Source organism: Hevea brasiliensis, chromosome 18, assembly GCF_030052815.1.
Source record: "Hevea brasiliensis isolate MT/VB/25A 57/8 chromosome 18, ASM3005281v1, whole genome shotgun sequence".
Taxonomy (NCBI): domain Eukaryota; kingdom Viridiplantae; phylum Streptophyta; class Magnoliopsida; order Malpighiales; family Euphorbiaceae; genus Hevea; species Hevea brasiliensis.
The window spans coordinates 48,152,144-48,224,232 of record NC_079510.1 but is presented as its reverse complement, the minus strand read 5'-3'; the positions used below and the strand labels follow the sequence as shown (position 1 = coordinate 48,224,232).

Sequence of the window (72,089 nt, the reverse complement as noted above, 5' to 3'; positions counted from 1 at the left end):
AATAGTCATTTTAATGTGTAAAACAAACTAATTATTTATATAAGTCTGAACTAAAATGAATTAAATTGTAATTTGACAAACACCTTTTCAAATTTAACATGGTGTTAAGAGCCCGAACTGTGAATTTTTACTGCTTATAAGGTTGTATAATTGAACTCGTAATGGGTTAAAAAAAATATAAACTAATTGTCAAGTGACAACCATATCGTTACACTTGAGGCGGTGGATTGCAACATTAACTTGTCTAGTGATTTTGATGTGTAAAGCAATTTAATCACTTATATAAGTCCGAATTAAAATGAATTAAATTGTAATTTGATCAACACTCTCTTCAAATTTAACAATTTAAATCCTAAATTCCTGATACAATACTTAGACGATTGGAATACTAACTTAATATTCAAATAAAATATCAACAATTGATCAAATTGATTAGGTTTGAGATTTTACAAATGGATTAGATAGCCTGAGTTTCAGGGTGGGCATCAAATTGGTTAATTTTTCACTCATTTTCAATTGCAAAAAAGGGCCAAACCTAGCTAGCTATCCATATCCACTTACTGGGAAATATATAGAACAATTAAACAAGGACAAGAATAAGCCCTAGCAAGTAGCCTCCTTAAAGCACTCAGTGTGTGTGTATATATATATATATATATATATATATATATATATATATATATATATATATATTTCGTTGAGGGTGATCAAGAATGTTTTGATAAGGGCAGAAGTCATAAATCCTATAAATATAATTAAGCTTCTGTAATGCTATATAGCTAGCTGATTTTTTTATTTCAATATCACTTACTCCATAATGCAATTAGACGATTGCACCCATTTTAATTGGTAAATGGTACGTGGTGAATTGGATAACATAAAATATTTTCTTAGGTTTCGAAACTTGAAAGGTTAAAACGTTCATTTAAATTTATTTTTTTAAATATTATTTAAATTAATGTTATTAAAAAATAATTTGAATATTTATTTTACTATTTTAAATTTTTTATTATTAAAATATATTAAATTTAAGATTAAATTAAAAATTTTTCATAAATATTTTAAATATTACTTTTCCGGATAACAATTTAAATAAAGTCTAAATTATTTTATCTCATTATCCATGACAACCTTCTCAATTATGGGTTTAATTCATTATTAATCAACTTTTGCTTAAAGCACTAATAATATGGAAATGGATTAAATTCTTAGTGCTAAAGTTGAAGAATTATCAGTGAACTCATAAATTAATATCATGGGACGATCTTTAATCAGAGTCAACATTAGTTAATGAACATTATGGATCATTTTGGGGTAGCCATGGATATATAATATGCAGGCACCAACTTACGTGTGCTATTGGGTTTGACACTGTGATTGAATTATTGTGTGAGCATTTCGTCGCGATCAACCTAGCTTGATGAATTGGGCATTTGTCTTATCACTACTTTGAGCTCCATTGTCCTGACAAAATTCCTGTCTTTTTCTCTGCTTTGTATTTTGGATCATTTCGTTACTGTGTCTAATGGATAATGGCTATCAGTGGAGCATTAAGCTTGCCCACTAGGCCACATAAAGGCCCATTTCAAAGAAGTCTGGATCCAGTTTGTTTATCTTCCAAACTCTTAAATTTTAATTAACCTTTTCCTAATTGAGCCGTGATTAATCGTATTTCATTACATGATTTTGTGTTGGGATTCAAATTTTGTTCTGATTGATATAAATAAATTTCATAAAATATTGTATAATTTATTTATAAATTCATTTAGATCATGTTTGACATAAGTCAAAATATATTTGTAAAATTAAATTTAAAATTTTATAGATTTTTTTAACAACAGAATTTTATAAACTTTATTATAACTAATTTAAAATTTATTAATCTTGATAACATTTATAAATAAATTTCAGTCTTAAAATGGTATTGGGGTTTTAAGGAATAAAAAAAGCCATTTTCTGTATGTTTTTTGGTATTCTGTGGGGTTGATAGAGTCTATCCAGACAAAATTATTTGCTATTGTTAAGACACCTGAGTTGAGCATCATTTTTTCAGATTGCATAACTAATTAGGGTGTAACTATCATTGAATCAGATTGAATGGCAGCAATATCTTGGGTCTACAATCCTAATTCAGCTCCTTGGAAATTCATCTCAATTATCCATGGCATTTTGGGTTCAGTTCAGAAGTTGTCTAGAGTCTTATTTGTTCATTCTCCGCATGAGTTGAATTCTGTGGTGGATGCACTTGCAAAGCAAGATTTGGATAGATTGGTGGACTTTGTAGTTGTCTTGTGATATGCCTCAATTCAATTAAATCTGTGCAGTATTTGGAGTGTACTTATGTTGTTGGCTGTATTTTTGTTGCGTCTATATTCTTCTATTGTGCAGATTTTGTATTATTCTTGTGTAGATCTCCTCTTTGATTACAAATTCGGGGTTGGGTGGTTTTGTATATGACTTTTCTGTAGATTTTGTTATAGTTCACTGCAGCTTTTGGCATGGTTTTGTGGTTGCCAAGACCTTTGGCTTTTGTTTTTTTGGCATTTGTTTAGTCATGTATCCTAAACTTTGGTTTTGTCTTATTAGTGTATTGTGTACCTTTCTTTTCATATTTTTTTCACTTAGCATGTTGTTACTTAGATTGGGTCCAATCTAACGGGTAAGCCTATCGGCTTAGGTTAGCTAGGGACATCCATGCTAAGTTTTTTTCTGAATTTCATATAATAAAATGTTGCTTATAAAAAAAATGTTAAAAATTTTATTAGATAAAAATATCCCTTTTTATTTCCATAGAAGTAAAAGATTTTTATCATATTAGAAAATGAAAAATTTTAAACCTGAAATTTTACAATCTCCACCTTTTTAAAAGTATGAAAGAAAAAAAAAAAAACTGATCATACTCAATTTGATTTAATTAAATTTTGATATTGATTCGATATATAAGGAAACCAAATCGATCATTATTATTACAAATTTATAAGATAAATAATTAGATAATTTTTTTAAAAGATAAAAATTTTTAGCATATTAATAAATGAGATATTCAAAACTTCATGCTACTACCCATCCTTAAAGGCATGTGTGACAGCACCAATGAGAAGCTTGATGGAGCAAATCTTTGATTAGCGAAAAGATTTGTGGATAATTAAACACATAATATGTGCCAAGTTTACAAAAATATTCTCTGTTTCCTTATAATCTCTTAATTTTAGCCTGTGATTTCATTGATTTAGGATATGGATTAACTAATACATGTATAAATATTACCTGTAATTTTTGTTCTATAATGTATACAAAATTGTCCTTTGACATCAATAATTAATTCATTGTAATAGTAATGGGATCAATAGTATCAGTGTGCCTTTTCGCATGGATAATAGTATGCCATTTCTCTCCATTACAAGCCGATAAATCGTTGACCATCCATTAGCTTAAAGTTTGCAATCTTTAACTAGAAAACAAAAGAAAAATAAAAGCACTAGCTAGCTCTTCCTTCCCCTCCTTCAATCCGAATCTTTATCCAACTTTCTATGTTGTGTAGACCACTAATTCCATATTTAAAGATATCTTAATTATATGATCGGTTAATTAGGATACTGAAATAACACCAAAGTCGCATAAAACAAACGTCAATTTCCGACTGCCAAATTAGGAATCAATGGAGGCTATATTTTATTACTAAACATAGGTGGAAAGAGACCTTATGCGAAATGGAAAGCAGGGAATCCATTTGTCTGTGGCGATTCACTTATTAATTAACAAAGTAATTAACGATTCCAAATGAAAGATTAATGATATTAAAGCCTCATTTTTTGTTTTCTTGCTTAAAAGGTTTCCATTTCTCCTTCCACATCTTGTTCTTAGTTTAATTATGTTCAACAACTGTCCAAAACAATATTGCAAATAAACAATATGTATTGAGTAGGCAGACAAGTTCTAGTTGGTAGTGAAATTAAGATGTATTGATCGATATTACCCATATACCAGATGCTCGAGTGGGGACCTTCGTGGCATTTGAGGTAATGGGATTGCCTGTGAAAAAAAAAAAGGCTGAAACCCCTTTCATGGAATTAATAAAGACAATATACTACACGCAGGATTTTGTCCTCTCATAGTCGCCATGAGCATTACTGTTTAATATTCAAAATTTTCAGACATTTTCCTACACATCGATCTGCGTTATAAATTCATGCCTCGATTACGTTCTAACACACACTACACACTAATCCTAGTACCTTAACCAAATCACGCTCTTAAACTACTCCATAGTTGTAAACTCATGGCTAATGGCAATGCAACTGTGATGCGAGCTTCAATGCTGATCCTGCTCATTTTATCAGTGAATGTGGTTAATTTGGAGGCATTGAGTTTTCGCGGTTCTAGGCCTATACATACGAGAATTGATAGCAGTTCTCTTTTAGAACGATTAGGGTATGATTTGTCAAAAATGAAGCATGTAATGAAGGAAAAAGTGATGGACACATCGACTTCAAGAGTCTCACCTGGAGGGCCAAACCCTGACCACCACTCTCAACCATCTTCTGCACTGCCCTAAGAGAAATGTAGCAATTTTCTATCAAACTTCAATGCGTACGTAGGTTGAAAATGTGATCCAACATTTCATTGCATGCACTATATAAATGGCTAGCTACTTGGTAACCTAAATAATGCCAACTTCTGCAACAGTGCCTGTGCTATTTTCTTGTTATGTAGCTTTTCATTGTATTATGACCTTTGCACTCAGCATACTATATCATAGTTGGGTGTATTAGGGAAGTCAATTAAACTTGGGTTTAATTGGATATCACTATGCTAAGTTTTTCTTATTTTTAATAATAAAAATTATTTGCTTATAAAAAACGAATGGCCTTTTTTTTTTCAATTTCCCCTTTTGTTTGGATAGACATTATATTCTATTCTTCATAATGGGCTAATTGGAAGAAATTATTGGATGCATTAAAAATACCAAATTTTAATACTCTTTACACTCATATAAATATAATTTTTTTTTTATATAAATTGTGAAAAAAATGACTCATATTTGTGGGAGAGATTTTTCTTGCATAGACCGATTTACCATGAACCCAAGACGTAAGATGTATAGTTAATTCATATATTAAATATATGAATTTTACATATTTACATTTTAAGTTTATAGTGAATCAGATTTAGATAAAAATTTTCTATTATGTGAATGAGAATATATATAAAAATACTTTGGGTACTTTAATTATGACATATATATATATATATATATATATATATATATATATATATATATATATATATATATCTTATTTTCATTTATAATCAATTAAGAATTTTTTCAGTTAATATATATGTTATCAAACTTCGCCTAAGTAGTTTGTGTTTAGCCGGTCTCAAACCTGGATAAAAGGGGAGGGTGACAACCAACGTAAAAATTTTCGTCACACCTCATGATATGGATTCTTATGATATATATATATATATATATATATATATATCTTATTTTCATTTATAATCAATTAAGAATTTTTTCAGTTAATATATATGTTATCAAACTTCGCCTAAGTAGTTTGTGTTTAGCCGGTCCCAAACCTGGATAAAAGGGGAGGGTTGCGGTAAGTGACAACCAACGTAAAAATTTTCGTCACACCTCATGATATGGATTCTTACGGTATAAACGTTGGGGCATCCTTTACTTACGACGCTCTATATTGGAGTCCGGGTGTAGTGAGAAATATGCAAGGGTGTAGGCGTTCACCGAAGCGACGGGCCATGCCGGCGCTTGGGTGTGGTGTTAAATGAGCAAGGGTTCCCACATCATAGATGGGTGTGGGTAAAGAAGTTAGTCTATAGAACAGATAGTAGAACACATAGTGGAACAAAACACAAGATAGATATAAAGAATAATAAAAGATATCACAGAAGGAGATCAATTAGGATGGAACATGATAGGAGGAGAATCAAGGTTGATACTTAGAATGTTGGATCACTTGCAGAAAAATTAATGGAGCTTGTGAATACCTTAGAAAGGAGAAGGGTGAATATTGCTTGCATTCAGGAGATTAAATGAGTAGGAGAGAAAAGTAAGAAAGTGGGTAATTCAGGATACAAATTGTGGTTTATCGGAAATGAGAGAAACAAGAATAGAGTGGGCATAATCATAGAGAGGACATTGAAAGATACCATAATAGCTATGAAAAGAGTAGGAGATAGAATTATACTAGTAAAGCTAGTACTAGAAAGAGAAATAATAGATAAAGTTAGTGCTTATGCCCCATAAATAGGACTAGATAGTGAGAGTAAACAAAGGTTTGGGGAAGATATGGATGATCTAATGCAAAGCATACCAAATAAAGAGAATGTTTACATCAGTGGAGATTTGAATGGACATATAGGAAGTGATAGGCAAGGTTATAAGAATATTCATTGAGGTTTTGGTTTTGGTAGCCGCAATAAAGAGGGGAAAAGCATCTTGGATTTTGCCATGGCGTTCGATCTAATACTAGCAAATACCTACTTTATAAAAAGGGAATCACATTTAGTGATTTTTAAAAGTGGACAACATAAGAGCTAAATTGACTTTCTCTTAACTAGGAAGACAAATAGAGCTCTATACAAGGATTGCAATGTTATTCCAGGAGAGGCTTTAACAAGTCAACATCGGTTAGTAGTCTTGGATGTCAAGTTTAGGAACAATTTTAGTAAAACTAGAAGAAATATTATAGCTCAAAAAAAGTGGTAAGAGTTCAAAGGAGTAAAGCAAGTGAAATTAAAAAATGAGCTTCTCGAGTCCGAAGCATGGAAGTTGGATGTGGAGGCCAATGGTATATGGATACAAATGGCATCAAAGATTAGAAAAGTAACTAGAAAAGTACTTAGAGAGTTTAGAGGACATGGACCACCCTAAAAAAAAAGATGGTGGTGGAATGAGAAAGTACAAAAGGCAGTGAAGAGAAAGAGGGAATGGTATAAGAAATTATCTAAGTGTGATAATAATGAGGCTTATTAACAGTATAAGATAGCAAAGAAAGAGGCAAAAAATGCGGTTAGCCAAACAAGAGCACAAGCCTCTGAAAAGGTATATAAGAAACTTAGAACTAAAGAAGGGGAGAAAGATATTTATAGATTAGCAAGGAGGAGAGAAAATAAATGTCAAGATCTCAATCAAGTTAGGTGCATTAAGGATAAAGAAGGAAAAGTGTTGATGAAAGATAATGACATTAAAGAAAGATGAAAAAATTATTTTGATGATCTCTTTAATAGTAGTCAAAGTGGTAATAGCATGAATATAGACTACAAAGCATTAAAAAAGAATGTGAATTACACTAAAAGAATTAGATCTTCAGAAGTAAATGATGCACTTATGAGAATGAAAGTAGGTAAAGCCTGTAGATCTGATGGAATACCAATTGAAGTGTGGAAGTGTTTGGGAGATGTAGGAGTGGCATGGTTAACTAAATTATTTAATAAGATTCTAAACTCAAATAAAATAACTAATGAATGGAGGAGTATTTTAGTACCCATTTTTAAAAATAAGAAAGACATACAGAGTTACTCAAACTATAGGAGAATGAAATTCAAAATTTTCTTCTAGGGTGTCTTGCATCATGCAAGATTCATTGTTTATCTATTTGATTTCAATGTTAAACAACATATTGATTTTAGAATTAACAGATTAATTCATTAGAACCCTAGATTAGATCAAGAACAAGTGCACTAACCTTTTAATGCACTGCAGTTGTGTTTGGCACCTTTGAGATGCACCTAGGACACCAGATGTTGTCCCTCTAGCTTGTCCACACTAAGATCACCAATAGCAGCCCCTTGAACAGCTTCTCAAGCCTTTCCAATTAATTAGAAATTCAGGTTTTACCTTTAGAGAGATTACAGATGTATATTGGACACTAGAAACGATTTCTAGCAATTTTAATTTAAGAGAATAATGGCAATTCTCTTTGAATTGATAAGAGATGAAAAAGAAGAGAGGTAGAACAAGGCAAGGGTGGCGGCATAAAAGAAAGAATGGCAGATTATTATTTTTCTTTTTCATCCTTTCTCTTATATAGCTAGGTCACCATTTAAAACCCTTGCCACATGTCACTTTCTGATTGGCTCTTAGTTTAATTGACCCAATTACATTGTGCCAAGTGTCAAACTTAGATTTAATCTTCACTTTGATCATGTTACATGATTAAAAGATAATTGGCAAGCTTATGTGTAGTGTCATGTGTCACCATCTCATGGTGCCACATGTCACCCTATGAAATTACCAAAATACCCCTGTGTCTTAATTTTGAGTTCTCAACCCAAAATAATTATTTCTCTTCTTCTAATCAATTTATATCAAATATAAATTAATTAATTAATCACTATTAATTAATTTCTCATAATTAATTTCATATCTAAAAACTTTAAATATAAATTTAATTTATACTATACATCCAATAACCTAGATTTGGTTTCAAGCCATGCTAGGGACATTGCAATTTAATTACAAATCAAACCTAATTAATTAATTAATTAAACTCTTTAATTAATTAATTAAATCACATTTAACTTGGTGATTACTTGTGTATGTGTGTGACTCACTAGGCTCATCACTAATTGGCAATGAGATATGATATCAACTCTTAATATCATCAGAACTCTTTCTTACTATAAATGATTTCTCTAAATCATTTTAGGTACCTCATAGACTATGGTTAATACCTAGCATAGCATGCCATAGCCACCCAACTAGTAATAAGATTTACCTTAAATGAACCTATAATCATATGTTGCCATGCACTAGAATCTCTTTATTAAAAAATCCCAATTCGACCTGGAGTCATGGTTTATGTCAAATCCCATTTACTATGAATATTATGTTCTCTTTTAATTCCAGTTCTTGATAAAAAGATTTTCTCATTAGAAACTCTTTTCTGATTAAATCTATCTGTCCTGGCCAAGAACTTGAAACATCAAGAACAAATAAATGAACATAGGATTTTATCCCTATTTACTTAGGGTAACAGATTCCATCTTGATCAATACCTACCTCCATATATAACTAGTAGGAGCCAACACATGCCCATATACCCATACACAGTACAAGTATAAAAGCAGTATCAAACTCAAACCACCCATATACAAGATAACTGTGCTATCTCAGGTCTAAAGATTATATGCACTGATATGATTTATGACAATACATTGACAAGAGTAAACTCCATGTGCTTGTCGTAAATGTCACTGGTTCGGCCTACTTATCATGCATAAGTGCCTATCATGTTTGTTATATGGCATGAGACTCACCATTCCATCTTATTTGCATCTCATGTAAATAACTTGGGAACAAACATGATTATAATCTTTCTGGATAAGCCGTGTCCTTATTGTGTAGTATCCTCGATTGTGAACTAATTTATGATACTTTGTGCTAGAAATACTGTCACACATATTGTTAACAACTTAAGAATAGAATTTCTAACAAAATATCAATGGACCTTTTCTATTACACATAAATATATTATGTAAACGGAAAAGTGGAATTGCCTTTTATTAATAAAATAAGTACAAGATACATACTAAATGATATACTCTAGGGCATACTACTAACAATCTCCAACTAGCACTAGAGCCATTCATTACAATATCTTAGACCCATCTTCTCAAGATATCGGTCTAGCTGAGTTTGTGACATAGGCTTAGTGAATGGATCAGCTGGATTTCCAGCTGATGTTATTTTCTGCATGGCTGCATTGCCTTACCCAACTATCTCTCTGATAATGTGATAGCGCCTTTCTATGTGTTTGGATTTCTGGTGAAACCCGGGTTTCTTAGCTTGTATGACTGCTCTATTGTTGTCATAGTAGAGTGGAACTGCTAACTCAATGGAAGGAACTACTGCAAGTTCTGTCACGAACTTCTTTATCCAAACAGCTTCCTTTGCAGCATCTGATGCAGTAATATACTCAGTCTCTGTAGTGAAATCTGCAGTTGTACTCTGTTTGGAACTCTTTCAACTGACTGCACCTCCATTACAAATGAACACAAACCCAAAGGTAGACTTTCTATCATCGATATCTGATTGAAAATCATAATCAGTATAACCATCCAATTGCAAGTCACCACCTCCATATATCAAGAATAAATCCTTAGTTCTTCTCAAGTACTTAAGGATATTCTTAACAGCTATCCAGTGTTCCAAACCTAGATTAGATTGATACCTGCTAGTCAAACTAACAGCATATGTGATATCCGGCCTAGTACACAATATTGCATACATCAAACTTCCAATAGCCGAAGCATATGGAATCCTAGCCATTTTATCTCTTTCTTCAAGTGTCTTTGGAGACATCTCTTTAGAAAGGTGGATACCATGTCTCACTGGTAAAAATCCTCTCTTGGAATCAAGCATGTTAAACCTCTTTAACACCTTTTTCCAAGTATAGACTTTGGGATAAACCAATTATTCTTTTCGCTCTATCTCTATAGATGCGAATCCCAAGAATATAGGTTGCCTCCCCTAAATCTTTCATGGAGAATGTATTTGACAACCATACCTTTACAGTTGTTAACATACCTGTGTCATTACCTATCAATAGAATATCATCCACATATAAGACAAGAAAAGTGATAGCACTATCACTAACCTTCTTATATACACATGGCTCATCCTCATTTTTTATAAAACCAAATGAATTAATGGCTTCATCAAAACAGATGTTCCAACTCCTCAAAGCTTGTTTCAACCCATAAATGGATCACTTTAGCTTGCATACTTTGGAACCATCTTGGGATTCAAAACCCCTAGGCTGTTCCATGAAAATGTTTTCTTCAATGTATCCATTGAGAAAAGCTGTTTTGACATCCATCTGCCAAATCTCATAATCATAGTATGCAACTATTACCAATAGAATCCTAATTGATTTAAGCATGGCAACAGGTGAGAAAGTCTCCTCATAGTCGATTCCTTACCTTTGGCAAAACCCTTTTGCTACTAACCTTGCTTTATAGGTCTCTACCTTTCTATCAGAATCAATTTTCTTCTCGAAAACCCATTTGTTTTCTATAGGTACAATACCTTCAGGTGGGTTAACAAGATCCCAAACTTAATTCTTATACATGGAATCAATCTCGAATTTCATAGCATCAATCTATTTTGAAGAGTCTATATCTGATATAGTTTCTTCATAGGTAAGTGGATCATCTCCATGATCTACTTCTTCATGAGTAGTTAACTCTTGTTATTCTTTATGAAGGAAACCATATCTCACTGGTGGGTGAGATACCTTGGTTTTTCTACGAGGAACAGCTGTAGATGTTTCATCAATAGATGTAGGTTGACTAGATGGATCTATATCCATCTAATCTGTTGGTTGCTCAGAATTCTCCAATTCTAACTCTATTTGCCTTCCTTTGCCTCCTTTGCCTCCTTCTTGAACAAACTGTTATTCAAGAAATGTGGCATCTCTACTTATTACAACCTTTTGTGATGTAGGCAAATAAAAATAATATCCAAAACTATTTTTTGGATATCCAACAAATCGACCCTTTTCTGATCTGGTTTCCAATTTATCAGTGTTCAGCTTTTTGATATAAGCCGGACAACCCCAAATCTTAACATGCTTAAGACTTGGTTTTCTTCCATGCCATATCTCATAAGGTGTGGAAGATACTGATTTTGATGGAATCCTATTCAGAATATACAAAGCTGATTCTAATGCAAATCCTCAAAAGGAGATTGACATATCAGTATAGCTCATCATACTACGTACCATATCCAATAAGGTACGATTTTTCCTTTCAAATACACCATTCAGCTGTGGTATTCCTGAAAGAGTCAACTGAGAAACAATGCCATGCTCTCGCAAGTATTCATCAAATTTAGTACTCAAGTATTCACCTCCACAATCTGATCGAAGAGCTTTAATACTTTTTCCTGTTTGATTTTCTACTTCAGATTTAAATTCTTTGAACTTTTCAAAGGATTCATGTTTGTATTTCATCAAATACAAATACCTAAATCTTGATTTATCATCAGTAAAGGTAATAAAATAATGAAAACCGCCTCTAGCCATTTCTTTAAATGGACCACATACATCACTATGTATTAGCTCCAAAATATTTTCAGCTCTTAGCCCTTGTCCAACAAAGGGTGATCTAGTCATTTTGCCTTGAAAGCATGATTCACAAGTTGGAGTAGGTTCAGAACCCAATGAGAATAGAATCCCCATTTTCTCCAGTTTTGCAATCTTATCTTCTGTAACATAACCTAACCTTAAATGCCAAATACATTTTGAACTTGAGTTGATTTTCACCATGGCATTACATTCATTTAGATCACTTGCATTCAATTTGTGTTTGTCATTATTATCCAAATAATAAAGACCGTCATTCATATAACCTGAACCAATATATTTATTTCTAAAATAAATATTGCAAATATCATCTGTGAACTGAAATTCATAACCATCTCTACTCAAACTAGATATCGAAATGATGTTATTAAAAGCATCAGGTACATATAAGATATTATTCAAACACAAAACATGTCCAGACATATAAAAAGATTTAGATCCTATGGCTAAAACTTCAACAGTTGAGCCATTGCCAATTCGGAGTCTAACATCTCGAGAACGCAAACTGCTACTATTTTCTAGTTCCTATATATCATAAGAAATATGAGAATTGGCACCAGTATCTAAAACCCAAGGTGTAGATGAACTATGAGTATCATTAGAATCTAAATAACAAGATACGGACATATCTTCCGAAGGCATATCCTTCTTGTCCTTCAGAGAAGTAAGAAACTCTGGGCAGTTCCTTTTCCAGTGCTCATCCTGCTGGCAGTGGAAATACTTTCCTTTGCCTCCACCAGCTTTAGTGTTCCCTTTCTGTTTAGCTATTTTCTTAGAAGGACCAGGAATATGAGGTTTCTTTTTCTTATTTCCCTTCTTCTTGTTGGACTTTCCAGCAGAAGAATATGCAATCAAAGTTACCTCTTTTCCTTTATTGCCTGACATATTCTTTTGGGCAATAACCAGCATGTTGAGTAAACCAGCCAAGGTGCATTCCTGTTTAGTCATATGAAAATTTGTCATAAAATTCCCAAAAGACTCAAGAAGGGACTGAAGGATCAAATCCTTTTGCAGTTGGAAATTCATATTAAAGTCAAGATGTTCCAGCTGCTCAATCAGTTGAATCATCTTATGGATATGATCCCCAATATTCTGTCCCTCAGACATCCTCATGCAGAGTAACTGTCTAGATATCTCATACCTAACATTCCTGCTGTGTTCACGATATAACTCTTGTAGGTGAAGGAGGATCTCACTCGCACTCTGCATGTTCTCATGCTGCTTCTGTAACTCATTACTCATAGAAGCAAGCATGTAACACTTGGCTCTCATATCATGCTCCTTCCACTTGTCCAAAGTTTCATGTTCCTCTTGAGTGCCCTTTGGAGGTAATGGACCAAGAACATTTGATTCTAGAACATATCCTATATGTTCAAGATTCAGGACAAGTTTTAAATTTCTTAGCCAATTAGATAGATTAGGGCCTATCAACCTATTGCGATCAAGTATGCTTGCAAGGATATTGGATGGTGGTGTTTGTGGTGTGCTCATTATTATCAGAAAATTAACTGCAGAAAATAACCAGATTAACTAGTAAATGTATCATGTAATTAACCAAAATGATTATGGTCTTTTAATCAAATTGGTCCTCCCACTAACTTAGCGAATCCTACACTTCTAAAGTAGAAAACGTAAATCCTAGTTGGATGGATTTCTATTAGGTGATTGGATTCTTATAATCCCATTGATCATCCTCAGGTATATCCATTATTGGAATTACAATAAACTATAAGTGAGCAACTCCTTGCTCATCACATCTCATGTGAGGTTCAATCCTTTACCTAGCCCTTAATGCTCAAAATCTCAAGTACATCCATTATTGACTTATCTTGCATTAGTTAAGTTGATCCCATTAAGCCAGTAAACATGCAAATAATTTTAATATCCTCAGGTACATCCAATATTGGCCACCAAACCATTTACATATTTATAACATCTTATGCTTAACAATTATTCTTAAGAAAATCCCTTAAATTTAATTGCATATATGCAAGTATTTAAAATTTCTTAAAATAATTGCCTCAATGGAGGGCCCATGTTATAATTACTTTAATTATACCATTTCCAACTTAATCATTTGTTTGGAAGATTTTGTGGTCGTACTAATTACTATTAAGATCTAACTTTGCACATTATCCAATTAGCATGCATATATCATATACTTGCATACATTCCCATACATCTCATGCATTCATGGATAATAATAAATATGGTATAATCATGGACTTTCTAAGGGATTCAATTTTGAGCCACCAAGAATTGAACCAGGGCATTCCTAGGTGCATTTCATTCAATCATATTACAAGAGTTGCTGAAGGAGTACATAATCAACACTTAATCTTAAATTCCTCCCACTGGTCCAACCAATGCTCTTGACTTCCTTGATCTTCTTGCAATCCAATTACATAGTAATCCTTGGCATACCAAGGCGAATTTACAAGAAATAAATAAATAAAATTACAATCCAAAAAATATTACAACCTTTATAATACATGCCCAAAACAAATTAAAATAAATAAATTAATTTACAACCTAAAGAAGCATAAAAGAAATAAATCCAATCACATTGGTTTTTTATTGTCAATGATCATCCATCATGCATATTACTATTTAACAATTAAATAAAATATACATACTTAAATTAAATTGAATATCTCATATTCAACTTAAAAATCCAGATTTGAATATGATTTAAACAAATTTAAAAATTCAGATTTGAATCACATTCAAACAAATTTAAAAATTCAGATTTGAATCACATTCAAACAAATTTAAAAATTCAGATTTGAATCACATTCAAACAAATTTAAAAATTCAGATTTGAATCACATTCAAACAAATTTAAAAATTCAGATTTGAAATAAAATTTAATTGTGTGATTAAAACTCCTAATTAAACACTTTAATTAGTCATGGGCCTAATTATGGGCCTTGAAACCAAGGCCACAAACAAGCCCAAACAGCCATGCGCATGGTTGAATGCATCAAACCATGTGCACCATGGTGTTCTTCATTAAGCCGCCACCTTTACTTTGCAACCAGCAATGAATCAATCATCTCATGATCAAATCACACAATTAAATCATATAATCAACAATCTAAATGGCAAATATAGTGGCTCTGATACCAATTGAAGGAGCGAAAGTATGAAAAATATAATTTTAGATCATTGAATTCAAATTTTTTCTTCTAAGGTGTCATGCATCATGCAAGATTCATTATTTATCTATTTGATTTCAATGTTAAATAACATATTAAAACTCTTTTAATATGTTTTTTGGATTTATATTTGCCATTTAAGATTTTAGAATTAACAGATTAATTCATTAGAATCCTAGATTAAAACAAGAACAAGTGCACTAACTTTTTGATGCACTGCAGTTGTGTTTGGCACCTTTGGGATGCACCTAGGACACCAAATATTGTCCCTCTAGCTTGTCCACATCAAGATCACCAATGGCAGCCCCTTGAACAGCTTCTCAAGCCTTTCCAATTAATTAGAAATTCAGGTTTTGCCTTTAGAGAGATTACAGATGTATATTGGACACTAGAAACGATTTTTAGCAATTTTAATTCAAAAGAATGTTGGCAATTATCTTTGAATTGATGAGAGATGAAAAAGAAGAGAGAAAGAACAAGGCAAGGGTAGCGGCACAAAAGAAAGAATGACAGATTATTATTTTTCTTTTTCATCCTTTCCCTTATATACCCAATCACATTGTGCCAAGTGTCAAACTTAGATTTAATCTTGACTTTGATTATCTTACATGATTAAAAGACAATTGACAAGCTTATGTGTAGTGCCATGTGTCACCATCTCATGGTTCCACATGTCACCCTGTGAAATGACCAAAATACCCCTGTGTCTTAATTTTGAGTTCTCAACCCAAAATAATTATTTCTCTTCTTCTAATCAATTTATATCAAATATAAATTAATTAATTAATCTCTATTAATTAATTTTTCATCATTAAATTCATATTTAAACACTTTAAATATAAATTTAATTTATACTATACATCCAATAACCTAGATTTGGTTTCAAGCCATGCTAGGGACTTTGCAATCTAATTGCAAACCAAACCTATTTAATTAATAAATTAAAATCTTTAATTAATTAATTAATTAAATCATATTTAACTTGGTGATTACTTATGTATGTGTGTGACTCACTAGGCTCATCACTAATTGGCAATGAGATATGATATCAACTCTTAATATCATCAGAAATCTTTCTTACCATAAATGATTTCTCTAAATCATTTTAGACACCTCATAGACTATGGTTAACGCCTAGCATAGCATGCCATAGCCACCCAATTAGTAATAAGATTTACCTTAAATGAACCTATAATCATATGTTGCCATGCACTAGAATCTCTTTGTTACAAAATCCCAATCTGAGTTGGAGTCATGGTTTACGTCAAACCCCATTTGCTATGAATATTATGTTCTTTTTTAATTCCAGTTCTTGATAAAAAGATTTTCTCATCAGAAACTCTTTTCTGATTAAATCTATCTGTCATAGCTAGGAACTTGAAACATCAAGAACAATTAAATGAACATAGGATTTTATCCCTATTTACTTAGGGTAACAGATTTCATCTTGATCAACATCTACCTTCATATATAACTAGTAAGAGCCAACACATGCCCATATACCTATACACATTATAAGTATGAAAGCAGTATCAAACTCAAACCACCTGTATACAAGATAACTGTGCTATCTCAGGTTTAAAGATTATATGCACTGATATGATTTATGACAATACATTGACAAGAGTAAACTCCATGTGCTTATCGTAAATGTCACTGGTTTGGCCTACTTATCATGCATAAGTTCCTATCATGTTTGTTATATGGCATAAGACTCACCATTCTATCTTATTTACATCTCATGTAAATAACTTGGGAACAAACATGATTACAATCTTTCTGGATAAGTCATGTCCTTATTATGAAGTATCCTCGATTGTGAACCAATTTATGATACTTTGTGCTAGAAATACTGTTACTCATATTCTTAACAACTTAAGAATAGAATTTCTAACAAAAAATCAATGTCCTTTTTTATTACACATAAATATAGTATGTAAACGGAAAAGTGGAATTGCCTTTTATTAATAAAATAAGTACAAAATACTTACTAAATGATGTGCTCTAGGGCATACTACTAACACAACTACTATTGTGCGTATAGTGGGAGGGGACACAATAGATTTTCCTATCTTAGTTGGATTACACTAAGGTTCAGCAATAAGCCCTTATCTTTTTACATTAATTCTAGATAAATTGACGAAACATATACAAGAGAGTATCTCTTGGTGCATGATATTTGCGGATGATATAGTTCTGATAGATGAGACGCGAGAAGGAGTCAATAGAAAGCTAGAGTTTTAGAAAAGTACTCTAGAGTCAATGGATTTTAAGTTAAGTAGAATGAAGATAGAATACATATATTGCAAGTTCAGTGAACGCCGAACTGGTGATAAGAAAGGAGTTAGTTTGGATAGAGTGGTGTTGCCCCAAAGTAATTACTTTAAATATCTCGGCTCAATCCTTCAAGTAGAAGGGGGATGTGAGAAAGATGTTAGTCATAGGATTAAAGCCGGATGGTTGAAGTGAAGACGTGTCACGAGAGTTTTATGTAATCGCAAGATTTCCAATAAGTTGAAAGAAAAATTTTATTATACAGCCATACGACCGGCCATGTTATATGGTAATGAGTGTTGGGCAATGAAGGAGCTGTATGTGTCTAAGATGAGAGTTGTAGATAGGGGTGAGCAGATTTCGGTTTAAACCAAAAAACCAAACCGAACCAAATCAATTTGGTTCAATCAGTTTGGTTTAAAAATTCAATCGGTTTGGTTTTATATCATAAAAATTTTGATTATTTCGGTTCAATTTGATTTTGAAGAGAAAAAAATCAGTTAAACCGAACCAAACCGAATAATAATTTTATATATTCAAATCGAACCGAATTGATTTTTGAATTGATTTATTTTTATGGAGAATTTATGAATTATATTTAATTGTATATATATATATATATATATATATATATATATATTGTTTAATTTCGTTGATTAATAGTTTTTAGGTTCAAACCAAAGTCAAAATTAGACCAAATAACTTGAAAATCAAGTCTAAATTAAAAATAATTAAAATCAAAACCGATCGGTTTGAACCGAATCAAATCAAAACAGAGCAGTTCAGTTCAATTCGGTTTTTCATTCATTTCGGTTCGGTTCGATTTCTAAAATATGTAATTCGATTTTCATAATTTAATTCGGTTTGGTTTAGTTAGGTTTAAACTGAATGCTCACCTCTAGTTGCAGAAATGAGAATATTAAGATGGATGAGTGGCCATACTAAACTAGATAAAGTCCGTAATGAGAGTATTAGAGAAAAGGTAGGAGTTGTGCCAATTGAGGATAAGTTGAGAGAAGGGAGATTGAGGTGATTTGGTCATGCGAAATATAGACATACGAAAGTTCTAGTTAGACAAGTAAAGCATATTGGGTTAGAGGATAAAAAGAAGAGAAGGGGCAGACCTAAACTGATTTTGAAGAGAGTGACTTAGAAGCATTACACATTTCCGAGGATTCAACCCAAAATCATTTAGAGTGGAAAAAGAGAATTCATATAGCTAACCCCAATAAATTTTTGGAATAAAGATTTAGTTGAGTTGAGTTAAGTTTAATATACATATGTTGTTGGGAGTTTTTGGAATATAAAAGGTAAATTGTAATAACAGGTTAAAATTCATATTTACATTGCTATCTTTTTTTAAAGTAAATTAATAATCCTTAGTTTTTAGTTTCAAATGAAACAATAGTTTAAGCTCTATAAAGTTTTAAGGGTGATGTAGTAAATTTTTTTTTTCAATCTTTAGACATGGCGTTTAGATATTTTATTTAAAATGTGAAGATTAAAATTTAGTATAATGAAGTCTAAATAATTGTTTAAAAAAATCTAAATAATAATATTTTTATTTAATTTTGATTGCAATTTAAACTTAAAATATTATAGTTTATAAAAAAACTTTAAAATATTATAATTTTAAAAATAATTTTAGTATCACTATATTAGATGTTATTAATTACTAAAAAGCAAAAATTAATTCAAAATTACCGTGTCAATCATTTTATTTTGCACCTCTTAAGCAAGGGTCAAGAGTATCTTACGAATTTTGTTTTTTCTAAACCTAATTACTTGTGAATTTAATATACAATGTGTATAATGAATTTATATATAAAATAAATAAAATTTTTATATTTATATTTTGAATTCATAAATAAATATTTTTTTTTCTACTAGCTAGAAGCTCCCATTATTGAGATAGGCTTGGACGAAAATTCCAATTCAGCTGGAAGATATATTTTATTATATAAAAATATATATTTTTAGATTTTTAACTATTTATATTAACCAATTAAAAAAAAAACTATTTATATTAATTAAAATTAACCTTTGGACGGACGGGAGCAAATTTGGAATGTCAGTTAAATTCACCAAAGCCTTCCTCTCAATTACTTCGAATGGATTTATTTTTTATTTTTTATTTTTTATTTTTTTTATTTTTAATTTTAAGAAGCCTTGAATCAGTTCGCTAAAAGTAAACAGATAGAGAGTATCCTGAAAGGATGTGAATCCTGAAGGCCCTGATCCACGACATCTCTCAAGCAACAATTAACTAGTTCCTCAGTTCTTGAAAAATATGGTTTAAATTCACTCTTAAATCTTGACATGCATGGTTAAACATAAAGTTTCATCCACCTAAATCCATTAATACCATCCCCCTCAATTATCAACATTCCAAGCTGAGAGAGTAGTTATGACTTAATTAAGTAGAGAAAAATGTGGTTTTTCACTAAAAGAGATTTTGCTTTCAAAAATGCAAGATATCACACTCTCGGCTATTTGTACATAGTACCACTGTAGTTATATAATTGCTCAATTAGCCATGAAATTCATTGACCTTAATTCTGAAATATCCTGAGTGGATCTTCTTTAGGGTGAATACCAGCTATAAGTGGGAGATCAACTGGCAACGTCTCTGCATGTACACCAGTATACATGTAGATAATTGTCAAGAAATATATAAGAAAACGTTAACAAATTGATTACCTTAGATAAACATTTTTCCAGTCAGGTTTCTGCTGCATTTTGGTCCATGTATCTGCCGCAGGGCACCCATATTCTTCTGCAACAGCAATACATGCCTTGGCCTAACCACCCGCAGCTTCATTTGACCTCTAGACAGACCTAGCAGACTATCAACATAAAGGTACCAGCAAACATTCAGTTGATTTTCATCAGAATTTCATATCAACTGAATGATTGTACTTGGCCAGCGAATCTGATAATCAAAAAGACTAAAAGATGTCAGGGCCAGCGAATCTGATAATCAAAAAGACTAAAAGATGTCAGGTTCCACCTCAAAGAATTTGCAATTCGATGTAGAGCTTGTTAGAGATATAGCTACAAACTACTTAACAGTAAAATTATCCCCTCTATTAATTGAGGCACCATAACTAATTACATTTTTACTAATCCTTTCACATTGTATTCCAGTAGTTGCAATGCAAGAATTGCAAATTATATGTCCTAAATTCAAATTTCATGATATGGGGAAAAAAAAAGAACCACCATTAATCTTCTTATGTAGCCTAAAGTTAATTAAGGAGTCTTTCGATAAATAAAAAAGAAAAAAGATCAAAGGTTAAATGGCCTCATCACATGAAGTCTCGAATTTGAATTTCAAGTGAAGTCCATTACACCAAAAAAATTGATGAGATTAATGCAACTTGGCCTAAAAGCTTCAAGTTGCGTGGCAATTTCATTGCATTAACTAATTGTAGAGAATTTGAAGGAAATTAAAGGAAGACGAGGGTTTGAACTCAAGGCTGTAGAATCATATGCACCCAACAATCAAAGCAAGTTTATGGAAATAACGACTTCCATATGTCAAACTATTGCTATTGCTATAGCAGAGGACTAATCAATTTGAGGTAATTGAAACTAGGAAGTATCTGCAATCTGCATCATCTTTCAACATGTTAGTTTTCTATCTCCTGTTTGGAATTTCGAATTTTATAAAAAATTAATTTAATTAATTTCTTTTTATCAAATTTCATGCTCGAAATGAAAGAATTTAATTCTTTTTAACTTAAATAAATTTAAAAAAAAATCAAGCATGATTGTATAAGAATTTATTTAAATTCTTTTTTATAAATAATTTATTTCAAATGAAACTTTTATGTGTGCATATGGAATTAAGAATCTTGGGTTGTGATGTCCCAAAATATGTCCAAGAGGGGAGTGAATTGGACTTTAAAATAATTTTTCGGTTCTTGCTCAAAACCTTTGAAAAATTGCAACTTGGTTCAACCTAATTTTCTACTGTGAAATATGTGCAATACTACTCAATTGATGAGTTGATGCAAAGTTGGCTCATAGGCATTCAGTATACTGATTTAATAGGATATATTGGCATTCAATAAGAATTTCAGTAATCTAAATAAAATCACAATACAACAAACAGAGCAGTAAACATAATATATTAGTTGACAGCAGATATAGCAGTAAGCAAATTATATCAGATATCGGCAGATTCAACAGTAAACAAATTATCTCAGTTTTTAGCAGAGTTAACAGTAAACAGTATCAATTTTCATCTCAGCAAAAACACTTCAACCAGAAAATTAAAATGCATAAATGTAAAGAGTAAGAGTGTAGAAAATTGAACACTGAATTTTTATAGTGGTTCGGCTCAGCTACTCTATATCCACTCTCTCAAAGATCCCACTTTGAGTCTTCACTCCACTATTCTTCTATTTTAAAGGCAAGAGACAAAAGCCCTTTACAAATCTTCTCACCAAAGCTTTTACAAGTAGCTTCACAATTCTACCAAGTGTTATCCCAAACATTTTTCACAATCAAGCTTCAATAGGTGCTTGAATGACCTCTCATAAAAGATAAGAAAGTATTTAAAACTCATTCTCACTCAATACAACAAAATCTATAAAGAAGAGATGAGTAGGTAAATCAATGATGAGCAATAAAACCAATTTAAAGCAATTTTAATGAAAGGTGTAATGATCTTAAAAGGTTAGGAACAGTAGAGAGACTTTCATTAAGTGCAAAATGGCCAAGAGTGAGTGTATTTATAGCTTTGGATCATTTCTGACCGTTTGAGAACTCATTTGAACGTTACAATTTCAAATTTCAAGAAAATAGCCATTATTTTGTCTTTTTCTGTAATGTTGTGCAGAGTTGAGTCAGTTAGCAAACCAGTTAGCATATCAGACTAGGTAGCAAACAGTTAGCATATCAGGAAAGCTTTTTCGCATAACTTTGAAAACTTTAAGACTTTACATCAAATCATAATCAAATACTTTCAGGCCATTGATGATATTTTGAAAACTTAGAAAAAAAATTGAGGGATTAAAAATAAGTATCATTGGCTTCTACTCCTCAATTCTTTTCACAAGCAATCCTAAAAGTTAAAACTAACTTCTATACTACATGTACCTTTAAATTTGATCTTCAATGCAGCTTTGGAAGGTAACATTTTCTTCCTTTATCTCCTTTGATTCATTCTGTGTTATCTTAAAATGTCATCCTTTCTTTAAAAGCACAAATCCATCATGAATTCCTTGAGTCTTTTTCTTTGTTCTTTGAGAAGCACAACACTTAAAACAAGGTTAGTTTGATTCTAGTTAAGTTTTATTATCATCAAAATCTATGCTTCTTTGAGCTCATGGGGTCAACAATCTCCCCCTTTTTGATGATGAAAAAACTCAATTAAATCACCATGTAAGAATTGACAAGTGTGAGTATGTGTATGAATGTATATGTGGGAATAACTCCCCCTATGTATGTACCTATATCAACACATATTAACAAATAACTTCCCCTTAATAATTTCAATGAACTATTCATAAGCATTTTCTATCACAAGGAGTTTTAGGCAAGTGTGACTAAAATACTAACTAAATATGCGCAAGATATTTTCATAAGCTATATCAACAATATATTAATCACAAGCTATAGCAACAAGATCACTCATTCATTTCTCCCCTTTTTTGTCAGCATCAAAAGAACATGGGAGAAAATATGCATATGTGTATAAACTAAAATTCAGTTTAAGTGCAGTGAACAAAATAATAGACAATGTAGCACACTAATTAATGTCCAAAAAACTAAAACTAAAAATAGCAAACAAAGTAGCAAACTAAGAAACAGACTGTCAGACAAAATAAAATCAGTAAGCATCTAGTAAGGTGATCTATACCTTCAGCCTAGAGATTCTTCTGATTTGTCTCGGAGCAACCATCTTCACCCTTTTAGGCTTGACAGGTTTATCACTTAGGGTTTGTAGAACTTCAGCAGCCATTGTAGTTCTAGGTATTAAAGGTATAATAGAGCCAGCAAATAACTCAGATGCAGCAACAGTACTGGATTCTGCAGTAGGCTTTTTGTCAGTTTTAGCCTTTTTGCTAGATGGTTTACTAGTTTCTTCTTTCTGCTTACCTTTTTGTTCCTCTTTAGCTGTTTTTGCCTTTCCTTTAGTAGGTGCAGCAGGAGCAGGAGTTTGTGGTTCCGGCTCAGAAGCAGAGTCACTCATGTCATCTCCATTTCCTTCTTTGCTACCTCCTCTTCCATTATCATCATCGGATTCTTCTTTCTTTTTTTTTTTTTTTCAGTTTCTTCTTCTTCCTCTTCTTCCTCTTCTTTTTCTTCCTCTTCTTCTTGTTTTGTTTCCTTCTCTTCTTCCTCTTTTTCTTCTCTTTCTTCTTTTTCCTCTTCTACTTCTTCTTCTTCTTTTTCTTCTTCTTCTTCTATTTGGGGCACAGAACTAGTAGCAGCAGCCTTACTGGTTTCTCCAGCTTTAGTGCTTGCAAGACCCAAATGAACTTTGATTTAGGATGGCTCAACCACAATTTTATACATCATCATCAAAGTTCCATCAATCTTAAAATCAAGTGCATTCATAAGAACATCTTGAAAAGATCTAATTTTCTGTATTTCTCCAAATTCAATCTCAACAAATTGTCTTAAATTATTCACTTCTTCCAGAATTTCTTCAACATCAAAAGCACCACTTGCACTACCTTTAGAACTAACACCTTGTTCAAACCTTAATTTTCTGCCATCATCATCTTTTCTGCAGACTTGTAATTGGGATCATATTTGTTCTAAGTTTCTCAGTTTCCAGGGATATCCCAAAGTCTCTAAATAGGCCATTAAGAAGATGGGCATAGGGTAGTTTGTAAGGTGGTTTCCATTTCATAATTTGTTTCAGCATAAAATGGGCAAGATTAAACTCAATTTCATTCACAATATGCCAAATAATGCAGAGATCAAGTGTGCTTAAATAGTTTGGACTACCAGTTCTAGGATTCAGCACATAAATGATGAAGCTATGAAGGATTTTGATGTGTTGGTGAGCATGGGTGATGCTAGTCTTATCTTTTACTTCTCCTTTACATACCTCTGCCTCAAAATTTCTTTTATTGAACCCCCCAACAGCAAATACTTCTTTGTGAGAACATATTCTATTCCCACTGTTTGGGATGCCTAGGGCTCTGGCTAACCTTTCTACTGTCACCTCATAAACTTTTCCTTTCATTTTAACCTTAAAAGATTCATCACTTTTAGCATCATCAACTCTCAAATTTTTGTAGAATTCTTGAACTAAATCCACATATATTCCCTCAGTATTAGAGCATAATTTATCCCATTTTTGATATTCAAAGAGAGGCTGTAAAGGAATAAAGATTTCATTAAAAAGCAGGCTAGTGAAGGTACCTTGGTTCATAAATGGCCCTTTCCATAAGCACAATTGGAGCTTTTGAAGTCTTTTTCTTCTTAGAACCTTTTTCCTGGACAGGCTTACTAGTCCTCTTCTTGGACTTTTCTTTTCATTTTCCAATGACTAGAGGAGCTTCTCTCTGTGGAGGAGGTGATGCAAGGACACTGGCATTGGTAGAATCTGAAGATGATGAGGGTGTGGTAACCTTTTCCTTTCCTTTTCCTTTTGATCGTGCCATAACCAAATCAGAAAAAGTTGGCAATAGGGATAGATGATACTAGGTTCACAAAATAAACAATGTAAGCAACCAACGTATAACTATTAGAAGTATATCAATACATTTTTGACACAATGTCATGTATTTAAAAAAAATTTAGGATTAATAGTAAGAGATATTAGGGTTCTTGAGAATATCAACAACAAATTTACAATTTTAACAAACAATGCATTTTATTGTCATGGAAATGCTCAAAATAAGAAAACCCATTAACTAATTTCAAAAAAAATTGAAGATGCATATAAAAAGATAAATACCACAACAATGTCACAAAAAAAACTACTTGATACTTGTAGAGCAAATGATAATCAGTGAAGGCGAGAGAAGGAGAGAATGTATCGAAAAACTTAACTAAAAAAGAACTAATCTTGAGTGATTTCCTTCGACAGAAAGAGAAAAATGTCAAGGAATGAGCAAGAAAAATTTTAGGGATTTTTTGTTTTGAAGAATGCGAGAAGACAGCTTTGTGACAGAGCAAATGGGTTTCGGCAATTTTTAAAGAAAATGAATGGAGATGGTGGTTAAGAGGGTTGTGAGTGAAACGGGTTAATTAATGGAGAAGGGATGCGTTCAATCAGATTTTGGGATGCGTCGGAAAAGGAAAAATTTTGAAATTTAAATTTGAAAAGACATAAATGGAAATTTTACAGAGTGATTGATACCGTGTATCAGTAGAGAAGCAAAGAAGACTGATGGTTTTGCAAATTTTTGAGTCCCGCGCCAGAAATTAATATATGAAAAGTCTATTTTGCCCTCTAAACACATAATGAGACGTTACTTTAAATAAAAGGGTATATAAGTGATATGACTTTTGAAAATACAGAATAGGTGCTCAGAAAAGAAAATTAATCTTAGAATTTCAGTTCAATCAAACTTGACTACCAGTTTGCCAATGAAGAATTAGGAGCAGTGATAAACCACTTAGCAAACAAGAAAATTAGTAAACAGATTAGTATGCCATTGCAATCAAATTCTGCAGAATACTGTTCACGTCAGATCAGACCCAGAAATTTCAAATTGCACCAGAAATATCAGAACACATTTTTAATACCACAAACCAACATATATCACTTCATTTTCATATAGGAACATGAGTATGCATCAAAAGTTAAGCAAGAGCATCAGTCATACCAAGTTCTCTTCTTATTTTGTAAAAAGTTTCCTCATTAAGTGGCTTTGTAAAAATGTTAGCAAGCTGTTTTTCAGAAGGGACAAATTCAATTTGAATATCACCATTTTGAACATGATCCCTAATAAAATGATGTCTAATTTCAATATGCTTGCTTCTAGAGTGTTGGAAAGGATTTTTTGACAAGTTTATAGCACTAGTGTTGTCACATCTTATGAAAATGTGATCAAATTTAATTTCAAAATCTTCAAGCTGTTGTTTCATCCACAAAATTTATGCAACACAACTTCCAGCTGCAATATATTTAACTTCTGCTGTAGAAAGTGCAACAAAAGTTTGCTTTTTACTGTGCCATGAAACTAATGCATGACTTAGAAATTGATAAGTTCCAGAAGTGCTTTTTCTGTCCAATCTACTATCAGCAAAATCTGAATCACTATAACCAATAAGATCAAATGATTCACATTTTGGATACCACAAGCCAATGTTGTGTGTGCCAATGAGGTACTTAAAAATTCATTTAACTACTACAAGATGAGATTCTTTTGGACATGATTGAAATCTTGCATATAAATATACACTAAAATGAATGTCTACTCTAGATGCTATCAAGTTGAGTAAAGAACCAATCATACCTCTATAGAGTTTATTATCTATCTCCTTACCTTTTTCATCTTTCTCTAATTTGACTGTTGATGTGGCCCAACCGCAAGTGCATGGGTCGTACAAGTAATATAGAAAAGATATCATTCCCACGAGGAGTTGTGTTAATGATTGAATTTTTGATATAAAAAGTTGACTAAATTAAACTATCTTTGAAATTAAAGCAATAAATTGATGGATATTGAAGTATGAATTCTATGTGTAAAAATTAATGATCTATTCAACAATGTAATGATTTAACTAAATTTGCATCAAATTAAAATAAGCAAATTGAAATATGGCAAGATTTAAAATGGCAAGTAATTAAATTCAATTGGAAATTAACAATGGTAAAAAAGACGATTCCGGAATTCAGGAATTCATATTCAAGCTATTTTTGGATTTTAAATTGGTTATCCAATCTTGTGAAACTTACGAGTTTTAAGGAGATTAATTCTTAAATCCTTTGAATACCCTTTCGAGTAGGACAAAGAGTACTTTAATCAATCTAATCCTACTTTCGTGGAGTTAAAGTTAATCAAGACCCATTAAGTTCCTTAATTAATCTGTAAATCCTCTTAATTCTTAGTCTATTTTTAGATCTAAGTTAATTAAGTTCAATTTCTTAATTATCTATCACAAGGTTTTCTCCTTTCGGTGCCTCAACCATGGATTAAGAACAACACTTAATGGGATCCTACATTAAGCATGTCATTGAGCACACAAGAAATGAATAAAACTCATTAAAATCACAAAATATGGATTACCCAATCAAAATCCACAAAATATCTTAAATATTACATCCCAACTCCAGAATCTAATGAAAACTACTCACTATCCATAATATTTACAAGATATTCTAAGTTAATATGGAAATAAAACTTTAATCTAAGCTAAGAACTAAGAAACCCAATACAAGAAAGGTAAGAAATATGCAAGAAAGGAAAAAAAAACTCCAAATCTAGTTGGAAATGGTGTGGGTGACATTTTTTACTCTTCAGTTGCTGCTCTCTTTCTTTCCCTTTTCTCTTTCTTTTCTCCTTTTTTTTTTTAAATGGGATAAGGGTCTATTTATAACTTTTTCTGACAAGGAGCCCTAAAATGGTGTGTTTGAGGTGTGATTTTCTGAGGGAATCTTCTGCCAGCTCATTATGAAGTCTTTATGGGACTGCATAAGTGGACTGCATAAGTTATGCAGTCCCTTATGCAGTTTTAATTGGTTCGGCTCTCTGTGCGGCTCGCATGAGCAAGGTGCAAGACTGCATAAGTTATGCAAGATTCTGTGAGGTTGCATAAGGGAGGCACAAATCTGCATAAGTTATGCGGCAACTTATGCAGATTTCGGCAGGTGCTTGGGACATTGTTTCTTCTCCTTATGCAGAACTGCATAACTTATGCGGCAAGTTATGCGCAATTTGGCCAATGCATACTTCAACTTTGAAACTTGTTTTTGACATCTTTGGCTGTAGAAATCACTTCTCAAAAGTAAAAATTTTTTTTAGTCCCTCAAAAGCACCATTTTTCCTACAAAACAAAGTAAAAATTACAAATTAATCCAAAATTGGCAATTATGAAAAACTATCTAAATAACTAATGAAATTAGCTAAAAGTGACTAATAATCAAATAAAATGGCTATGAAATTAAACCTAAATGACTATGCAAAATGTATGCAACAAATACCCCCAAACTCAAGCTTTTGCTTGTCCTCAAGCAAACTTTAAAATTTAATGCAATTTTTAGGGGTGCCTTATCCAAAGAGCTATGAAAATCACCTATTAAAGTAATTTAACACACCTTTAGCCATACCAACAATCCATATACCCATCCTTCAAAAATGCAAAGAATTTAATGCTTATCCAAGTTTTCACCACTTAGCCATCAAGTCAATTATTATCCAAAATTCCCAAACCAACCAATCAAAAGAGAGAGTCATGCTCAAAAGGAATTCTAGGACAATCAATGGTCAAAGTGTCTCTATATAGAATGATGGGATTAAATGAATGAATGGATAATTTTCCAATCCCATAGGCAAATTCCTTGCTCCTATCTTCACTAATATAGCAAGTACTATCAAGAGATCAAAGGTCTTTTTAGGGATGTAATGGGGCCATGGTGTTCAAAATGAGGCTAAGAAGAAAAAGGGATAAAAAGGATTCAAAGCATGAGAATATTTTCAATCTTGAAAACATTAGGTACACTTCTTATTTTATTATTTTTTTCTCTTTATATATATATATATATATATATATATATATATATATATATATATATATATATATATATATATATATATAGAGAGAGAGAGAGAGAGAGAGAGAGAGAGAGAGAGAGAGAGAGAGAAATACACAATGAGAATTGTCAAGTACTAGCATATTTTACAAAACACATAAAAATGGAGGGACACTTTGATACTTTAAACTTGTATCTTGCATTTTCTTTTGATGATTGTCCCTAAAAATGCCACCCCCAAACTCATTTCCTTTAATTACTTTGGGTGGATTTCTTTCAATTTGAATGACACTAGTGGAAAGCACATATACTAGCACTTTTACAAGATGACAAGCATTTCTTTTCCCTTTTATTGTATTTTTTTCTTTTTTTTTATATGTACCTAATATTATAAATAATTATTCTCATGAAAAGGGTTGGAGTGTTAGTTCATTAGCTAGGTAGTAATAAAGGTTTCAAGAAAAATTAGGAATAAAAAGGCTCAAAGGGGTTTGCAAGGGTCAATTTTAATTAGGAAAAGGACCAAAGGTTTAAAATGAGAAGGTTTAAATCGAAGAATGCCTAATCATCTCTCTTTTCAAGTACAAGCTGGTATTTCGCCTTGAAAAGTTTAGAAAATTTGTTCTAGGATTGGTGAGACATCATTTGACTACCTTATATCCAATAACTCCCTCTAAACACTCCAATCTCTAAAGGACTAGTTGGGTGGCTTTTTGGCTAAGAAGATATGGGCAAGGGATAAACACTTCAAAACCTTGCACCTCATAGGAAACTTTCAATCCACAAACCCAACTAAAAGTAAGTCAAATCACTCTCATAGGCAACTTTTCAATACTTAAGGGATTTGGCAAAAGATTTTAATGCATGATGCATGATTCCTAAAAATGAGCAATGCATCAACTAAATGGAGGAAATCTATTTGTATGCAATGTGTACAATTTCTAAGTGATGTATAATGTGTGTGTAAATGTGTTATGTATATGCATGTATGGATGTATATGTAAAATATTTACAATATATATGTAAATGGAATGGGATGAGATATTCCTATACTCAAAATGTGAAAAATGTAGCAAAAACCAAAATGCACACCCCCAAACTCAAAATTGGACATTGTCCTCAATGTCTAAAGCAGCGCATTATGAAAACTCAAAGCAAAGAGGAATAACCAGGAATAGTTAAATTTAAGAGCAAAAAGAAAGAGTTACCTGGTATAGAGCAGATGAGAATTCAAGAGATAATGGTAATGCATAAGAAGCTGCACAGGTTATGCAGAATAAAATGCTGTACAGAACAGGTGCATAAGGAGGGTGCATAAGCTGTGCAGTATATTCAAAAGCTGCTGCATAATGATATAGCAAGGAAAAATGTGCAAACACCAGTAGAGGCATGTAAATATATACAGTATATGGACAAGTATGCACAAAAGGGCAGTAAAGGTAATGAGAAGCAATGAAAAACTAATGGAATAGCCATCCAATAGAACTTCAAGAAAACAGAATTCAAGGCAAACTAAAATTGTTTCAACACATCCAAAAAGAAAAACTCCTAGAAGTTTGAACAAAAGCAAAATAAAAACTAATCTAATTCTATTGTTTTGCCCTTGTCCAAAGATGCTGCTAAAGGAATGGATGGAGCTGGCTGCTGCCGAAGGGGTGGTTTTGGAGGAGGTGATGGAGGTGGAGGTGGCATTCCCAGAAAAGCCATGAGCTGCTTCATCATCTCTTTTAACTCTTTCTGCTTATCTCTAGTTTCCATAACAAAATCAAAGAGTTGATCATGACGAACCTTGAGGGTATCAAGACCAGTTTCAAGCTTCCTATCCACAAAGTATACATCATCACTAAGCCTCTCAAGATAGGCGAATAAGGCTTTAGTGTTGAAGGCAGGAGGTGCTGTGGATGAAGAGGGTCCAGATGCAGAAGGTGTTGGCTGTGCAGAATTTGTTGGGGTATCCTGTGCAGACTGAGTGGGTGGTGTAGGATCAGTAGAATGCTATTGGACTGGTGGTACAGATTGTGCCTCTGGTTGTGCAGTAGGTCCTGTATTTCTTCTTTGGTTGTGCAGATGTCGGAAAGGTGGCAAATCGAATCGATTTGTATAGGTGATTAGCATCAAAATATAGTGTGTCTGAAAGTGCTGGTAGAGGATGCTCTTTCGGATTAAAACCAAAATGCTTAGCTATAACAGTTATGAGCCCACCCATGACTATATCACCTATAGATTTGGTAGCAATATGTAACACATGCTCACAAAAGAAGTAACCAGGAGATACTTTGACTTTGTGAAAAGCACACCATAGCATGAACAATTCAGATTTTCCAACAGCACCAGAACTAGTCCCTCTGCCTAAGATAGTGCTAGCAATAAGCCTATGGATAAATCTAAGTGCAGGGTCTAGTATTTGAGAGGTCTTAGATCTGCCAGCATAAAAACTTTGAGGTTGGTTTGTGATACTCCTCCAAAACTGAACAGCATTCCAAACACCTTTATTTGCTACCTCTATGCCTGTATATGGCACCCTAAATAGTCCATCAATTGCAAACCTAAAAATACTATGAAATTGGTCTAATGATAGCTCTCTATTTTGCCCCAAACACCTAAATTTCATAGTTGGCTTGTAATCTATCTTATGCAATTTAAGAGTAGCAGAAAATGAGGAAATAAATTCCAAAACTAGAGCTGGATAAACTAGTTTTTGTTTATGCACAAATTCCATCCAGCCTAGACCATCAAGGTAGGCAACAACATTATCAAATAAACCAACTGATTGGAGGGCATCTGCAGAAATGTACCTAGTGGGTTGCACTTTCCTGTCCTTTAGTCTCTTAAAGGTTGCCTTGTGAGTTATATCAAGAAGGGGCTAAGGTAGTTTAGATCCCTGTGTTACTGCTGAAGTTTGCTTTTTTGCTAGAAGATGGTGATTTGGCTTGTGGGGTAGAGGTAGAAATGCCAACCCCCTGTCGTGTGGAAGCTGAAGTTTTAGGGTTTTTGGAGTGGAGGCTCTGAAAGTGGAGTGGTAGGTGGGTCTTTGCATTTTGTGAGAGGTGGTGTAGAAGCCATGGATCGGGTGGATTTCAACCGGATTTTCCTCTTATAGGTGGATGTGGGAGGTGGTGGAGGGGTTTGTTGTGGAGGAGAATCGGGATTGGGGGACCGCATTGCCAAGGGCGTGACTTGGAGAGGAGAGCCTTGAGGGGAATGGGGAAGTGATTCCATGGTGTTGTTGATGATGAGAATGGAGGAGGGAAGAAGAAAGTGAAAGAGGTAAAGGGAAGTTAAGGTATCGGGCGGTGAAAAGAGTGTGGGAAGGAAGAGTGATGCCAAGAAAAATGGACGTGGGGGAAGTGTGAACAAGAACGACAGGAAGTGGAGGTGGGAAATTGGGTGTCGAAAATTTTTTTTTTGATTTGTACAGGACATATGTAAAACTGCATAAGGGGAGAATGAGTGTGCATAAGTTATGCACTCTCTTATGCAGGTTTCGGCAGAAGATAAAGAGTATGAAAAATTGGTTATGCAAAAGTGCATAACTTATGCGCTACCTTATGCAAGTTTCAGCAGATAATGGAAGTGAGAAAATGTGGTCATGAAAAAGTGCATAAGCCGTGCACTCCCTTATGCAAGTCTCGACAGAAAATGGATTTCCAGAAAATGTGGTTATGTGGAAGTGCATGACTTATGCACTCCCTTATGCAGGTTTCGGTAGATTTGAAAATGCAAGATTTAAAGTCATGCAAGAGTGCATAAGTTATGCACACGATTATGTAAGTTTCGGCAGAAATGAAATTTGGCAAAAATGTGGCTGTACAGAATTGCATAAGCTATGCACATCCTTATGCAGATTGCAGCAGAGATGAAAAATGGCAAAAATTGTGGTTATGCAGGATTGCATAAGTTATGCAATGGCTTATGCAGGTTTTAGCAAAGATGAAAAATGGCAAAATTTGTGGTCTAAAAGCTACGTAAGCTATGCAATTACTTATGCACAATTCAACAAGATTGAGATTACAATTGAAAATGATTTGCAAGTTTGAAAAATACACTAGAATGAAGAAATATAATTCTGTGAAGCATAAATCATGAGAAATTATCACAAAAAACACATCAATATATACAAAATCCATCACAATTGCATCATACAAACCTGTAGAGTGAGTTCTTCATTAGAGGCATTTGTGAATTATGCCATTTCAACTCAAATTCTGCAAATTAACATTTAGCAAATTAAAGCTCAATAAAATCTGCATAAAGTTGCATTTATCCACAAAAGAAAATGGACTCTCCAAGTTATGCCAAAAAAATGCAGCATGTCCACATTGAATCACACAACCCAACTAAGCTCAAAACTACTAAAATGACCCACTCACCATCATATTAACATGATAAGCACAAATACTTAAAAGTTACACACCCAACCTCAACAAAGAAACAAATGCCATGTGCTGCAGACCCCTCTTTGCTGAAAATTTCATTTCTCTGGATAAACCAAGAAGCAGACCTGCAAAGGTTATGCAATGAAAATAAATCAATCTTGGGAGATTTGAATGACAAAATATCAGATTAAGAGTCACTCCCCAACAGTTCAACAACCTTCATCCATTGAAATACATCTATAAGGGACAAGATTCAACAATGTCAAAAATTGAATTTGGGGAGATTTAAGATAAAAGCAAAAGTAAAGCAAATAAAAGTAAATCAACAAAAGCAAAATAAAAGAACTTGGGATACCTCCCAAGAGTGCTAATTTATAGTCCTTAGCTGGACTCTTCATGCATTTCACTAAAAAGAGGTGAGGGATCAGAGAGCTTGTAACAGCTTGCTCCCTTTATTGGGTCTCCAGTTATGTAATGTTTCAATCTATGCCCATTGACCTTAAAATTCCCAGATTTTTCACTCCAAATTTCAATTGCTCCATAAGAGAAAACCTTATAAACTCTATATGGACTAGTCCACCTTGATTTAAGTTTTCCAGGAAACAATTTCAATCTTGAGTTGAACAACAAAACTGAATCACCCTCTTTAAATTCTTTTTTTCTAAGATGCTTATCATGCCAAACTTTAGTTCTTTCTTTATAAATACAAGCACTTTCATAGGCATCCATCCTCAATTCTTCAAGCTCATTAAGTTGCAATAGCCTCTTCTCACCAGCTTGCTTGAGATCAAAGTTCAAGGTCTGAATGGCCCAATATGCTCTATGTTCTAGCTCCACAGGTAAATGACAAGACTTACCATACACCAACCTAAAGGGAGTAGTTCCTATAGGGGTTTTGTAAGCAGTCCTATATGCCCATAAAGCATCATCTAGTTTGACAGACCAGTCTTTTCGAGAATTGTTCACTATTTTCTCCAAGATATGTTTGAGTTCTCTGTTAGAAATTTCAACTTGTCCTGAAGTTTGAGGATGGTATGGGGTAGCTATCTTGTGCACTACACCATACTTCCTCATTAAGCTCTCGAATTGCTTATTACAAAAATGTGAACTCCCATCACTAATTACAGCCCTTGGAGCTCCAAATCTACTTAAAACAAATTTCTTTAAGAATTTCACTACCACCTTAGCATCATTAGTTGGAGTTGCAATAGCTTCCACCCAATTTGACACATAGTCAACTCCAACTAGAATGTATTTATTACCATATGAAGGAGGAAATGGCCCTATAAAATTTATTCCCCAGACATCGAATAATTCCACTTCAAGAATATCATGTAGGGGCATTTGATCTCTTTTTGACAAATTTCCACTCCTTTGACATTTATCACATTCTAACACAAATTTCCTCACATCCTTAAAAAGATTTGGCCAAAAGAAACCAGCCTGCAGAATTTTACTAGCTGTCTTAGAGATTCCAAAATGTCCTCCATAATCAGAAGCATGACAATGATGCATAACACTCTGTGTCTCCTCATCAGGAATACATCTTCTTATTAAACTATCACAACATCTCCTAAAGAGTAAAGGATCATCCCATCTATAAAATTTTGCCTCATGCAAAAACTTTTTCTTTTGTTGCCATGTCATCCCTAGAGGTAAAACTCCACAAGATAGATAATTCACCAAGTCTGCATACCAAGGTAGTTTAGCAACAAGAGAGAAAAGTTGTTCATTCAAGAAAAACTCATCAATAGGGACTTCATCCATTTCTTCATCATCCAATTTCAACCTACTAAGATTATCCGCAACTACATTTTCAGCTCCCTTCTTATCTCTAATTTCCAAATCAAACTCTTGTAGCATCAGAATCCACCTAATGAGCCTAGGTTTAGCCTCCTTTTTACGGAGTAAATACCTGATGGCAGCATAATCTGAAAATATAACCACCTTTGAGTCAATAATGTAAGGTCTGAACTTTTCTAATGCAAAGACAATTGCTAATAATTCCTTTTCAGTTGTTGCATAATTTGTTTGAGCCTCATCCAGTGTTCTACTAGCATAATAAATAGCATAAGCCCTTTTGTCTTTTCTTTGATCAAGAACAGCTCCAATTGCATAGTTGCTAGCATCACACATAATTTCAAAAGGTAGGCTCCAATCGGGCGATTGCATTATTGGTGTAGTGATAAGAGCTTGCTTCAACCTACAAAAGGCATCCAAACACTCTTGGTCAAATATAAATGGTATGTCATGACTTAAAAAATTAGACAAAGGTTTGGCTATTTTAGAAAAATCCTTGATAAAGCATCTGTAGAACCCGGCATGCCCTAGAAAACTTCGAATTCCTTTGACATTGGTAGGAGGAGCCATCTTCTCTATCACTTCAACCTTGGCTTTATCAACCTCTATTCCTCTGTTAGACACCAAATGTCCAAGTACTATCCCTTCCTGAACCATGAAATGACACTTTTCCCAGTTTAACACAAGGTCAATATCTGCACATTGCTGCAAAACTTTAGAAAGGTTAGCCAAGCATATGTCAAATGAAGATCCATAAACAGAAAAGTCATCCATAAAAACCTCCATTATATCTTCAATGAAATCTGAGAAGATTGCCATCATGCACCTTTGAAAAGTGGTTGGTGCATTACACAACCCAAATGGCATCCTCCTATAAGCAAAGGTTCCATATGGACAAGTAAAAGTGGTTTTCTCTTGATCATTTGGATGGGTAGGGATTTGAAAAAATCCTGAATACCCATCTAAATAGCAAAAATAAGAATGCCTAGCCAGTCTTTCTAACATTTGATCAATGAAGGGAAGTGGAAAATGATCTTTTCTAGTGGTTATATTTAATTTTCTGTAATCTATGCACATTCGCCAACTAGTCACTGTTCTGGTGGGAATTAATTCATTATTTTTATTTTTGACCACTTTCATTCCACCCTTTTTTGGAACAACATGTACTGGGCTCACCCAAGTACTGTCTGAGATGGGATATATGATCCCTGCATCAAGCAACTTCAAAATTTCCTTTTTAACAACTTCTTTCATATTTGGGTTCAACTTCCTCTGATGTTCAATAGATGGCTTACAATTTTCTTCCAAAATAATTCTGTGCATGCAAAAGTGTGGGCTTATTCCCTTAATGTCATCTATGGTATACCCTAAAACTTTCCTAAATTGCCTTAACACTCTTAACAACTTATCAACCTCTAAAGTACTCAAGTTTGCATTTACAATTACTGGATAAGTATTATTAGTGCCAAGATATTCATACCTGAGCTGAGAAGGAAGTTGCTTAAGTTCTACCTTAGGTGCATCTTCTTCCTTGAATGATAGTTGCTTAGATTCGACTTTTTCCTTTTGTGTGAGTTGAAAAACTGGAGCAGAAATGATTGGTGGACTACCCTCTAAATGTTGAGCATATGCAGCTGCATGAGGGTTCTCATAGTCTATGCTTCCTCCATGAACCAAGCAGTTTTCAAGTGGACTTCCGAATATCTCTTTCTAAAGTGTTCTTCAACTAGCTCATCAATGATATCAATTCTCAAACAAGTATCAGCTTCAGAATGATGCTTTTTCATAGTGTTATTAATATTGAAAACCAATTGATCTTCACCAACTCTAAGAGTCAATTTTTCTCCCTTAACATCAATCAATGTTCCTGCTATAGCTAGAAAGGGTCTTCCCAAGATAATTGGGATATTAGAATCCTCTTCCATGTCCAAGATGACAAAGTCAACAGGTATATAGAACTTCCCAACCTTCAGAGGCACATTCTCCAAAATCCCTTCAGGATACTTAATTGATCTATCAGCTAACTGAAGAGAAATGTGGGTTGGCTTAAGATCTCCCATATTGAGCTTCTCATAAATGGAGAGGGGCATAAGGCTAACACTAGCCCCTAAATCACATAAAGTTTTTGTAGAACATGATTCCCCAATGTGGCATGGAATTGAAAAACTCCTTGGATCCTTGAGCTTTGGAGGAAGTTTCCTTTGGAGGATAGCACTGCATTCTTCTGTCAAAGCTACAGTTTCATGGTCTTCAAGTTTCCTCTTGTTTGAGAGAATTTCTTTTAAGAATTTTGCATAAGAGGGCATTTGTGAAAGAGCATCAATAAAAGGCACATTTATGTATAGCTTCTTCAAAACCTCTAAGAACTTTTCAAATTACTTATCAAGCTTGGCTTTTTGAAATCTTTGTGGAAAGGGAAGTTGTGGCTTGTAAGGTTCTGGAGGTATATACTTCTCTTCCTTCTCTTCAATTTTCTCTTTACATTTTTCTGCACTTTCTTTTTCACTTTCTTGTTTTTCACTCTCATCAATTTCTTTCTCATTTTCTCTCTTATCATTATTTTCACTTTTCTCATTTTTTTTCACTCTTCTCATTATTTTCAACTTTCCCACTTCTTAAAGTAATAGCTTGACACTGCTCTCTTGGGTTTTCTGGTTGACTTGGAAGTTTTCCAAAAGACTTGGTACCTGAGGAAGATGCATGTTGTGCAATCTGATTTTCCAACATTCTGTTATGTGTTTGCATTTGTTCTAGCCTTGCTTTCATCTCTCTCATCTCCTCATCATGCTTAGTTTGGTTAGCAAGAATCTATTGTAATAAAGCTTCTGTGGTGGAACTTTGTTCTTGCTATTTTGGTGGAGGTGCAGGATTCATGTTTCTCTGCTGAAAATTAGGCAATGGTTGCCTATTTTGCTGATATGGAATTCCTTGTTGCTGTTGTGGCTGAAGATTCTGATTTGGGACTTGACTTTGCTGATTTCCCTATGAAAAGTTGGGATGATTCCTCCAATTTAGATTATAATTTTGAGAGTAAGGATTCCCCATTTGTTTGTTTCCATAATTACCAACATATGCAGCTTGCTCTCCATAGTCTACTCTACAGCTGGTAGTTCCTTCTGCATAAACAACTTGTTGTGAACTTCTAGATGATGATGATGAACTAACCAACATACTTAAATCTTCCATCTTCTTAGCCAAAACATTTGTAAGTGCATCAAACTTTGCATTAATCATGTTGAATGGATCAAGGTCATACATTCCAGCAGCTTGCCTCTTTTGAGTTGGAGCTGGTCCTCTTGGACTACTCCAAAGATGAGTATTCTTTGCAATTTTCTCCAATAGCTCATAAGCTTCATCTTCATGTTTCATAATAAATTCTCCTCCTCTTTGATCATCAATTATCCCTCTAATTACAGGAGTAACATTAGTGTAAAAATTCTGATTTATCATCCATTTTGGAATGGCATGATGTGGGCATTGTCTCTCTAATTTCTTCCATCTCATCCATGATTCATAGAGAGTTTCATCTTCTCTTGGTCTAAAAGCTGTCATTTGATTCCTTAATTCTTGAGTTTTTCCAGGTGAAAAATATTGTGCAAGAAATGCATCAGTGAGTTGCTCCCAATTTGTAATGGAGTTGTGAGATAAAGAATCAAGCCAATCCAATGCTCTATCTTTCAAAGAGAATGGGAATAGCTTCAATCTTGCTGCATCATCAGATACTCCAGGTTGTTTTTGCATATCACGAATCATAGCAAACTTCTTTAGATGTGTGTGTGAATTTTCAGAAAGGTGTCTCCCAAATTGGGAATTTTGAATCATTTGAAGAACCCCAAAATCCATCATGTAACTATTTGCATCAATTCTCGGTCTTGCTATACTCTCTTTTAAGTCATTAAAACGAGGAAAAGCATGATCCATCATACTTCCCTTAAGCACATTAGCATTTACAATCTCTTCACCTTGGGCTACATTTTCATTGTTTCGATCATTTCCAGCATTACCACTAATTCTAATTCTTTCATCAGCCATGTCTGCTTCAATTTTAGTTTCTCTCAAGGCTTCTTTCCTTTTTCTGGTTTCTTTGTTGTTGGCTTTACAAAATTTCTCAATTTCAGGATTAAACAATAAGGATGTGTCACTTGTGCTTCTAGCTCTTCTCATAAAAGATTAAGAGTACCTAAAAAGAACAAACAAACACAAAATGAAAAGATAACAAAGATAAAACTATAAACAACTAAAATAATCAAGAATTCAATCTTAAACAAACAACTCCTCGGCAACGGCGCCAAAAACTTGATGTGGCCCAACCGCAAGTGCACGGGTCGTGCAAGTAATATAGAAAAGATATCGTTCCCGCGAGGAGTTGTGTTAACGATTGAATTTTTGATATAAAAAGTTGACTAAATTAAACTATCTTTGAAATTAAAGGAATAAATTAATGGATATTGAAGTATGAATTCTATGTGTAAAAATTAATGATCTATTCAATAATGTAATGATTTAACTAAATTTGCATCAAATTAAAATAAGCAAATTGAAATATGATAAGATTTAAAATGGAAAGTAATTAAATTCAATTGGAAATTAACAATGGTAAAAAAGGCGATTCTGGAGTTCAGGAATTCATATTTAAGCTATTTTGGGATTTTAAATTGGTTATCCAATCTTGTGGAACTTACGGGTTTTAAGGAGATTAATTCTTAAATCCTTTGAATACCCTTTCGAGTGGGACAAAGAGTGCCTTAATCAATCTAATCCTACTTTCATGGAGTTAAAGTTAATCAAAACCCATTAAGTTCCTTAATTAATCTGTAAATCCTTTTAATCCTTAGTCTATTTCTAGATCTAAGTTAATTAAGTTCAATTTCTTGATTATCTATCACAAGGTTTTCTCCTTTCGGTGCCTCGACCATGGATTAAGAACAACACTTGATGGGATCCTACATTAAGCATGTCATTGAGCACACAAGAAATGAATAAAACTCATTAAAACCAAAAAATATGGATTACCCAATCAAAATCCACAAAATATCTCAAATATTACATCCCAACTCCAGAATCTAATGAAAATTACTCACTATCCATAATATTTACAAGATATTCTAAGCTAATATGGAAATAAAACTTTAATCTAAGCTAAGAACTAAGAAACCCAATACAAGAAAGGTAAGAAATATGCAAGAAAGGAAAGAAAATTCCAAATCTGTTGGAAATAGTGTGGGTGACGTTTTTGACTCTTCAGCTGCTGCCCTCTTTCTTTCCCTTTTCTCTTTCTTTTCTCCTTTTTTTTTTTAAATGGGATAAGGGTCTATTTATAACTTTTTCTGACAAGGAGCACTAAAATGGTGTGTTTGAGGCTTGATTTTCTGAGAAAATCTTCTGCCAGCTCATTATGAAGTCTTTATAGGACTGTATAAGTGGACTGCATAAGTTATGCAGCCCCTTATGTAGTTTTCGGCTGGTTTCTAGCTCTCTGTGCGAAACTGCATGAGCAAGGTGCAAGACTGCATAAGTTATGCAGGATTCCATGAGGTTGCATAAGGGAGGCAGCGGCAACTTATGCAGATTTCGGTAGGTGCTTAGGACATTATTTCTTCTCCTTATGCAGAACTGCATAACTTACGTGGCAAGTTATGCGCAATTTGGCCAATGCATACTTCAACTTTGAAACTTGTTTTTGACATCTTTGGCTGTAGAAATCACTCCTCAAAAGTAAAATTTCTTTTTAGTCCCTCAAAAGCACCATTTTTCCTACAAAATAAAGTAAAAATTACAAATTAATCCAAAATTGGCAATTATGAAAAACTATCTAAATAACTAATGAAATTAGGTAAAAGTGACTAATAATCAAATAAAATGGCTATGAAATTAAACCTAAATTACTATGCAAAATGTATGCAACAACTGTTGAGCTCATGGGAGTTCCAATGTTTTTCATAACTTCCATTTTGAATTTCTTTAGCATATCCCTTATGTACTTGGACTAATTTATAAAAAATTTATCTTTCATTTGTTTGATTTGCAATCCAAGGAAGAAAGTAAGTTCACCTATCATACTCATTTTAAATTCACTTTTCATCATATTGGAAAATTTCTTATAAAGGGAATGGTTAGTAGCACCAAAAATGATATCATCTACATAGATTAAAAACTATCTAAATAACTAATGAAATTAGCTAAAAGTGACTAATAATCAAATAAAATGGCTATGAAATTAAACCTAAATGACTATGCAAAATGTATGCAACAACTGTTGAGCTCATGGGAGTTCTAATGTTTTTCATAACTTCCATTTTGAATTTCTTTAGCATATCCCTTATGTACTTGGACTAATTTATAAAAATTTTATCTTTCATTTGTTTGATTTGCAATCCAAGGAAGAAAGTAAGTTCACCTATCATACTCATTTTAAATTCACTTTTCATCATATTGGAAAATTTCTTACAAAGGGAATGGTTAGTAGCACCAAAAATGATATCATCTACATAGATTTGCACAATAAGCATGTCTTTTTCTAGTTTTTTAATGAAAAGAGTAGTATCCACTTTTCCTCTTTTAAAATTATTTTGAAGCAAAAATTTACTAAGTCTCTCATACCATGCTCTAGGAGCTTGTTTTAAACCATAGAGAGCTTTAGTAAGCTTATAAACATGATTTGGAAAATGAGGGTCTTCAAAACCAGGAGGTTGAGCCACATAAACTTCTTCATCAATTTATCCATTTAAGAATGCACTTTTAACATCCATTTGATAAAGCATGAAATTCTTAAAATATGCAAATGTACACAACATTCTAATAGCTTCAATTCTAGCAACCGGAGTAAAGGTTTCATCAAAATCAATACCTTCCTCTTGGTTGTATCCTTGAGCTAGTAGTCTAGCTTTATTTCTAATTACATATCCTTTTTTATCCATCTTATTCCTAAATACCCATTTAGTTCCAATAATAAAATGCTTTTTAGGTTTAGGAACAAGTGTCTACACTTTATTTCTTCCAAATTGATTTAATTCCTCTTGCATAGTAAGAAGCCAGTTCTCATCATTTTAAGCATCATCTTATGTTTTGGGTTCAAATTGAGAGACAAAAGCAATATTACCAAAATATCTTCTAAGTTGAGCTCTTGTCATCATTCTTTGTGATGGACTATCAAGAATGTCATCTTTGGAATGATTTCTATGGTACCTCCATTCTTGTGGAATGTCTTGATGTTGAGGTTCCTCAATTTGTAATTCTTCCACATTTGGTTGGGAGTCTTCTTGAATTTCAACATTTGTGGAACAAGAAAGTTCTTATTCTATGTCATTTTGATCATCCTCTACTAGTTGTTTTGGATCAAGCTCATCTTTATTTGAATTCTTTGAATTTAGAATCTACTCATTTTCATTATTATAAGAATCTTTCCTTTGCAAGGAAGTGTTAGCATTATCAAAAAGTATATGCATTGATTCCCATGGTCAAGGTTTTTCTATTGAAAATCCTATATGCTTTGCTATTTGTTGAATAACCTAGAAATATTCCCTCATAAGATTTAGCATCAAATTTTTTGAGATTGCTGTCTTTGTTATTCAAAATGTAACATTTGCAACCAAAGACATGAAAATATGCAATATTAGGTTTTCTTCCTTTCCAAATTTCATAAGGAGTTTTCTTTAAAATAGCTCTAATGGAAACTCTGTTCAGAATGTAGCATGCTATATTTACAGCATCTACCCAGAAATATTTTGGTAAACTATTTTTATTCAGCATTATTCTTGCCATTTCTTGTAAAGATCTGTTTTTCCTTTCCACAACTCCATTTTGTTGTGGAGTTTTAGGAGCTGAAAATGTATGATAAATACCATTTTGAGAATAGAAATTTTTAAACAAACTATTTTCAAATTCCTTTCCATGATCGCTCCTCAAAAATTTAGTGCAATATCCTTTTTTATTTTGAATTCTTTTGCAAAAAGCTTCAAATACATCAAAGGTTTCATCTTTATGAACAAGAAAGAAAATCCATGTGAATCTTGAAAAATCATTAATAATTACAAATGTATATGCCTTGTCTCCTAGACTTCTAGGTGTGATTGGACCAAAAAGATCAAGATGTAATAACTCTAATGGTCTAGAAGTAGTTACAACATTTTTTGATTTAAAAGATGATTTTATATGCTTACCAAGTGCACATGCTTTGCATTGAAATTCTTTTTCAAAACTTAACTTTGGAAGGCCTCTAACAAGATTTCTTCTAGAAAGTTTAGCAAGTGTACTCATGCTAGCATGTCCTAATTTTCTATGCCACAACCATGCACTATCATCCGAAGTCATAAAGCATGTTTTACAATTTTCTTCAAGACTTGTTAAATCAAGTAGGTAAATATTATCTATTCTAGCACTAGCAAACATAACATTATTTTCATGAATCTCACAATGTGTAGAAGTAAAAATGACTTTAAAACCATTATCACACAGTTGACTAACACTTAAAAGATTATATTTTAATCCTTGTACTAATGCAACATTTTCAATGCAAGGATTTTTACCAATAGTTTCATATCCAATAATTTTAGCTTTACTTTTATCACCAAATTTGACATAACCTTCTTATTTCAAAGTAAGAGAGGAGAATTTGCCTTTATTTCCTGTCATGTGCCTAGAGCAGCCACTATCGATGTATCAGTGTTTTCTTTCCAGCATACTCCTTAGGCAGATCTAAAATCAGTTAATTGTCCTTAGGTATATGTATCAGAGTTTTCTTTCCAGCATACTCCTTAGGCAGATCTGAAATCAGTTAACTGTCCTTAGGTACCCAAGAAACTTTGGGTCCTTGTTTATTAGTGATATTAGGTAGGGTTCCTTTAGGCGCCCACACTTTCTTGGCCTTAAAGGTTCTTTTTCTAATAGGACAAGCATTAATCATATGACCTTTATGATTGCAATAAAAACATGTAATATTTGGTTGAGAAGAAGATGAAGCTTTAACAAAATAATGTTTGTATTTTTCATATTTCATAAATCCATCATAACCAATTCCAAATTTTTCATTTGTGGATCTTTGATTCCCAAGAAGTACATCAAGTGTTTCTTTTCCTTTAGTAAATTTAGTTAAATCTCTTGTCAAAGATTCAACTTTTGCTTCAAGAATTCTGTTTTTCTCAAGAAGTTGTTCACAAACTTCTTTTGGTCTTTGAAGCTCAACATTAACTTCCTTAAATAAATTAATTTGAGATTTGTAAAATTCATTTTCCTTTAAAACCATACTCAAAGAGATATTTTCTGATCTTAAAGCATAATTTTTATGTATCAAAAATTTGCATTTCTTTTTAAAAGATCTATATTTATCATATGTCTTTACAAATGCAAGTTCTAATTCATTAATATTAGAAAGTTCAAGATTTACCTCATTTTCACTATCTTCAATGTGCGAGCTTTCACCTTTTTCTTCAATTTCCATCATATAAGTATTTGCAACATCTTTGTCACTTGTTTCATCATTTGATGAAGAGTCACTATCACTCCATGTTGCCGCCATTGCCTTTTTACTTTTATTCTTTCTAAACTTGTTTTTCTTCTTCAATATAGGACACTTTGGCTTAATGTGGCCTAGTTTGTTACACTCATAACAAACTATTTCACTTGAATGATTTGGAGTCTTTGGAGCATATTTCTTTATGAACTTCTTGTATTTGTTTCCACCTTTTCTAAATGCTCTTTTGAATCTCTTAACTATCATAACCATATCTTCATCATCATCACTTGAAGTACTTGAATCATCACTTGAACTAGCTTTGAAAGCAACACTTTTCTTTTTCTCATCTACCATTTCGGATATGAAGGCTATACCTTTCTTTTTCTTTTAATCACTTTCTTTCTCATCTTTCTTGTAGATCATCTCATATGCAATGAGAGAACCAATTAGCTCATCATAGATGTACTTTATGAAATCCTTGGTGTCTTGAATAACAGTGGTCTTTGCTTCCCATGACTTTGGAAGAGATTTCAAAATTTTCTATACAAGTTCTTGTTCCTTAAATTTCTTTCCAAGAGCTTTAAGAAGATTAACAAGATCTGTGAATGTTATACTCATTTCAGTAATAATTTCACCAGGTTTCATTTCAAATAACTCATAATCACGGATGAGGAGGTTTGCCTTTGATTCTTTCACTACATCAGTTCTTTCATATGTGACTTCTAGTTTATCCCATATTTCTTTTGCAGTTTGACAACCTAAAATATGATTATACTCATTAATATCAAGAGCACAATGAAGAATGTTAATGGCTTTAGCATTTGTAGAAATTTTCTTCCAATCATTATCATCAAATTCAACTTCAGTTTTAGGAATTTGCACACTTCCTTCACTAGTTTTATAAGGAACATAAGGACCATCTTTGATTATTCTCCAAGCATCAATATCAACAGATTGTATAAAGTTTCTCATTCTAGTTTTCCAAAAAGAGTAATTTGTGTCATTAAAAAGTGGTGGTTTAGTGATTAAATAACCTTCAATTAAGGGATCAGGTATATCAACCGAGTTACTAGATGAACCAGCCATGTGTATGGATCACTCTAAGGTGTTTAATCCTCAAGCAAGAGAGACAAGCTCTGATACCAAATTGATGTCCCAAAATATATCCAAGAGGGGGTGAATTGGACTTTAAAACAATTTTTCTATTCTTGTTCAAAACCTTTGAAAAATTGCAGCTTGGTTCAACCTAATTTTCTACTGTGAAATATGTGCAATACTGCTCAATTGATAAGTTGATACAAAGTTGGCTCATAAGCATTCAGTATACTGATCTAACAGGATATATTGGCATTCAATAAGAATTTCAGTAATCTAAATAAAATCACAACACAGCAAATAGAGCAGTAAACAGAATATATTAGTTGACAGCAGATATAGCAGTAAGCAAATTATATCAGATATCAGCAGATTCAACAGTAAATAAATTATCTCAGTTTTTAGCAGAGTTAACAGTAAACAGTATCAATTTTCATCTCAGCAAAAACACTTCAACCAGAAAATTAAAATGCATAAATGTAAAGAGTAAGGGTTGAAAAAATTAAACACTAAATTTTTATAGTGGTTCGGCTCAACTAGCCTACATCCACTCTCTCAAAGATCCCACTTTGAGTCTTCACTCCACTATTCTTCTCTTTTAAAGGCAAGAGACAAAAGCCCTTTACAAATCATCTTATCAAAGCTTTTACAAGTAGATTCACACTTCTACCAAGTGTTATCCCAAACGCTTTTCACAATCAAGCTTCAATAGGTACTTGAATGACCTCTCATAAATGATAAGAAAGTGTTTAAAACTCAATCTCACTACATACAATAGAATCTATAAAGAAGAGATGAGTAGGTAAGCCAATGATGAGCAATAAAACCAATTTACAGCACTTTGAATGAAAGCTTTAATGATCTTAAAAGGTTAGGAATAGTAGAGAGACTTTCATTAAGTGTAAAATGGCCAAGAGTGAGTGTATTTATAGCTTTGGATCATTTCTGACCATTTGAGAACTCATTTGAATGTTATAATTTTAAATTTCAAGAAAATAGCCGTTATTTTGTCTTTTTTTGTGATGTTGCGTAGAGTTGAGTCAGTTAGCAAATCAGTTAGCATACCAGACTAGGTAGCAAACCAATTAGCATATCAGGAAAGCTTTTCTGTATAACTTTGAAAACTTTAAGACTTTACACTAAATCATAATCATATACTTTTAGGCCATTGATGATATTTTGAAAACTTAGAAAAAAAAAAATTGAGGGATTAAAAATAAGTATCATTAGCTTCTACTCCTCAATTCTTTTCACAAGCAATCCTAAAAGTTAAAACTAACTTCTATACTATATGTACCTTCAAATTTGATCTTCAATGCAGCTTTGGAAGGTAATCTTTTCTTCCTTTATCTCCTTTGATTCATCCTGTGTTATCTTAAAATGTCATCCTTTCTTTAAAAGCATAAATCCATCATGAATTCCTTGAGTCTTTTTCTTTGTTCTTTGAGAAGCACAACACTTAAAACAAGGTTAGTTTGATTTTAGTTGAGTTTTATTATCATCAAAATCTATGCTCCTTTGAGCTCATGGGGTCAACAAGTTGTGATCATTTTGATTTGATTAGATATACCTGGATATATGTATTTGATGACTACTATTCTTCATAATTTAGTATTTCTTTGAAATAAATCATTTATAAGAAAATAATTCAATTGAATTCTCACATAATCATGTTTAATTTTTATTCCTTTTAAAATGAAAATTTTTTTATTCCTTTTAAAATGAAAATTTCTTAAGTTTAAGAAAAATTAAATTCTTTCATTCCAAACAAGAGAATTGATTAAAAAGAAATGAGTTGAATTTTTTTATTCTAAAGGTCTAATTTCCAAATATAAGTAATTAATAAAATGTTGTTATTTTAAATTTGCAATTTATTTATAATCCATATGTAACATCCCGTGTGAAAAGAGAAGGTCTCGGCTATAGCGGTCCTCTAAGAGGGCAAGGCTCGCTAGTGCCCTTGTCCAAATGGGGGGCATGAATGAACCGAGTCCCACATCTGAAAGGGAGGAAAAAGTGAAGGGCCATATAAGTGGCAAGCCTTCTAACCTGGATAGTGTGCTTTTAGTCCTTAAAGAAGGAGTCCAAGAGACAAAGTCATGGGTCCATTGAGCCAAAGAGGATAATACTATCCAGTGGATTAGAAGAGGCGTTACATATGGTATCAGAGTTGACCTTCCTCAGTACAGTGTGGTTCAGGGACGAACCAGGCGAAAACTAGTAGACCTGTAACATCCCGTGCAGAAAAGGGAAGGTCTTGGCTGGAGTGGTCCTCTAGGAGGGCAAGGCTTGCTGGTGCCTTTGTCCAAATGGAGGATAGGAATGAACTGAGTCTCACATCGAAAAGGAAGGGAAAAGTGAAGGGCCATATAAGTGGCAAGCCTTCTAACCTGGATAGTGCGCTTTTGGGCCTCAAAGAAGGGGTGCAAGAGACAAAACCGTGAGGTCCAGTAGGCCAAAGTGGACAATACTATTGAGAGGGACGGAAGGATCGTTACACTATATATTTATTAAAGCTAAGCTAAAAAGAATTTAATTTTTGGTGTAGTCTAGGATGAAAGGGCTAAATTCATATCGATGTGATATTCATTACACATAAAAAATCAATTATATATTTATAAAAAAAAAGGTTATAATCTTTTCGTCCTTTGTGGTTTTTCTTTTCCCCTTCTATTATAATTATAGAATAATGGAACCTGCTTGAAAAGTAGCAACTCGAAAACTCGAAAGCAAAATTCAAATTTTGGAAATCAAGTGCAATAAGCTGAATTCTCTTTAGGGCTCTTTAATGACTGCATTGTAATTTATATACTGATGACATATTATCACCTGGTAAAGTTAATATAGGAATTTATTGACTATAGGCTTGGATAGTATGTCTTCAGCTCAATTGGGAAGTGGTATGAATTGCTAGAAACCTCTATGGCTCTGCCCAACTGTAAACCCAAATTGAGTTCCTATGCACCCAATAATCAAAGCAAGTTTATGGAAATAGCAACTTGCATATGTCAAATTATTGCTATTGATATGCCAATTTGTGGTAAGTGAAATTGGAAAATCTAATACGGTGCATAAATCCATACCAGGTCTAAAGACTTATATTTTTTATATTTCACAAGCACTTCTAGTCTTAATTGGATTTTTTATTTTCTTAGATAAATTTTATTTATATTTTGTAGTTTATTTAGGACTCTAAAATATTATTTTCTATTTAGATTAAAACTCTTTAATTCGTTACTACCTAGATTAGGATTTAAAACTCTATAAATACCCATTATATTTTCATTATGTATAAGTTTTCAGATTTCTTTTAATGAACTTTTCTTCTTAATAAAGCTAATTTGCTTTATTTTCTCCTTAGATTTTGAATTGAATCTTGTTTATTTTAAGATCTTGGATTAGATCTTATTTAATTTCAAGGGTTTGATTATGTGTCGATCCTTTTCTGTGCTATACGCTGCGTCAGGTGATATCAGAGTAGAGATGTCATCCTCAATAAGATGGCCAATACTAGTGGTGGTGGTGATAATCAACCTCGTGATGATGATCAAGGTTGCTAGTTTTTTAGAAAGCAATAGAAGAACAACGGAATAATATGGAACAAATTGCAATAAATTTGGAATGCCAATTTCACGAGCTTTAAGAGCAATGCCGTACCATGTATTGGTGAAAATAGGAATCAAGTACCTATTCAAGCTGGTGGAGCTTACCACAGTAGAGCTGAATTTGATCATGTTTTCTTCAACCATAGAAAAACAGGTATGATGGAGGATGATACAAGCGACTATGAGGAGATTAACTTTAGGTATATTGCACACCAAGGACAAGGAAGAGGTGGCTTAAATTTTTAATAACACTACGGGAGGGATGATGAGTTCAAACTGAAGATGGATATCCCTATCTTTAGTGGAGATCTTGACATTGAAGGTTTTCTTGATTGATTGATCAAGGTGGACCGTTTCTTTGAGTATGAAATTCCGAAGGAACAAAAGATGAAATTGGTGGCCTATAGATTAAAAGGAGGAGTTTCTGTACGGTGGGATCAATTGAAAGAGACAAGGAGGCGAGAAGGATGCAATCCAGTTACTACTTCGAGGAGGATGCAAAAATTATTAAGGGGTAGATTTTTACCTTTGGATTATGAACAATATTTATTTGAAGCTTACCAAAATTGCTTGTAGGGAAATAGAAGTGTCAATGAATATACCGCTGAATTCTTGAGATTGGCAGTAAGAAATCACTTGTCTGAAAGTGATAATAAACAAGTAGTGCAATATTTAAAGGGACTAAAACCTTCAATTCATGGCAAAATCGGGATCCAAACGGTTATGAGCATGCAAGAGGCAAGGAACTTGATGTTAAAAGCTAAAATGGTGATGAAAGAAAGAATTTACCATGACCCCTATCAAAAGTATCAGTATGGTGGAGATGATAACCATGATAAATTTGAAAATGTAAAGGAAGTTGCACGAGGTGAATCAAGCTCAAGTATTGTTAGCATGGAGAAGGTGAGTAATAAAAATCCAATGGATGGAAGCAATAAAGGTACAATTTTGAATCCTCCCAAAACTAATAATCTATATGCAAAACCTACTCCTATTAAATGCTATAGGTGAAATGAGAAAGGACATAGGTCTAATGAATGTCCAAAGAGAAAAGCCATCAATATCCTTTTAAAATATGATGATGATGATGGTGAAATCTATTGTGGACCTAATAGAGAGGATGAAGAAGAAGATTGTGAAAAAGATGAATCGGTATGCTTGATGCAAAGGTCAATGTTTATACAAAATATTGAAAACAAGTCATTAAAAGATTTTCTAGAACAAAGGGATGAATTTGACACTCTTGCTATGGTGGATGATGAAAAGTTTAAAAAGAGTGTTAAGGGGAAAGAAGAGCATCAAGCCATGGAGGTTCCAATGAAGATTGAAATTTTCTCTCAAATTTTCCTAGTGTTTTGTTGATTTATTTGTATAGGTGAGTCTAAGCATGCCAAAGAAGATGCAAAATTCCTCAAATCAATTTTATTCAAGCCAATCTTATTGATACCATTCAAGAAGAAGATATGGTGTGATCTTCCAATGGAGATTTTGATTTATCAACACTTTAAAATTCGAGGCCGAATTTATCTTAAGTGGAGGAGAATGGCGTGAGAGATAGCCATTTCATTATTATTCGATTTAGAAATTAAAATTCGAGGTCAAATTTTCTCGAAAGTGTGGGTGAATAACGCAGTGCACAAATCCATATCAAACCCAAATACTTGTATTTTCCATATTTCACAAGCACTTCTAGTTTTAATTGAATTTTTTATTTTCTTATATAAGTTTTATTTATATTTTCTAGTTTAGTTAGAACTCTAAAATATTATTTCTATTTAATTTAGGTATTTAAATATGTTTTCTATTTAGATTAAAACTTTTTAATTCATTACTACCTAGATTAGGATTTATAACTTTATAAATACCCATTGTATTTTTATTATGTACAAATTTTCATATTTATTTTAATGAATTTTTCTTCTTAATAAAACTATTTTGCTTTATTTTCTCCTTAAATTCTGCATCATCTTTCAACTTGTTAGTTCTCTACCATATAGATTATATGTGTGCATAACAGAATTAAGAATATGGGTAGTGATCATTTTGATTTGATTAGATATGCATGGATATTTGCATTTGGTGACTACTTATTCTTCATAATTTCCATAAGTACGCACTTATAGATCAACTTCAATTTCCACTACAAGAATGGATATTAAACACTAGTAACTCAAGCAAAAGGAACTGCTAGCCGTCCAATTTGGTCATTAGTGCTTCATACTAAAATTCATGGTAGAATGTACTGAACAAAACATCCTTAGAGGAAAAAAAATGGTGGAACTTGTTTGGAAGCTATAAAGAACTAATAATGACAAGTGAACTTGGAAGTTTATTAGTAGCACAAACATATGCTAATCAACATGGTGGTAGCATAAAATGCTTTAAAAGAAGCCAACTAGATGGCTCTTTAATGCTAGTGGTGGAACTTGCTTGGCCGCCCTCTGCTTTCTTTACATGTATTTCAGAATACACGCGCAAGCAATAGTAATAAAGCACACTAGTACAAAGGAGCTGAACAAATAGATTGATAGATGAAGGATTTTTATTCAACTAAAGCATACGATGTCCTTCTGCAGTATCAGACCAAAAACTCCTTACATGCTAGCCCACTTATAGGCTATGAACTGGCTAGTATTTGTTTTTATTAAGAGTAAAATGGATTACAAAACCGACAAACAGACATTGAAAATGGGGTGTTGCTTTTTACCCACTTTGATTATTATAACAAAAAACAACACCGATGATCTCTATATATACACTCTTCTAGTTTGACTCTCTACAAACCAGCATTGCATTCTTTTGGAAGTTTAACATAAGAAAATGGCTTGCTTGAGATTTTGTGTTTGCTTATTCCTTGTATTGCTTGCAGTTTCATATTCTAAGAGCCTTCTTGATCCATCTCTGGTAAGGAGAAACATCATATTGTCGATTCGGGAAATGGGCGAGATTGAAGTTTACCATGTCAGGCAGAGAAATGTAAGCGTGAAGAAAATCCATTTTTATTCCAAACAAGCGAGTCCTGGAGGACCTGATCCAGAACACCATTCTAAAAGTCGGCAGTGAAGATACGCCATGAGAAGTATAATTAGGGTGGCCACGGTGAGTTCAAGGTTTGGAGGGATCAGGACCCGACTGCAGGGTCTCATCGGTTCCATTTTTTTTCCTTTTTTAAGGAAAAAAATTGGGTTTTGATCAAAAATTAAATCGGCTAATTTCAATCTAATTTTAGTATGATTCAAAGTTGATTTTGAACCTATTTAATTTCAATTTTGATAGGACCATGGCCTGATCTAGATATAATAACAGGATGGAAGTGGTAATGTTATAGGAAGCTCTCTGTTTTTGGTAATTTGTTAGGGAATGTAAGGAAACCTTCTATGATTGTAAACTGTATTTTTGCTATGTTATGAACTTCTGCCTGAGAGATTGGACTTTCTTCAAATTCTTCCTTCTCTACCTCTTGTGATCCTAATTGGGCAGCTAATTATTATTTATTTTTTTCTAAAAAAAGTTGTACCACAAGAGATACTAGGTAGAATCGATTAATCCATCACATCAACATAAGATAATTAAAATAATTAGATATCCCTAACAAATTAAAATAAACTGAGTATAATTCATAGTTAAAAATAAAATTGACCATATTTTAATAGTTGTGGTTTGTAATTGATGTGGCAAGCTCACTTCATTTGAATAAAATCTCAAGGAGCTGATGTTAGCAATAGCACTGAGCATTGAAGTAGAAAGCATGTAGCACCCAAAGCAATAGCAAAGTGGTGCTCAACTAGAAGTGCCTGGATAAAACAAATAATAATATAGAGCCAAATTATATAATAACACCCCCTCTTTCTGGGATATCCTTCCACAACACTTGATCCATATCTTTAATTTATTGCACATATACTAAAGGGGATTGCTAAGAACTGGGGAAAATCCATTTCAGTCAAAGCAAATTTTCTTAAGTGTGCAGCGCTTAGAATTTTTTTGGAATAAATTATTTATAAGAAAAAAATTCAATTAAATTTTTATACAATTATACTTGATTTTTATTTCTTTTAAATAATTTTTTTAATTAAAAAAATTAAATTCTTTCATTTCAAATATAAAAATTAATAAAAAGAAATCAATTAAATTGAATTTTTGTAAATTTCTTATTTTCAAACTGGGAGTTATAGATGAACCTTCAATTTCCACTGGAAGAATGGAAATTCAGCAATGGTGAGTACTCAAGCAAGAGGAACTGCTAGCCGGCCAAGTTGGTCATTAGTGGTTCAAACTCTTAGAGGAAAAAAAAAGGTAAAAATTGTTAATTAATTTTAAAGAGGATTTGAAGGAAGTTAAAGGTGAAAAAAAGGTGGTCTAAATGCTTCAAGTTGCAAATTCATTGCATTAATTAATTGTAGAGAGGATTTGAAGGAAATTAAAGGAAGATGAGGTTGTAGAATCATATAAAAATTGTATGTATTGTGATTGCGCACATGGAGAAAAGTTTCTCATGCGTCATTTGCTTCCAATAATGGGCCATAGAGGAGAAAAATAATTAGCATTAACATGATATTTTTTAAGCATGCATTATATCTAATGACATTTAAATAAAAAGATAATTGGCATGATGGATTGGAAAAAGATGTTGAATACAGTGGAAGCTATTCTTCCCCTTATTCATATCCCAAAACTACATGCCATCCAAAATGCACAACTTATTTGTTTACAACTACAACCTCTCATTGAGATTCTTCATTGCTAGTTTTCAAATGATGGATCAGGTCCTCTATGAGCAGGAGGAACAGAGGGAGTGAGGTGTTTAGTGGACTTAGACTCGCCCGTATCAGAGTTCTCATTTCCCAGTCCTCTAGCAGAAGGAAAATTAAGCAACCCAAAGTTGATAACTCCCTTTTCATTTTCCACCGATGCTCGAATCGATCCGATTATGCTCTTGTTCTCCTCTGTGCCTGGATTAAGATAGTGAGTTACAGACCACGAAAATGAAAGAAATACTAGACACACAGAAATTCTCAACTTGGTCATTGCTTCAATCTTATATATATAAAGAAATATTAGAGACACAGAAATTCTGTGTTGTTGTAGAGATTCTCTTGATCTACATTGCTTCAGTCATATATATATATATATATAGATAAAGACTATAGGAAGAGGCAGATAGAGGGAGAGTGGTGTATATGTGCTGTTTGATGTCATTATTTTTTGGTACATTCAAGGTTAAAAAAGAGATTGTGGACAAACAAAAAGGACAACTTTTATTGATGGCAAATGGGTAAGGGGGGGAGGAGAGAGAGAGAGAGAGAGAGAAGGACTACAGGGGCAGAATTGGAAACTAATAAAGGTGGAGACGGTGATAAGGCCACTTTCTCTGTGGAGTGGTTGAATTTAACAGTCATAAATTCATCGCATGGAAGATGATCCCAGTCAGCATGGAGCCTAATTAACCACAAGTTGAGATCCAATTTTTCATAAAATGATAGCTATATTGGCTAGTTTAGTACCAACTACTTTATTTCATGTTCATCAAGATGACCCTTTAATCATCAAAGCATGCACTCGAAAATGTTTTTTTTTTAATATATTCATGTGATTTTTTTTTCCTTCTTTTTTCATAATAAAAGAGAGTAAATTTTTTTTAACCACTCTCCAAAGAGAGAAGAGCTAGCTTAGACTAACGAAAATGAAAATGGATACCCAATTCTCCGTCAGGCCTCCCAAAATGGAAAATGACGATGTAATTGATTGAAAAGAAACAAATATCCAACAAAACTTGGTTTAGTTGACCATCGCATGCGCACATGGTACACTTCTCATAAGAAACAAATGTTGAACAAATTAAGCTTGGTTTATTTGACCACTGCATGCGCACATATATGTATACTTTTCAGTCATGTTCAATCACAAATTGAAATGAGCTAATGAGATTTCTTTTCTTTTCATTGGGCATATATAAATATATCATATTCAATTAGGATTAGAATTAAAATTTGTATAATGGGCGTTGTTGTCCTTAATTAATTAGTTGAGCACTTTCAAGTGAGAGTTAAATTAAAACAAAGATGTACGTTATAATGGGGGCTTGCTCAAGGCTTATCATCAAGCCATTGTGTTTGTGGAGCTGGAAAGGTCAAAAGCCTAGTGGGAGCGCCATACAAAATTTTCTTGACGGTATTGTTCAGGTGTGTGCGTTGAGATAAGGAAAGTGAGATTAAAACAGAGAATAGGCAGGCTGGCTGTTTTATAAAAGCCAAAACCAAAAAGGCCAAGCTTTGGGGTTTTTACAAACTCATTTTTAAGGGAGAGTTTGGTAAAGGCCTAAAACGTTCCCACTTTACTCAAATCATTTGACATCTGAGTTCAGCAACTCTGCAGCTATCAACAAGGAGGTTCCTCGAGATGGATGGTGACACATTGCCAATAATTATGGACTATTTAAATTTCAATTATTTTATTTTATTTATTTGTATTAAATTCTTTTAATTTAAATGGGCATCTATTAAAGTTATTGTCATGCCCTTATCTTTTGGTGGGACTAAATTATATGTTAATTTTATAAGTCATTTCATTTTAAAGATGTCATTATTTATTTTTGTGCTAGCTTTTCAATTTTTTGAATGGGTGATTTTATTTTTACCAGTCGATTACAATTTCTTGTTGGGTTGGGCCTTCATAAAACGTCACCGTTTATGATTTTCGGGTTGTGTTACTGTTACGTTAATTGCCCCATTGCGACGCAAAACACGTGCTTGCCATGTGATAGCAAGAAATAATAAGCTGCGCAAGCTCAAAAAAATATCAACCAGTAGAATAATGGTACCAACTCCCATGGGAGGAAGATGAAAACTGGCAGGCTACCCTCGGTTTGACTGTCCATTTTCTCATCATCCCACAGCCATGCCTCCCAGGGCTCATCCAACCAAAATTTCCCGCAAAATGAAGACCACCACATCATCCACCATACTTCAATAACACTATCTACACTTCTTCAACGTTTCATCAACTCGGATAACACTTTTTATGGCCAGAAGATCCATACCCATATTTTGAGAAGCGGTTTCATACCCAATACTAATACATCCATCAAAATTATGATTATTCATCTGAAATGTGGGTGTCTGAAATATGCACGCCAAATGTTTGATGAATTGCCTAAACGGACTCTTTCGGCATATAATTATATGGTTGCTGGGTTTTTGAAACAAGGATTGGTTGCAGCATCCATTAGTTTGATACATAGGTTGATTCTTGAAGGTGAAAGGCCTGGTGGTTTTACGTATTCCATGATTTTAAAGGCATCTATTAGTAGTGGTAATGTGATATTGCCACGTAATCTGGCCAGTGTGATGCATACCCAGATCGTTAAATCGTATCTTGAACCTGATGATGGAGGGTTGGTTTGGCAATGAGAGTTTCTGATATGATGATAGAAAATAATGTGATATATTTGACGGCTATGATATCTGGATACATGAACCAAGACTCTGAAGAAAATGCTGAAGAGATTTTTGAGAAGATTGTTGAAAAAGATATAGTGGGTTTCAATGCAATGATAGAAGGTTATAGCAAATCACTTGAAACGGCTTTCGCTTGATGTTTATGTTGAGATGCAACGATTTGGTTTTAGGCCTAACATATCTACTTTTGCAAGTGTTATTGGAGCTTGTTCTGTGTGTTGGCAGGATTTGAGATCGGTCAGCAAGTTCAGGCTCAGCTTTTGATGAACGAGTTCTTTACTGACATAAAAATGGGCAGTGCTCTTGTAGACATGTATTCCAAATGTGGAAGAATTGTGGATGCACGAAGAGCTTTTGATCACATGCCTAAGAAGAATGTGTTCTCATGGACATCCATGATTGATGGATATGGAAAGATTGGAATGCCTAATGAAGCACTCCAGCTATTTCATAGCTTGCAACAATTTCGTGTTGAGGCCGATTATGTTACATTCCTTGGTGCTCTGTCTGCTTGTGCTCATACTGGCTTATTTGCTAAAGGTCGTGAGATTTTTGAGAGCATGGAGAGAGATTACTCATTGAAACCGGGGATGGAGCATTATGCTTGCGTAGTTGACCTATTGGGGAGTGCAGGAAATTTACAGCTAGCATGGGAATTTGGCATGGGGATGCCTGAGAAGCCAAATTCGGATGTTTGGGCTGCCTTGCTTAGTTCATGCAATCTGCATGGCAATGCAGAGATGGCAAGTATAGCTGCCAGTGAACTTTTTAAGCTGAATGCTGAAGGTCGGCCAGTTGCATATGTGGCACTATCCAATACTTTGGCAGCGGCTGGGAAATGGGGATAATGCAAGTGTGCTTAGGGAGATAATGAAGTCAGGGGGGTATTAAAAGATACCGGCAGGAGTTGGATTGGGACCGAAAGTTGTACTACAAGGCTGAGGTTGGCAAAAGAAGTGAACTAGCATTTTAAGTGAGAAGTGGTTATCCTTTTCAAATGCTCTGTAAGGATTATTCATATGATACATTTATCAAAGCTCACTTTGTTATATGATTTTCAAGGTATATAGTGCTTATCAGAGAAAAATGTTCCATTTATCCTTAAAGATGCAAAAAATACATTGGAGAAGTTTACATTATCAGCTTGTTGTGGATTATTATAGCTTTGGAATCATTGGGTTCTAGATGGAGGAAGTGATGAATATCAAGAAAAACACAGATGAATAGAGATAAAATGTTAGAGTTTAGTACAGAAGAATATTGGGTGAGGAGCTAAAGGAATCCCTTCAAGTGATAGCAGGACTGTTAACCTCCATGATTTAGGTCCAGGTGCTCAAGCCTTTAACCTAATATGTTGATTTGTTGAAACAATTAATTGATTGGGTTTCTGATGGACACTCAAGAGCAAGATTGATTCCCATTTTCTTCCTGAATGTTGATTCCTCAGTAGAGTAGTGTTTGTAATTATTATCTTTGTTGATGCTGTTTCCTTTGTTCCAGAGGAACTGCATGAAATTGAATTAGGAAGATCTGGTGGCTTGGATCAGAGGCATTTTAACCAGCATAGTTTGAATCTAATTATTTAGGGAATGCTTCATTGAAGTCCATGATGTCCATGAGCAGATGAAAGGACAGGTTCTTACTTATCTTCCACCTGATTACTGTGACTATACAATTAACTGTAGTTCTCATATTATGGAGCAGCATGAGAAGACAAGAAGAGTTTGTTGAACAGTTGTAACTAATATGATGGCCTAAGTCATAATAAAGTGATTTGATTTTTTTTGGTAATCACACTAAATTTCTTTTAATGCGCGCCATAAATTGATTGTGCCAATAATTTAGTTTAAATTTAGTTTTTGCACCATCAAACCATCATTTCCAGTCTTGACACCATATATTGATAAAAATTCAATCGTGTCACCTTAATTGTTCAATCTTTTTCATCTTGAATTGCTCTTGTATTGAAGCATCGGATCAATTATTATGAATTGCGATGAGACTTTTAGCTATGATCTAGGATTGTTCTTCCCATGTGGGTCATATCTTTTGAACCCAAATGCTCCCTGTTTTTTTTCAAGAAAAAGAATCAAACAGCTCAACCTAAGGTGGCTTTGGATTCAATCAAACCGTGATTTAAAAAAAAAAAAAAAGTTCAATCAAACCGGAAATGGTTGACTGCGATGGGAAAATGTTAATGGAGAGTGCTGTTTAGATTAAAAGGGAGATTATAGTTGGTAATAATTAAACTTTTAGAACATCTTATTTTAGATATTATATATTTACTATAATCATTAAGTTAATATATAACTTAGAAAATGTTTATCTTATTTTATAAGTTGATTTAATAAATTTATAAATTTTAAAAATAAATTTATATATTTATCAAAGGTGAGTTGCATATGCCCATGCTACTTTTGCATAACTGTCATAAGTTCTGTCCAGTATTGAATTTCAAAGCTTGAAACTGCTTTCCTGAATAAAAATACTATTTTAGATGTTGAGAAAAACAGTTTGAAAAAGATTATTTTATTATTTTAGTGTTCTTATTACTAAAACTGATCAAATTTAATTTTTAATTATTTTTTAATACTTTCTAATTAGTATATTTAAAAAAGTGATTTTCTCAACAGCAATTTCAATAGAAATACCAAACAGGCCTACAGTCGAGTTTGCATTGGGATTGATCAAGGCTTCCATTTCGATCATGAAGTGGTTCACCTCCAAGATGCCTTGTTAGGGTTTCAGATATTTCTTTTAGAATAATTCATTAGTTTTAGTGTTTTTGACTTCTTTTCTGGAGGACGATGACACATCCATTTATCTTAATTCCTGGCCACTTTTCCTTTTAGGAGAACGAGTTAATAATGAGCTTTTGTTTAATTTTAATTGTCTACTTCTAGTTTTTATCAACGATAGCATTAGCATGTACAGCTTTTAACTAATAATATTAATTTTAGTTTAACTAATTGATTTTGTTTCTTGTTATGAGCTTTCAGGACTATCTCACAGTTCTCTATATCATTTGAACTATAGTTTACAAACCCCAAAAACTGAAAATATGTAAGCAATAGTTTTCCAGAGTCTTAAAAAATTCAAGTGGCTGCAATGCAATACTATTCTTTCCTTTTTTGCAACTACGTGCAATTAATTAACTTGTAAACTCCAATGGAAACGGCCTTTTTCGGCTAGTATTTATGTGACAATTCAGTCATCACGCGAAATGTAAAGCCCATTTGGTCTAAATCCGGCTGATATTTACACCATGTTTGAATGGGTGGAACAAGGAGAGGAAAGAAAATAATTAAAGAAAAATAATTTTAAGAAACACTTTCAAGAGAGAAAAAATAATAAAGAAATGGAAAATAAATTTTATTTTTCTCTAATTATTTTCTCTTTAACACTTTGTTTGGATAGGATAGGTGAAAAGGGAAGGAGAAGGAAAATAATAGAAGAAAAATAAAGTTGACATGATATTTTCTCGTGTTTGAAAAGAAAAAAAAATAAGAAGGGAGATAAAATTTATCATATTTTCCTCTAGTTATTTTATCTTCAATTTAGAGAAAAAAATAAGAAATCAAAGAGTTAAAGTAGTTCATTTTGTTATTTTTTATTTTCCATCCTTTATTTTTTTTACTTATCTAAACACAAAAAGAGAAAATAAGTAATAAAAAATAAAAAAATATTTCCTTCTTTGATTTTCCTTTCTTTTTAATTATTTATCCAAGCAAAATGTAAATTTGAGAGAAAATGAGAAATCAAAGAAAAAAAAGCTAAATTTGTATTATTTACCTTTTATTTTTTACGTTAACTTTTACTTTTTCTTTTTTATTTTCTATGTATCCAAACACAAGAAGAGAAAATAAAGAAGAAAAAATAAAAAATATTTTCTTCATTTTATTTTTTTTTCTCTTTCAAAATTTATCGAAACATAGTGTCAGAGAAAAAAAATAATAAAATGATTGACAAGCCAAACTAAACTCTCCAATGAAAGTTTTTAGTGATTTGATTTTATTTTTAATTTATATTACTGTTATTCTTCTAAAATTTATTAATTATAAAGTTTTTATGTATTCAAATTAATTTTTTTAAAATTTATTAATGATTTGTAATTATAAAAAATAGTAAATAAATATAAAAATATTATAAATAATAATTAAACTAATATAAAATGAATGGATATTTATAATTAACACATATAGAACTCCCGTCTCAAATGGAAACCAGCTCTATTTTTTTTTTTTTTAAGTTGTGGTCTTTTTTTCAACAAAAGATTATTGTGGACTCTGAATCATATACTCTTTCTATATAAAATCATGCATTTCACCTTCCCTTAAATATGAATAGTTAATTGTATATGAGAAAGCTCTAAAAGTATAGTGCTTGCTGTGTATTCTATAATTGGCGTCAAATAACATATTATCATGCAAATATATATTATTTTTTTAATCACATGTAAATAAATATTATTTATTATTTATTATTCTAGAAGGGCCATGGACGCTGACACTCGCAACCCATCAAATGGTTAAAATTCTAGTCAAAACAAAACCAAGACAACTCCAGAAACCCACAACAGTTTCCAGTCTGCTCTTTTGAACATTCCACTCCACATCCTCCCAATGACTTTTCTTCTTTCTCTTTGTTGTCTCTCACTTACAATTCTCAATTTTCCTTTTCATTCTCCGAAAACCCATTTGTTGCCCATAGTTTTAAAAAAACATAACCAAAAACCATCACTTCTTCCCTGCAAACTCTTTGCTCGAAAAACCAACCTCGCATAACATATATATTTATCACACCCATAACCCCTCAAAACCTACGCGTAATTAACTCTCTCATTGGTATCTTAAATCCCACTTTGTAAAATTTCCATCTTTTTGACGTTTATACGTTTGTATTGTTACATGGAAGCTGCGAATCAAATGGGCTCTGCTGCTCATCCCAGCTCCACACCGCCTCCTGTCCCAGGGAGCGCATGCACGGGGACTTTGGGGCGCCATTTGGCTCGGCGACTGGTGGAGATTGGCGTCAGTGATGTTTTCTCAGTCCCCGGCGACTTTAACTTGACACTTCTGGATCATCTGATTGCAGAGCCTGGGCTGAACGTGATCGGCTGCTGTAACGAGCTTAACGCTGGATACGCAGCCGATGGGTATGCACGTTCCAGAGGCGTGGGGGCTTGCGTGGTGACTTTCACTGTGGGCGGTCTCAGTGTGATTAATGCTATTGCTGGTGCTTATAGTGAGAATTTGCCGCTAATTTGTATTGTCGGTGGCCCCAATTCTAATGATTATGGGACTAACCGGATTTTGCATCACACCATTGGGTTGCCTGATTTTAGCCAGGAGCTCAGGTGCTTCCAGACAGTCACCTGTATTCAAGTAAGTTTTAATCTATGTGTACGTATATCATATAGAAATTGTATATTTATACTTGTTTATATTGGCAATGTATAGTGTTTAAACGTATGTATATGCGTATATATTATTATATTATATATACTGTGTGGTGATGATCCTGATGGTGGTAATGTGGCAGGCAGTAGTGAATAACTTGGATGATGCACATGAGCAGATTGACACTGCAATTTCTACTGCTATGAAGGAAAGCAAGCCCGCTTATATTAGCATAAGTTGTAATTTGCCCGGAATTCCTCATCCAACCTTCGCTAGGGACCCTGTGCCATTTCTTCTTGCTCCTAAGTATGCCGTCTCTCTCATTGTTATTCAGTGTTTCTGAATTTTTTTAGTTTGTTTGGTCTTTTGGTGATCTTTAATGCAATTTGACTGGTTTGATTGAAAATAGAATTTAATCATAGCCTTGTAATTTGTAGTGCTGTCTTTCTGATTTTTTGTCAGTAAGCAAGTTGGAAGACATGCTTCCAAGCATTGTAAACTAAATTGTTCTGAATTAGTTGAAAATAGGAAAAACTCAGGCATACATCCACAGATGCAGAGTGCATCTTCCAGCGGATAGAATTTTAGATAGTTCTCAACTTCTCATCTTATGGCTGATCTTCCCCACCTTGTTTCCTGCAGGAGTTGCAATGTAGTCTATAATTTTAAACTATTGGCGATGGACAAACATATCCAAGTCCAAATCATCATCTTAGCTGATCTCAGTTTGTTTTCAATTGATTTTGTTATGTGTGAATCTTAACCCTACGTTTTACTCCTGAAGATTGTTCTTGGTGCATTCTTTTGTCAAATGTTCTTATCTATTCTATTGAACAGGGAAAAGACTAGAGATGGGCTGTGTTTTAGCTTGTTTAATATCCTTTCTTAAATATCATTGTTATGAAAAACTCATGATTAGAGAACCTAAAGTGGTGCCCTTTGCCTCTTTTTCGTGCAGTGTAAGCAATCAATTAGGATTAGAAGCAGCTGTTGAAGCAACTGCTGAATTTCTGAACAAAGCTGTGAAACCTGTCATTGTGGGGGGACCTAAATTAAGGGTGGCAAAGGCGCAGGAGGCCTTTTTAGAGCTTGCAGATGCCAGTACGTATCCATTAGCTGTTATGCCCTCAGGCAAAGGGCTAGTGCCAGAACAGCATCCACATTTCATTGGGACATATTGGGGTGCTGTCAGCACTAGCTTTTGTGGGGAGATAGTGGAGTCTGCTGATGCCTATATTTTTGTTGGCCCCATCTTCAATGATTACAGCTCTGTTGGATATTCCTTGCTGATCAGGAAGGAGAAGGCGATCGTAGTGCAACCTAATCGTGTGACTATAGGCAATGGCCCCTCCTTTGGCTGGGTATTTATGGCTGACTTCTTAAGTGCATTGGCCAAGAAGTTGAAAAAGAACAGCACAGCCATGGAAAATTACAAACGTATCTTTGTCCCTCCAGGCGTCCCTCTGAAGTGTGAGAAGGATGAACCTCTTAGGGTCAACATACTCTTCAAGCACATTCAGGTAAGCACACGTGCACAATGTAAATTAATCTCACTAGTTGTAGATTATATGAGATGTGTGTTAAGTGCATGATCATAGAAACATTCGTCTGTCTCTCAGTTGATTTTCTTGGTGTAGTTGGCTTAACATATGCCAATTATTCATAATTAGAGTCCAAATATTTGTCTAGCTGGTTGGCTCTTACTTTCCACTATTTCCTTCTATTGGAAAAAGAGTCAGATGCTTTTAATTTTTGTTACTGGATCTTCTAGTTCTGTTCATTTGACTATTTTTTCGTGGAGCTATTATGTTAATGCAGGGGTTTAACCTAAGTAATAATATGAATTATTAATTTGTATCGGTCTCTTGAGTTTTGGCTTTAGTAGGAGAAAATATGAGACTTCTAAAAAGCCTGATAGCATAAATATTGAAGAAGTGGCGTTCTTCCTTCATAGTTTATTATTTTTGTGCTTTCTTAGTGTATCTTCATTGGACTGCCAATTGTTTTTAACGTTGCTTTATATTTGAAATAGCAAATGCTAAGTGGAGACACTGCAGTAATTTCTGAAACTGGAGATTCTTGGTTCAACTGTCAGAAACTTCGCCTTCCCGAGAATTGTGGGTGAGTATGCAGTATGCATGAGAGTTGTAAAAATTGAACGTGCTCCTCTTTTTTTATCATCATTAACAGGCTGGCAGTTGTTTGTAAATGATTTTATTCAGGTATGAATTCCAGATGCAGTATGGATCTATTGGCTGGTCTGTTGGTGCCACTCTTGGATATGCTCAGGCTGCCAGAAATAAGCGTGTAATTGCTTGCATTGGTGATGGGAGTTTCCAGGTGAGTGATGATAAGCACATTTGTGATGATAAGCACATATTCACCCTGATACAACATTGAAGAAGGATAATACAAGAAAAAGAATAATACAAGAAAAGTGACAATCTATATGAGTGCAAAATACTTTTACTACTCAGCAGCCATAATCCATCATTTTAAACTAGTGAAGTCTTGAAAATATTCTAAAATTCTATTTTTTAATTTTTTGAGAGAAGGAATTTAGGGGAAGTTGAAAAGATTTAATGATGGGCAAACAGTGATATCAGGTAAGACACCTTCATTGTCGCCCATAAAGGAAGAAAGGAGAAATAGAAAATGAATACAGGGAAGGATTTGGAAAGGTGTGTCTCCAAAAAAAAAATAATAATAATAATAACAAATTGAGAAAATGTGCTATCCTGTGACTAACAAATTGCTAAGGTGTAGGGTGTCGTAATACTTTCTCTATGTTCAGGTAACAGCTCAGGAAATTTCAACAATGATTCGTTCTGGACAAAAGAGTATAATATTCCTTATCAACAATGGGGGTTACACAATTGAAGTAGAGATTCATGATGGCCCCTACAATGTGATCAAGAACTGGGATTATGCTGGCTTTGTCAATGCCATCCACAATGGTGAAGGCAAATGCTGGACAGCAAAGGTTAGCATGAGTAGAATAAATATCCTTTATTATGATTTTTCCTTCCTATCTTATGCTGTATACTGGTGTCGCTTTTTTCGTTCCTTGCGACAGAATCTCCAAATTTATGAAAGATACCCTTTATTCACGTAGCTACAAAAATTCTTTGCATTGTTGAATCCCACATTCTTTTCGTTATAATCAATGTATTCTTCCCACTTTAGACTTTCCCCTTCAATTTTTAAGTGTGTTCTTGGGTCAACAAATTCTTTCCTTTAGCTATCCACATCTTTTCCCTGCTGCACCAGTGTTTGTCAGGTCCTATGACCTTGTAAACTAGACTGGCGGATTGAAAACTAAAAATTTATCAGAAATGTAAACCTTGGACAACAGAGGGTGATGAAATTTATAAGCTGCAAACACAAATATGCATTGTGCAGTTAAGATTACTGTGACTATTCATTTTTGGATGTGCTGATGGATTGGGTTATTAATACAGGTTCGAACAGAGGATGAATTGACAGAAGCAATTGCAACAGCAACAGGAGAACAAAAGAATTCTCTATGTTTCATTGAAGTTCTGGTGCACAAGGATGACACTAGCAAAGAGCTGCTGGAATGGGGATCCAGAGTTTCTTCTGCAAACAGCCGTCCTCCAAATCCACAATGATGATCTGGTGTTTTTGATGTTCAAAAATAAGCAGATTGGAAATCCAAGTAACCCGAACTTTGGTTCCATGATCTAAATCAAAACTAGAAATAACTACATGTTTGTATGAGATTCCTCTGGGTCTTGTCACTCTTTTCTGCTTTTCCTTTCGAGCCATGTGATTGTAACCATTGTATGATGTATATTAAATTTTAAGGTGGTTGCAGAAAAGAATTCAATGTGATCAGAACATTAAACTTATCATGACGGGGCTTTTACAATTTAGATTTCTATTGACATGATCAAGATCACACACAAATTTCATAGATAAGGAATTCTGCCAGACCCGTGTCCTGTTCCAGGTTTTAATGCATTCATAGCTTGTCTTTCTCACAAGCGGATTCAAATGTCAGGTGATGCTGTGATGGAGCTGTGCCCTCTCTTCAATTTGCTGAGATGTAGCTTACTTATGAATATGCTCATTTTGAGCTTCATCTTTCACTTTTTTCTGTGACTAGTTCTATCCAGATATACAATAAAATTAGGCCATTTTACTGTGTTGCTTAAATGGAAGCCAGTTCAGCAAAAATGAGAATTTTCCAATGACATCCATATTTTTTAGTTAAAACAATATGCATCAATTGAAGTAGGTTTAGTTGGGTACACTAGATTAATTTCAAAGTAGCGATTATGAGAAATCTAAAGGTGTAATTGCCAGTTCACTAATTTGATAGATAGCTAGGGTTAGTCAATAATTCTACTGAAGCAGATATCCTTCTTCCCGTTCTGCCTTTAAATAAACGATAACCCAAGAAACTGGAAATAATCAGTATTCAAATGCAAATTGTTAAAATGTTACTATCAAACACTTTGATTGCTCCTCAATTGCAGCGTGTTATTGTAGACCTATTGGGCATCCCAAATTCGGCTTCCTTATCTAAATATCTGGGTCTTCCAGTTCCTTGGTGTGGATCCAAATACGAGGCGCTGTTTTTTCTTAAGGAAAGGGTGGTTAATTAGCTCAAAGGATGGACAAGTAAATGCCTCTCTCAAGCAGGGAAAGAGATTTTAGTCAAATCAGTATTCCAGGCCATTCCGGCCTACATTATGTTGGTGTGCAAGCTTCCAAGTAGCCTCATCAATGAAATTCATCAACTTATCTCTAAATTTGGGTGGCGGCAAGCTTTCCTGGTCTAAAAGTGAGGGTGGGATTGGTTTTAAGGACTTGGAGATATTTAATATTGCTTTCTTGGCAAAGCAGGCTTGGAGACTGCTAAAGAACCCTCAGTCTTTATGGGGCCGCATCCTAAAAGGAATTTATTTTCCTTTTCCAATTTTCTTGAAGCTCGTCGAGATAACCACAATTCATGGGGTTGGAGAAGTATTATTTGTGGAAGATAAGCGCTGAAACCTGGATTAAGATGGAATATTAAAGGCCCTTCATTTGTGAATGCTTGGAATGATCCATGGGTGCCCACTTTACAAGATTTCAGAGTCGGATGCACAAGACCGCCAGATAGCCCCGTGATTTATGTTGCAGATTTGATTAATCCAATATCCAAGCATTAGGATCCTTATGTTTTACATGCTTCTTTCTCACCTTTGTAATGCAGAGAAATTATGAAAATTCCAATTGCAGATGTCTTTGCAGAACCTGATATGATTTGGCATTTCTTTGGATTTGGAGTTCCGAATGTTAAATCTGTGTATTATTTGTCGAAGAAAGCCCAAATTTCAACAGAGCCCATGCGATCTACTTCAACTTCCACATAAATTCCATCTTCTTTTTGGAAAAAAATTTGGTCACTTCAGTTTCCTCCTAAGATTTAAAACTTTGTGTGGTGAGCAGCAAATAATTCTGTGGCTACCAATGTAAATTTGTTCAAGCGAAGGTGTACCCCAAACCCATGCTGTCAAGTCTGTGGCAACAAGGAGGAATCATTAGAGCACCTTTTTTTCTTCTGCCCTCATGCAAAGGCGTCCTGGTATGGATCATCTTTGGGGTTTTACCCTCGGGAGGAAGGTTTCGGGTCTTATGCTGATTGGATAAATTACATTATGTTAATCAATTCCTCCCATGACCAGATGGAACTTCAGTTAGCTGCTCACTTATCATGGCAGCTTTGGAAAGCAAGGAATAATTTTGTGTTTAATGCCATTCAGCCAAATCCTTTGCTTTCTCTGCGCAAGGCCCAGAATGCTATTGGGGTAGTGCAAGCCATCGCCCCTCCACAACAACATTCTCCCTTAGTTTCTATTTATGCGTCTATTTATGCGTCTCGTCTGGATTTGGCTTTGTGGAGTCTTCCACCAGTGGGTGTCAACAAGGTTAATACGGATGCCTCTTATAATAGCAAGTCGGATGCCGCTTCTTGTGGATGCTTAGTCAGAAATGCTGAAAGTGCCTTAATAGATGGATGTTCAGCAGCCTTTAAATATATTTCCCCATTGGTGGCTGAAGGTATTGCATTAAGAGAATAAGAGCAGCTGTTTATTTCGTTATTAACAGAGGCTTCTTGTCTTGCATTATTGAAACAGATTCAATGCAGCTTTGTCAGTTTTTTGACCATCCTCTAGCTCCCGTCCCTTGTGCTCTAGAGGCTATCATTCATGAAGTTAAGAATTTGCTGAGAGTTACTCAAGGTTTAACTATCAAATCTATTCCTAGATCAGCAAACAAATGTGCTGATTGACTAGCAGTTAATGTCAGAACTAGTAATGTTGTAATAAGGTGGACTTTAAATCCCTCTCCTCATCTCATGTATCTGCTAACTCAAGACGACTTGTACTCACTTTCTCATGAATGATAGCCTTCATTTTTCTGGAAAAAAAAAAAAAGAACACTTTGATTGCTCCTTTCAAAAGAAACATGTGTCTCTGTATAGTTCAATTTTGGTTGTCATTTGGCCACGTGTTCAACTCAGGGCACCAAAAATTTTCTCCCATCAGGTGGCATGGCGTGGGAACTTTTCCGTTGGAACGCGAGACACTAAAATTTTTCTAAGAGAATATTTTTATTTATTATTATATAATATAAATTTATTTATTAAAAAATATTATAAATTAGAAAAAAAGTTTTAAACAAAATTTTGATAATATACACATATTTTTTATTGAAATTATAATGTTTAAGTACTAAATTTTTGACAAATTTTAAGCTTCATGTAACATAGTATTGAACACTTTCCAGCATCAATTTATCTATTTTATCATGTATAATATATTAAATCATGAAAATCATTTGTAAGTGAATTTATAATAAAATTTTCAAAATTTTTTTAATATATAATCATAAGTAATTAGAAAAAAATTATTATCAATTTTATTATAAAACTTATTTCTAATTGATTTATTTCTATAATCTTTTTTAGGGTAATAATATTTTAATTCTATTATTGAATCAAGATATTATAGTTATAATATATTTAATTTTTTTAAAAAAAATAATCTAAAACAATTTTATTTGATCTGATTTGATTGCCACTCTAATTAAAACAAAATTTTGAACAAGTATTCAATTTGCTTGCCCTTATTATAGCTCAACTACTCAACCAAACTCCTATTGTGATATAAGTGGCAGATTTGGATGATGTTAAATTATTATGTGAGTGGGTCATAAACTGTCTTGAAAGAGTAGTCCAAAGCACATGGCCACATGTACATGTTTACTTGCTTAAAATAATTAATCTTACTTAATAGGAAAAGTTGTAACAGGCAGCAAATTTTAAGTCAAATTAGCAAATCATCATCACTAGCAAGACCATTATGAAGATATAATAATTAAATGATTAATTAATTAACAGTGGCAATTCATACTTATAATGAATTAATCTTATATGTTTCTCTTTAATAACACAAATTATGTGTTAATCTGCCAATAATATCCATGAATTAAATGCTTCACCAACATTTCTGTTGCTTATTTTTAATAGTTATATATGAGCAAATTGGGCCTACACAAACAAAAACCAAAAATTTGAGTGAAGTCGCAAGGATAAAGATTTAGGCAAGTCATAATGAGATAAGTGTAAAATCTGGTGGAAGTTGCCTATATAATTAACACACAAACTGCAAACGTCTACCAGCCAGTCAACGCTCATATGTATTAAGAGCGCATATGAAGAACCTACAATTATTGTTTTAGCAAATTTTCATATCCTTATTTCTCCCAATCCTCCATCATGAAAAATTTCATCACCTGTCTCCCATTTTTCCTTGTTTTTGGCTTCACTGGGGCAGTGTCTGCAACTTCTCTACAGTATGACTCAGTTTTCAACTTTGGTGACTCTCTTAGTGACACTGGAAATTTCCTTCTTTCTGGTGCCTTGGCATTTCCTGTCATTGGAAAGCTCCCTTATGGCGAAACCTTCTTTCGCCACCCAACAGGGAGGTGCTCAGATGGACGTCTAGTTATCGATTTCATTGGTACTTTTCTCTCTTCTTGATTTTATAGTTGAATCTGCAATACATTGTACGCTTACGTGAGAGTATAATTTTCAAATATGCAGCTGAGGCAGCTGGGTTGCCATATTTGCCACCCTTTCTAGGGCTTGGCAAAGGCCAAGATTTCAAACATGGCGTGAATTTTGCGGTTGCAGGAGCCACTGCACTTGACTCTAAATTTTTCTATGAGCATAATATTGGGCAAATTTTGTGGACTAACGATTCACTGAGTGTTCAGCTTGACTGGTTCAAGAAGTTGAAGCCTTCCCTTTGCACTACTAAACAAGGTGACGGTGACAGACACCTAATTAATACGCACATCTATTAAGTTCCCGTAACATTTTTCCTTTTCCTTCTTTTTTTCACCAGAATGTGATAAATACTTCAACAAATCACTATTTGTTGTGGGAGAAATCGGTGGAAATGACTATAACTATGCCTCTTTTGTCGGTGGGAGCATTAAACAACTTCGTGCTTCTGTACCACTCGTTGTTCAAGCAATAGCTGGAGCTGCCACAGTAAGTTATTAATTGTACAAAAATATTATATATATATATATATATATATATTATGATCTTGACTTTTTAATTATTTTGATATAATTAGAATATTAAATGACCTACATTACATAATAAAAATATTAAAATTTTAATGCATTATGGTTAGCTATTAATAGAGGAAGGTGCAGTAGAATTGTTGGTGCCAGGGAATTTGCCAATCGGATGCTCAGCAGTGTACCTGACCTTGTTTCAAAGCCCTAACAAAGAAGATTATGATAAACATGGGTGCTTGAAAGCCTACAATGCTTTCTCCAAGTACCATAATAAACAGCTCAAAGGAGCCCTGGAGATCCTCAGACTCAAGTACCCACATGCAAGGATTATTTATGCTGATTATTACGCTGCAGCCAAGCGTATCAATCACTCACCAAATCGTTACGGTCAGTTTTTTTTTTTTTTTTCTTGCAAATCAAAGATTGATAAAATTAACGAAAGATGCAGAATTAAACTTGTAGTCTACTTTAGTTAATCAAATGATGAAACTAAATGCAGGATTTTACAATGGAGTCCTAACAGCCTGTTGTGGAGGGGGTGGACCGTACAATTTCAACAATTCAGCAAGGTGCGGTCACATAGGTTCAAAAGCATGTGAAAATCCATCCACTTACGCAAATTGGGATGGAATTCACTTGACAGAAGCTGCATATAAGATTATAGCCAAGGGTTTGATCTATGGCCCTTTTTCTAGACCACCACTCAGAAAATTTCCCCTGTAAACTCCTTCGGTGTTATCGTAACTACAAATAAAAAGAGTACGCACCGCCCACTGCCTAGTCTTTGTACTTTTCTATTCTTTCTATCACCAATAAAATTTTCTTATCAAGAAATCACTTCATTTAATTCGACTATCCTTTCAGTATTTGCACCGACAAGAATGATGCACACAGAGTATCTATAACAGCAAATCTATTTCTTAAATGGAAATTTTACTTTGAAAATACTCAATTTGATTACTTCAAAATAGATTGGGTCAAACTTGGACCAGGTGTGACGAGTCCAAGCCCAACAATGAATAGGCCTAGCAGGTACTGCAATTATGACAAGCAATTGCGAAATGAGTTGGGTCAGGCTGATTCAGACTC

At 33.5% G+C, this 72,089-nt stretch overlaps 3 protein-coding genes, 1 non-coding gene and 1 pseudogene across 4 annotated transcripts; all 5 read left to right on the top strand.

The window, feature by feature from the left end:
• The first annotated feature begins 4,279 nt into the window (after positions 1-4,279).
• Positions 4,280-4,555, top strand: LOC131175906 (CLAVATA3/ESR (CLE)-related protein 7-like). Its single transcript, XM_058140599.1, has one exon. The coding sequence runs from the start codon at positions 4,280-4,282 to the stop codon at positions 4,553-4,555; it is 276 nt and encodes a 91-aa protein (XP_057996582.1).
• Positions 4,556-38,846: 34,291 nt separating this feature from the next.
• LOC131176104 (small nucleolar RNA R71) lies at positions 38,847-38,954 on the top strand. The gene has a single exon (XR_009146232.1). It is a non-coding gene; the product is annotated as a small nucleolar RNA R71 (small nucleolar RNA).
• A 16,657-nt stretch (positions 38,955-55,611) lies between these two features.
• Positions 55,612-58,758, top strand: LOC110673602 (pentatricopeptide repeat-containing protein At1g28690, mitochondrial-like; annotated as a pseudogene).
• Positions 58,759-61,538: 2,780 nt separating this feature from the next.
• On the top strand, positions 61,539-66,265 carry LOC110673623 (pyruvate decarboxylase 1). Its single transcript, XM_021836758.2, has 7 exons — positions 61,539-62,378; positions 62,536-62,699; positions 63,352-63,913; positions 64,426-64,514; positions 64,616-64,733; positions 65,188-65,376; positions 65,855-66,265. Exons 1-7 carry the CDS (start codon positions 61,902-61,904, stop codon positions 66,023-66,025), a joined length of 1,770 nt encoding a protein of 589 aa, XP_021692450.1. The 5' UTR covers positions 61,539-61,901; the 3' UTR covers positions 66,026-66,265.
• Positions 66,266-70,069: 3,804 nt separating this feature from the next.
• LOC110673595 (GDSL esterase/lipase At5g45910) lies at positions 70,070-71,847 on the top strand. Its single transcript, XM_021836727.2, has 5 exons — positions 70,070-70,429; positions 70,513-70,734; positions 70,817-70,965; positions 71,114-71,387; positions 71,500-71,847. Exons 1-5 carry the CDS (start codon positions 70,186-70,188, stop codon positions 71,721-71,723), a joined length of 1,113 nt encoding a protein of 370 aa, XP_021692419.2. The 5' UTR covers positions 70,070-70,185; the 3' UTR covers positions 71,724-71,847.
• The last annotated feature ends 242 nt before the right edge of the window (positions 71,848-72,089 follow it).

Excerpts from the sequence above, each read along its gene's own strand:
- LOC131175906 (XM_058140599.1), top strand. The coding sequence starts at position 4,280 with ATGGCTAATGGCAATGCAACTGTGATGCGAGCTTCAATGCTGATCCTG.
- LOC110673623 (XM_021836758.2), top strand. The coding sequence starts at position 61,902 with ATGGAAGCTGCGAATCAAATGGGCTCTGCTGCTCATCCCAGCTCCACA. Across the intron at positions 64,734-65,187 it reads TTGGTGATGGGAGTTTCCAG|GTAACAGCTCAGGAAATTTC; the intron begins GTGAGTGATGAT and ends CTCTATGTTCAG. Across the intron at positions 65,377-65,854 it reads GCAAATGCTGGACAGCAAAG|GTTCGAACAGAGGATGAATT; the intron begins GTTAGCATGAGT and ends TTATTAATACAG.
- LOC110673595 (XM_021836727.2), top strand. The coding sequence starts at position 70,186 with ATGAAAAATTTCATCACCTGTCTCCCATTTTTCCTTGTTTTTGGCTTC. Across the intron at positions 70,430-70,512 it reads TCTAGTTATCGATTTCATTG|CTGAGGCAGCTGGGTTGCCA; the intron begins GTACTTTTCTCT and ends TCAAATATGCAG. Across the intron at positions 70,735-70,816 it reads CCTTTGCACTACTAAACAAG|AATGTGATAAATACTTCAAC; the intron begins GTGACGGTGACA and ends TTTTTTCACCAG.